Genomic DNA, 72,089 nt, shown 5'->3' on the forward strand with positions numbered 1-72,089 from the left:
TTCGCTTCTCCTGCACGCCCTTGTTTCTACTCCTTGGTAGACACAGGCCGTTAGAATGAAGGTCTGTTGATTACCAAACTGTTGATGAAACTACCCATTCACGTCCGATGGTAACTTTTCAAACAATCTGGGACCTGAAAATGGGACCAGTGATAAGTAATACTGTGGCAATCCCGAATGCAAACATAAACCACTCTCAGACACTTTAAACATGCCTATTTCAAAGTGGGATACTCTGCTAAAACAGTTTCCACTAATTTTAGGCTGAAATGGGATGATTGCGAGTAAAATAAAGTGCCGCAATAATGCCGCTAAAATTCAATTGTTATGTTCCTAAAAAATCTCAGTTTTTGTGCCGCAAAATTTGCAAATGTATGCCACAATATCCTGGGGGGTCTATCCAATGGGTATCCAAAGAATCTTAGATGGGTTTTGGGAGTTTTTTTAGGATCAGGGGATTAGAGATCAATATCTAAAAAACAAAATGTATGGTCTTTAATCCTAGTAAATCTACACGTCCCAACCCGTGCATGAATGGCACTCCTCTGGAGCAGGTCTCTGTATTCGACTATTTGGGTCTAACTCTTACCGAAAACATGACCTGGAGAGCCCAAATCAGCAAATCCAATCTCAAACTGACAAAAACTACAGGCAGCTTGGCTAAGTTCTTCAGAAAGTCATTCCACAAACCAGTGAGTATGGGGATTTATAAAACCCTGGCTAGGAGTGCTGCCCTATACGGAGCTGAATTATGGGGGCATGCTAACCATAGGCTAATGGCTATTACTGAAAACAAATTCCTTAGAGAATTACTTGGATTACCAACAAGTTCCCCTTTGGTTCCGCTGCGTATGGACCTAGGGGTGAGATCCATTGCCGAGGAAATTGGCTGCAGGCCACTACTCTTTTTTCAGGGCCTCTGGATAACACCGGAACTGGCGGGGTACAGATTCCACAAACCAGTGAGTCCGGTTATGGAGATTTATAAAACCCAGGCTAGGAGTGCTGCCTTATACGTAGCTGAATTATGGGGCACTCTAACCATAGGCTTATGGCTATTACTGAGAACACATTCCTTAGACAATTACTTGGATTACCGACAAGTTCTCCTTTGGTTCCACTGCGTATGGACCTAGGGGTGAGATCCATTGTCGGGGAAATTGGCTGCAGGCCACTACTCTTTTGGCGCACCTCTGGGTAACACCGGAACTGTACAGATCAGAGCTACTGAAAATCCTGAGACTCCCCGGCTCAGGAAAGCTGCCATGGCTTCTATTTATCGGGGAAGGCCTTTATGTAATAGGACTAAAAGATGTATGGGACAACCCTGACATAGTATGTCTGAGAACATCACGCAAACTTTTAAACTCTAGTTATTGGGGCGGTATACCCGCAAAACTCCATGCAGAACCCGCCCACGGCTCCCATTACATCACATTTCCTGGACGTAAAAGACACATGCAAGTTGCCTTGACAAAATCCGCCCAGCATTAGGCAGGAAACTCTATGAGCAGTTTCGGCATGGCTGTCCCCCCCATGCGTTCTCTAACGTGAAAATCGTCAGGTGGAAATCCAAGTGGGTGCCCAGCCTGCAACATGTTTGTTGAGTCTAAACTCCATGTGTTTTTTTTTGCCCAGGTAATCACTCAACAAGATTAAGATGGTTGGTACAGTTATGTAAAAACCTAGGCACAACCCACTGCATGGAAGCATTTAGACTTTTAAAATATAATACTGATTCCCATATAGTTTATGCGGTCTAACGTTTTTTTAAATTCCATGTCATGGGCCAGGAGGAACTTCCTCAAAATGCAAAACCAAGGACTGGATTGTGACTGACTCTCTCACCATCTTTCCAATCTAAAAGTAACTTCCCAGATGAACTGTTTTATCTCTTTTTAACTTTTTTAACCATTTTAATCTTTTTGTATATATTTGTGTTTGTTCTTTTATGGTTAACAACCGAAATAAAGAATATTGGTAATGGTAATGAATGAATAATTTAACTTAGTAGTATAATTTGACATTTTGTCACTAATCTTTTTTTTAAATACATATTTTCATAAATATTGTTTCAGTTAATTAATACTTGTTTCTATTAATCTTTAGGTATTGTATGTTTAATTACATTTTTTAGCTTTTACGTGTGTATTTATTAATTTATATAAGCTAAAGTAATTCATTGAATTAAATTGTTAATCATATTTGTGAAAACATATTCAATGTCATTTATATGTAAACTAATATTACAAAATGCATTTCATTTTAATAAGTTAAATTGTATCAAAAATAATATTTAGGACCGTTTAGGTATGGAGTAGCAATAATAAACCTGACCCTTTGGAGTTTCCCAAAGGGACTCAGGGCCTCAATACGATGCTGGTTGGACCGACTTCTGCCGTCCTTTCGGAGGTGGTGGGTCCGTCGCTGTCTTGTCGGAATTAGGCGGTCCGACCACCTCTGTCTTGCTGGAATGAGTCAGTCCGACTGCCAAATTACGATGCATGCATTGTATACTCCGACTAACCGCTGACAGACTGCCAACACAAACAGCCTTTCTCCGACCACTGAGATTGCGGCTGGAGATACACAGCAGCTATAGGGCAGTGCAGGGATCTCTGACCGCCGTCCGGATTACGGTGTGGCTTTCCGTCAACCTGACTGTGGTGGTCAGACCGACTGGCTCAAGTCATTGGAAACAAAGGTTATGGGGTGCATACTCACCCAATTATACTTCTCCCCAGCAGTCTACGATGTGGACGCCTTTCTCCAGGTTCCCCCTACACCTGAGCAGCCAAACCCTGAGGTCTGTGACCCTGTAGGAGCGGAAATCCAGGTAAGTCCTTCTGGGGTATGTATTCCCGATGACTGGACTGGGCACATTCCACCACACTCTAGCAATGGGTACACGAACACAAGGCATATCCCCAAATATGTCATGTAAATGTAATTTGCACTTGTATAGCGCCTATCACCCAGGGGTCTCTAAGCGGTGTAAGAATACGGCTGTGGAACCCTTCCTGGCCTGTTCCTGTGAGGTGTCCACTCCTGGGCACCCCCAAGGTGAAGCTAGGCATCCTAGCGTTGTTAGGGCCGGTGTGGAGATTAAGCAAGCTATTGCCCAGAGCTGCAGAGTGGAACCCATGATTAGAATAGGCACCCAGGCGAGAATTATCGGGTCCGAGGACATTGAGCCCAAGACCCTGCCGCAACGGGGATTGAACCCTGGTCCCGGGCCAGGCCTCTGCCTCAGGGTCTGCCGCTCTAATCGGTGAGCCACATTTCTCCACACTTCTGTGCTTACAATTCACGTTTTCTGTGATTTTGTACGCACTTGCAGCAACATATTCAATGATATGTGCAACGCTGTAGATAAAACCGCTGCAGTAACAGCGGTTGCATTGTAATACGGCGGGGGGAAATTTCCCGGCCTCGGTGCTCGGAATGAGATCACGGTCGGAGAAAGGGTGTCCGAATCAGCGGTCTGTTGGAGTACATGATGCATGCATCGTAATCTGGGGGTAGGCCCACCGATTCCGACGAGACCGCAGCGGTCCGACTGCCTCCGAAATGACAGTGGAAGCAGGTCTGAGTGGTATCGTAATGAGGCCTTTAGTTTGAAGTAGGAATAATAAATCTGATCCATTTAGTGTCTCACACTTCCAAAGTAACTAGGTATGGGATAAGCCTAGTAATTCTGAAGCCTTTAAAGTCTAACACTTACACAATGTGACCACGTTTGGAGTTGAAATAGTTATTCTAACCTTTCTAGAGGCCCGTATTTTCACACATTGGTTAATCATTTTTTAAAAAATATTTTATACCTTTCAAACTTTTTGCCTTTGTATAAAAAATATTCATGTAGTAATCATACATGCACTATTAATATACATTAGATAATGTCCTTTTTTACACTAATGGTTTAACTATTAATGAAAAATAAGACAATATTTTAGTTTTTTAATTTTTTAAGACGTTATATAATTTAAAAATACAAATATATTTCACACAATTATTTTAATATATTTAAGTACCTTTCTTTTTGCACATTTTAAGTTGTAACTTGTGGCAACTTACATTTTATAAACATGTTTTAATTATAATAAACTTTAATAATGGTCTTGTAAGAAAAGTCTTCGGGCCGCATTACGAGTTTGGTGGTCCACCAGTTGGGGTGGCCAAGCCCGTAGTGAGCCCGCCTGCTGGATTCCAAGGGTAATCAATGGCGGTCGGGCTGGCGATGCTGCAGCCGTATCAAGGCGGCTTGCTGTTAGGAGAGCCTTAACAACAGACTGCCATCATGACATTGCCTGCAGCAAGCTCCTGCAAGGTGTGGCTTTCATGCAATACCATTCAGGAACAGTGGCTACAATTACAGGGGGACACAACATGCGCCCCCCTGCAAACACCCCCAGGGCCACAAGTGGCAGGGGCCCTGTTCGGGCCACTGCCACTTGTGGGCCTTGGGATGCATGCTGTTAGTTACCCCTTACTTCCATGTCTGCCACTCTTTTCATGGCGTGCTCACTTCCATGAAAAGGGCGGTGGAAATGAAAGTCGGAATATGCACGGCGGCACTGCTAGCATATTCCTAGCCATTTCCAGACTGCCTGCGCAGCGGGATCCCCAATATTGGTGGAGCCAGTGGTCTTGTAGTGGTCTGACTGCCACACTCATAACACGGCGGGCGGACAGCCAGTGTAGCAGTGGTCGGACCACCACCACGAGTACAGCGGTCCTGTGGACTGCCATACTTGTAATAAGGCCTTTAGTCTTATTGTACTTCAACTTGATAGCCATTTTATTTATCCGGCTACAGTATTTTCTAGTCTGTCTTCTTTGTGGGCAGTTTTCCTAGATGAGGTTCCTCCAACGTAAGTAAGGATATATTTGAATTAAGTTTTAAGGTGTAATATAGGGTCAGAGGTTGCTATTTAGGTTAGTTTGTGTGAGTCAATACAGTTTATGGGTTTTAGTTAGGACGGCAATACAGAGGTAGGTTTGTACATGCAGTAGACCCTGAAGTGTACTGCAAATCATTAATGTGTAATTTTGGTATATGGATTTTATTTAGAGGTTTCTATAGTATCTTATTTATGTTAAAATTTTTGTGTGGGTGATGTATGTTTTCAGAGCAGGTATGTATGATTTTTTATTTAAAGTTTTCCCAGTGGTATACAGATTTTAGTTTTTAGATAATCTTAGTGTCTCTTTGAAAACGGGGAAAATAAGCAGGGTTTTGTTTGAAAATGTTTACGTATATTATGAGTGTAACTGTTGTGTTTCCTGGAGTGTCTACTTTATTTTTTAATATGTTTCAGGTTTTGAAGGCAATCAATCGATTGGATGTGGCTTTTTTTTAATGGACTGGATATTTATTTTTTATTTTTTGGGATGCAAATCTTTTTCATGGATTTGTATTTTTGAATCTGGATATTTGTCAGTTAGTCATGCATTCCTACTATTCAATCATAAGTAACATTATTATTGCTATGGAAATATTGTGTTGGAGATTTTTTAACAATGTATTTGAACTGCATTTATTGAGGAATCTTGCGGGACCATAATGAAAGTGAAAACATTTATGCAAACAATAATTAGATGTAGAATAGAAAGATTTGATACTAAGATGGCCAACACAAACGTAATTAGACGTAGCGTCAACGTGCACTAGCATAAAAGGGATGGCCTCATCAAACGACTCATACGAACAGAACCAGAATCCAGGCAAGTCGTAACGCTAGGGCATAAATAGGTACCCGGAGCATAATGGAGAGGGCCCTAGTTATGGAAAAGTTTTTGGGGGTGTATAAATATCACCTTTATTTAGAAAGGAAACCCGCTTTCCTTTCCCACATCGTTTAAATATGCTTCGTCAAGTGAACCCAGGGTCAGTAATTAACTACAAAGGCATCCATCACTGCAAGAACCTGCCTCGCAAGATAACCCGGTGTTTGTAAGAAATAACATTAGCCGTTATAGGAATAATATCGTACGGCTTAGTCAAATTAAATTGGAGTTAAGATTCGAGGTGTCCGTTCCATTAAAGGGACGGAGCAGCCTTCTTGAAAGTTGGGGAACTTGACATAACCTGATGAAGATTAACAATGACATAATGTATATCGGAAATTAATGAAAGGGTCAATCAAAGGCACAGACCGTTCTTAAAATGGAGATGCTGCTATCACTATTAAGGACAACTGAATGGGCTCAAATGTATTAATGCCTCATGATTGTAAATATAAATGTTTAATTTAAAAAAATAGCCTTGGCAATAAAAACAAAGAAAAAGTATTCTCTCTTGTAAGAATTTCAGCCTGAACAATTTGACAAAGACTGGTCGATAAATCCCATCCTCAACAGTGAAAAAAGAAAATACTCACTGGTGCTTTAATTAAGGCAGCTCTGGAAATTAAACAGGAGACATAAGAGGGAAGAAAGAATAGTTTGTAAGTGGTGAAAGGAACATAGCAGAATAAATAGGAGATTTTTAGAATAAATAAATAATATGTTGGATTAACAAAAATATAAATATTTCATTAAAGGTATATACTCCTTGAAGCGGATATCTGAATTTACCTTATTGAGTTAGATACCCCGCCTTCTTCTTAGTAAGTAATGATTAATGGGGCGTGGTTATGTCAAGTAAATTGAATAATGAATATGCGACTAATAGGCCAGTTATTCATAGGGGGCCAACCCATATAACCCAAGAAGAAGGGAGTTCAGCGGACAGGTGCAACATGATCTAAATACAATTACACAAGTGATATCTCCCTGCGAAGACAAAATTGGGTGAGACACGTTATAGTTATCTCAACATTACGATATTGTGAGATGTGTCATGGCTACGGTTTACAATAAAATAATTATCAACTGAGTCTCTAGGTGTTTCCCTTTAATATGGAAACATAAGAAAATATAGTGATGATAATTACAATTGGTAATGATCGAAAATGAATATAGGATGCACTGAACCAAAACAGTTAGTCTAGGTCCACACAAGAAATTAATTGAATTAAATTGTATGTTATTGTTTATTTTTAGATATATGTTCTGTTTTTATGGAAAAAGTCATGAATGTTATATGAGTCCTGAGGAAGGTGTTAAGTAAATAAAAGATACACCGAAACACGTTGACATATGGATTAATGAGTGGTATACTGTTTTAATTGGTTTATTTATTATATTATGTGTATATGGGTATTACACACCAGGAAATATGTTCATGAAACATTGGATTGATATATTTACTGTTTTTTGGACAACAATACCACTGGAGTAAATATAGTGATATAGTGTTGTATGTTGTTTTATTTTAAATGTATATATGTATGTGATTACTTTATATTTGTAAAGTGTTCATGAAAAATTGCGGCTACAGATATTGTGTACTGGTAACATCATTATGATGTTATTTTTAATATGTATTTTAAATGAAATGCAATCAAAAGCGGGTATTTATTTTGCATTGGTTGGAATAAAGAATTCTTATTCAAATAGATGTGTTATGACACTTAATGATTGAGTGCAGATTCTGGTACAGTGCAAACTATTGTAAACTAGTGAATTTGACACAGAAGGGAATTTCCTTTTTGTAAGAGTAAACTACCTGGTCCCTTTTGGTCCAACTGGGATAAACTCTCTCATATTTTGTTTTTATGGAAAAAGTCATGAATGTTATACGAGCCCAGAGGAAGGTGTTAAGGAAATAAAAGATACACCGAAACACGTGACATATGGAATAATGAGTGGTATACTGTTTTAATTGGTTTATTTCATGTATAATGTGTATATGGGTATTACACAACAGGAAATGTGTTCATGAAAAATTGGATTGATATATTTACTGTTTTTTGGACAACAATACCACTGGAGTAAATATATTGATATAGTGTTGTATGTTGTTTTATTTTAAATGTATAATATGTATTTGATTACTTTATATTTGTAAAGTGTTCATGAAAAATTGTGGCTACAGATATTGTGAACTGGTTACATCATTATGATGTTTTTTTAATATGTATTTTAAATTAAATGCAATCAAAAGAGGGTCTTTTTTGCATTATTTGGAATAAAGAATTCTTATTTAAAAAGACGTGTTATGACACTTAATGATTGAGTGCAGATTCTGGTTCAGTGCAAACTATTGTAAACTAGTGAATTTGACACAGAAGGAAATTTCCTTTTTGTAAGTGTAAACTACCCGGTCCCTTTTGGTCCAACTGGGGTAAACTCTCTCATATGTTGGGAAGAGAGCTAACTTACAACACTAGCTCTCAACCTAAAGAGACAGTATCATTAGAAAGAACACCTGTACAGTTGACCTTACAAAGACACAGAGTCCTTTTACGGACAAAGAGTAAAGTACTGTCCACCATACAAGAATAATTTTGGGGCAGAAGTGTCGGTTCCCTGAATAACCATGGCACCATTACAAAACCATAATAATACTTTGTCCTGACAACTTCCAGCTTGTCTGCAAGCATAATGTCAAGCTACAAGCCCAGGGAATCATAGTACCCACAATGTTAAACCTTCATGCTGTAGTGTAGTCCCTATAGTCCCAATAGGCTCTGCGCATTGAAATAATATATTCAGCAGTGTAGACGTAGGCCTGAGTTCAACTAGGTCTCTACTGACTATATTAGACTTAAGTTTTTGCCAGCTAGCTCAGAGGTCACTAGAAACTTTCTCGAATAAACGAGGGGGAGTTTAACCTCCCTGGATAGACAAGAAGGGATTAGCTTCTGACAACCATATAACATGACAACTTTGCTCTCTCAGAATAAGAGTGTATCTCTAGAGTCGTGTGAAAACAATAGACAGCTATTTCGCTCAGTCAAGTGTGCATACTTAGTTTCACCAGAGTGCAGAGAAAAGAAAGACGGGCGTTTTCAATAAAAGGTGTAATTTATTGAGCAGTCTTCTTCCTCATACAAGAGAAATGAATTGCTACAATTGCAATACTGATAGTAAAGTAAAGTGCGTACAGTAAAAGGAGGATTAAGAAATAATACTGTAAAAGCATTGATATGGTTTCTTAGCCATAAGATACTTTAAAATAGATAAAATATATACATACTTATATACATTGACTAACGTACTCAACTGGTGCTTCTAAATACGCCTACCCCGGTGTACATGACCTAAGCCTAATACGTGGGAAGGAGTAAGTAAGTAGCAGTTTAAGTTAAGTTGGTTTTGCCAAGAATCTGAATCAAGAATTCTCTCTAAGGTTTTAGTCAGCTCCGTACCTGGGTATTAGAAAGCAGGAGGTCTTGTATCTCTCTCTCAGGACTCGATATCCCAGTAACCCGCGAAGGTATCTTGAAACACCGGAGCTGGATTTCTCGGCAGGAGAAAAGACAGCGTCTCTCTCAGTGCGTCAAAAGGGAGGGGCAGCGTCCGTGGGCTCTCGCATCAGCTGGGCTCTCGGGCAAGTAGATAGCTGCTCTGCTCCAAAATCACCACCGTGTGTTTGCTTAAGGCAACGTTGGTATATTTATACCTGAAAGGTGCCGGGTTTGACGTAAGGTTTGACATAAGGCGTCAATAAAGATGTCACTAAGAACTGGCCGTTCTTACAGTGCTTTACAGGAGTTCTCGGATGAAATCAAAACAAAAGCAAGGGGGATTTCCCAGGTTGCTCGAGGTTTGGATTGTTTAGAGAACTCGTTGTGCTTTCTAGGGGGCCGGGGAAGTAGCCTTGCTTAATGTGACAGCATGTGCTACGACTGAATATGGATATGATTTCTATGCCGTTATAGGGATATTATTGATTATAACCGAACAAGGGCATAAAATAGTAATATCGATTTAGGCTCCTGGATAAAAACACAATAATGCCACTACTGTAAGGATAGCCAACATGCAAACTCTCTAGGCAGCATCAAAGGAGCAATCTCTACAAGGGAGCTTCCAACGGATATGCATAAAACTTGTATGTAACCTTCCTGGGTTAGTCATGCAGATTGTACACTAGGAATAGAGAAACCATTGTTCATGAATGCTCTTTTGCAGTACTACAAGCATTGTTCGTAGGAAATAGTTGGATCAATATTTAATAACAACAGCACTCTGTGGTTCACCGATGCACTTGAACAGTACTATAGGATTGACAGAACATTGAATATTATGCATTGGTGTCTTCTGTTTGGCCTCCTTGGATCCCAGATACACAATAAAAGCAATAGCTTTTTTCATCTTTTCTTGGAAATGCCTTGTTTGAGCATTGTATATAGCGCAATGCACATTATTTTCCGACAACTGCATAGCCAGATGCCCTGGGTGGTACAACCGTACTTTATGTTTTATATATTGTTATGTACTGGTTATGTTGCAGATGGCAGGCCTGTTTTGCTAACATGAGCGCTAACTTTTAACAGTATGTAATTTTCGATATTTTCTTTATTGGTTGTGAATTGCTTTTAATCCGTTGTATGTTATATAAATAGATTCATTGTTACAGCTGAAATGGACATCAATAACGTTGGATTGATTGGATTAGACAGTGTTTATCTACCCTACAGTAGAAATACATGTGAATTATCACATCAAAAGTCTAAGCAGCACACTAGACTTGCTGTAATGAACAGTACTGAAAATATCAACAAAAACCATCTGTTAAAATTTCAATATTGATCCATGGGCATCAGGCTGGGTTTATAGACTACTCTGGGAAGAAGCAGGCATGTGTGGGAAGCTGGGTTTCTGTTGCAGTAACCCCCCACAATCTTTTTTCCAGACTACTGATGCAATTTGACTTGATGTGGCCTGCGTCCCTGCCACACACACTGCCACTGCAGGCTGTGTGTTTTGGTGCAGAACAAAGTGAAGAGTCGACATGGCACACGTCCCTGTGTGCCATTTCTACAACCCACTGACCTGGCAGAGGTCAGCCACCCCTTTAGCTGGGTTCACTTTACCAGTGGCAAGGGTACAGGTGCATGAGCCCTGTACCCCTACAGTGTCTATGCCAAATCTTAGATATTGTAAGTGCAGTACAACCATTAAGAGTACATGGTTCTGGGAGTTTGTCATTACGAACTCCACAACACCATAATGGTTTTACTGAAAACTAGGAAGTGTGGTATCAAATTCCTCAGCACATTAAACCCACACTGACTTAATGAAAAATGCACTCAGAGGGCATCTTAGAGATGCCGCTGAAAAATGACCAGACTCTGGTAGGTTCCCTGACTGGTACACACCAGCTTGCCACCAGGAGACATGTTGCTGGACCACTGGGGGGGGGAGCCTTCACTCCCTGAGCCCAGAAACAAAGCATTTCCTGGGCAGAGGTGTTCACACCTCCCCCAGGCCAGGAAGATCCATCTTGGCAGCCTTTGTAATGCGACCCCTGCCTCTCTTGCTATCAGGAGCAGGCCCCCTTCCTGTCTCCTCTAATTTTCGGTGGGAAGACAGGCAGGGAAAATTAGACAGCCCAGAAGGTGTGCCCACCTCTGCCAACTCCACCCCTCAGGTTGGGGAGGCGAGGTGAAGCCCACTCTTCAGTGCCCATCATCTTGCAGAAGGCACACACTCCCCAGTCAGGATTAGGGCTTGTGCACACCATGGGTGTAGTTTGCCTAAGGTCAGTAGCCCATTTGCTACTGACTACGAGACCCCTAAAACACACCCTAACTACCGTATTTAAGGGGCAGCCTTGAACTAAGAAGGCAGACAAGAAACCAGAAGAAAAGAAGAAGGAGGACCGAACATCCTTGCCGAAGTTAACAAGAGGAGGACGGCCCACTGACTTGGCCCCAGCCCTACCGGCCTGTCCCAACTCGAACCTGCTCCAGCGAAATCCCGGTGTCCTGCAGCCAGCAACCTCAAAAACTTGGAGGACCTGCCTGCCTTCCATCCCAAAGACTCCGTCTCAAGCTCCGCAAGGATCTGCGGGTCGGCACCACTCTACACCCGGCACCCACGGCCCGAGTTCAAGTGGCCAAACACCAAGAGGAGGTCTCCCCAGCGATCCTGACCTGAGATCCGGTGACCCCTGACCTGCCTCAAGTTTCCAGCCGAAGCCTGCAGCCACAATCTAGAAGGTTACCCCAACCGCGACCAGGAGCTGGTAAGAAGATCCGACCCTAAAGGCACCCCTGCACCCGACGCCATTCGGCCTTTGGTGGCCCAAATGACAATGCCTAACCAACTCCCAACATCTCAACTTACCTCTCCAAGTGGTGGTCGCACCCAGAAGACCTTTGTCCCCGATCCTGCAGTGTGTTTGCAAACCGGAGACTCCCCATTGAATGCTACAGAGCTCCCGATGCCAAAACAGCACTCTGCACCCGGCTGCCCCAGTGCCACTGAGGGTGCACCTTTTGTGCTGTCTTGAACCCCAATATGCCCTGAGCTTAAGTCCAGAAGCTTTTCTCCTACAACTCAGTTGCCTGCTCGTCAGCTGCCACCAACCGGATGCCCCATATTCCCCTTAGGATAACATTGGGACTCGGCACTCTGCACCCGGCCGGCCTAGTGCCACTGAGGATGTAACAAGAGTGTATCCTTGACCCTGAGGGACTCCTGAGTCAAACCCCAGAATATCAACTCCAACAACAAAGTACTTACTTGCTAACCGATAACACTATTTTCCTCCATAGGATAACATTGACTGTTGTGTGTGGAGTTGGAAAACCTAAGAAATCCTTTTAAAATTGTACTTAATAACAAAAAACTTTTACTCACCTGTTTAAAAGAAAAGTCCCAGTGCAGTATCCAGGTATACTGTACCATGTAAGAAAAGTAATCTGCAAAGTAATCTACTGGTCATTTTACCAAAAAGCCTATACAAAGTATATATACTGTATTTCCAAAGCATTGCATTTTCATTAACAATACTGTAATCAAAACAAAGTTCATATAAAATTGCAAACCAAACTGTGTTACAGCTGCATTACTACTGTAAAGTATTTATTGCTTACCTGTGCCAGGCTTGCTTGGTTCTAGAAAATAAAATAACTGAAAGAATATTTTATACAAAAACAATTGGTCTGAAGGTCAGTCTTTGAGTGTGTGAATTCATTTGCTGACTGGGTGTGTACAACAAATGCTTAACACTGTCCTCTGATAAAGCCTTACTGCTCGACCACACTACCACAAATAGAGAGTGATGTGCTATCCAACTTTTTCTTTGCCTACCTTTGGGGTTCCACTGTGCTCAGTGCACACTATACCCCGCTTTGGTATAGTATATACAGAGCCAGCTTCCTTCAGCATTTGCTTACATTAATTGATGCAAATGTTAAGTGGCATGAGAAGAACACAGAGAGGTGCAAATCATGAGTACGTAGACACTGGCCTAGGGATAGTACAGGCATGGGAATGTCACCAAAGAATGTAAATCAAGAAAACGATCAGAAGAAAAAGGTAAAACACGCTGTAGCGGGTTGGGTAGTAATGGGCAGGAGGCGAGTTTTGGTTTTTGCTAGTTTTATTTGATTAAACAAAAAGTCAGTGCACGTCTTCCGTACAGGAACCCGCCTCGGAGATCTGCTTCTCTCTTCTTTTGGTCTTCGTCGGATACCTTCCTCCTTTCGTCGGATGGGGCTCCGTCGAATCTGTCCCACGTCGGTCTCCATGGTGAAAAGCGCTCCGCCGTGAGGGAAGACACAAGAGAGGACGTATCAGTCTCACGTTTTAGGCAACACCGGGTAAATCAGGGAAGGGAGTGAGGGGACACCAATAGTGACTTCTGCGCACTAAGTGAGGAAACGAGGGTGTGTAGGGAGGGTACTTCGGGACGTGAAGGGAAGCCGTTTACGTTACTGATCCACCCTTCCTCCCAACCCAGCCTGTGATACGTTTGCGTACCTCTGCGAGCCACACACCTCCTGGCGTGCGGCTGGGCGGCTCGTGTTGCCGTTGGCCCCCAGGCTCCCGCGCCGTCGACGGGTCTCTCCACTTGTCTTCTTCCTCCGTAGGTGGTATGCCGGGTATTGTCCTCGTCTCGCTCGTTTGCTTCTCCTCGCTCCACGCCTCTCCTCTCTTCTCGCTCCACGCCTCTCCTCTCCACTCACCTTCCGCTCCTCCGGTGAACAAGCACACCTGAGTGCTTTCACCTGCCGCATTTGAGTCGTATCTTGGCTCCTCCTCCTCACCGGCCCCAGGCCAGTTAAAGGGGCCGCATCCTTCCTCCTCAGCATCACAGCTGTATAGTTTGTTGGTCTCAGTCCAGACCGGCGTGTACGATGGCTGCAATGAAGGGAGGAGGGTCACAAGGTGAATACCCGCCTGGTGTTGTCGGGTTCCAAGAGCGACCCCTAGGCATGTCGTCCTGGTTACACACCATCCCCCCTGGATTCTTCCGTTCGGGAAGAGGATGTCTCGATAGGTAGTCAGCCCCTGTATTGTCCACACCCCTGCGATGGCGAACTTCAAAGGCATACGGTTGGAGGGCCAAGAACCATCGTAACACTCGGGCATTGTTCGATTTATTTTTGGCCATCCATAGCAGGGGGCGTGATCGGTATAAAGGGTAAACGGGTGCCCCTCTAGGTAGTATGCCAATTTCTCCACCGCCCACTTTATGGCCAGACATTCTTTTTCTACAGTGGGGTATTTAAGCTCTCTGGGGAAGAGTTTTCGGCTGACATATAAGATGGGGTGATCAAGCCCGTCCTCTCCCTCCTGGGATAATACTGCCCCGATCCCATACTCTGAGGCGTCTGTGTGTAGGGAGAAGGGGCGTGCAAAGTCGGGTGAAGACAGTATGGGTGTAGACGTGATCAGGCGTTTTCAATCCTGAAAGGCATCCAGCATTTCTGTGGTGGGAGAGGACAACTCGGCCTGTTTGACCTGGGTTCTCAGTGTGTTGGTAAGGGGGGCAGCTAGCTGGGCGAACTGAGGTATGAACCGTCTATAATACCCGATGAGGTCTAGAAAAGCCCTCATCTCTCTTTTGGTTCTGGGGAATGGTGTTTCGGATATGGCTGTCACTTTTTCGATCTGGGGTTTGATGAGGCCGTGTCCCAATACATACCCTAGGTACTTCACTTTTTGGTATGCGATACGTGATTTCTTGGCGTTGATCTTTAGGCCTGCTTCTTCTAAGGTAGTAAAAACTTGATGCAGATGTGACAGATGTGTTGTCCAATCGGGGCTGAAAACGACGATATCATCGAGGTAAGCCGAGGTAAAGGAGGTAAGGTCTTTTAACACATGGTTCATCAGTCTCTGGAACGTGGCCGGTGCTCCGTGGAGTCCAAACGGCAATTCTGTGAATTCGTAATGGCCGTCGGCTGTGGAGAAGGTGGTCTTCTGGCAGTCTTCCTCCCTAAGGGGTACCTGCCAGTACCCCTTAGTTAGGTCTATGGTGGATATGTACTTTGCTTCTCCTAATTTCTCAATCAGCTCATCTATTCTCGGAATCGGGTAGGCGTCGAACGAAGAGATCTGATTGAGGGCACGGAAATCCATGCAAAATCTCCTGGTTCCATCTGGCTTAGGAATCATGATGATGGGGCTAGACCAATTGCTCTGGGATGGTCTTATTACTCCTATTTCCAACACGTCTTGAACCTCCTGTCTTATGTCTCTTCGCCGGGCTTCAGGTATCCTGTAGGGTCGTATCTTGATTACCTTTCCGGGGGTGTCTGTATTCGGTGATCGGTAAGGGTGGTCCTTCCTGGTTTATCCGAGAAGACCAGGGCTTGGCTCTGGAGGGTGTCCAGCAGCTCTTGCTTCTCGTTTTCTCTTAGTTCGTCGTTGAGCACCAACTGTGGGATGGTAGACATGGTCTTTGGTGTCTCCGGGTTGGCAAGGTGTTCTCCTGTTGGTGGCGGTCCTAACCACTTCTTCAGCATGTTTATGTGGTAGACCTGGGTCTTTCGATGGCTCATTTATAACTTGTAACTGGTATTGCCGATGGTCGATATTACACGATAGGGGCCTCCCCACTCGGCCTTTAACTTCTGGGTGGATGATGGTAATAATACTAAGGCCCAATCGTCCTTCTCCAATCTTCTCCATTTCTTCCCTTTATCGTATATGGATTTTTGCTTATTCTGGCTTTTCTCTAGGTTGGCATAGGCCAGATCCCGCAGTTTTTCCAGTTTTGAACGCAAACTCCTTGCATATTCTAGAGTCTTCCGAGTCTCTTCGATAACACTATTTTCCTCCATAGGATAACATTGACTGTTTTTCTATGAAAAGTTTCCAAGTGTGGAGTTGGAAAACCTAAGAAATCCTTTTAAAATTGTACTAAATACCAAAAATGCTTTTACTCACCTGTTTAAAAGAAAAGTCCCAGTGCAGTATCCAGGTATACTGTACCATGTAAGAAAAGTAATCTGCAAAGTAATCTACTGGTCATTTTACCAAAAGGCCTATACAAAGTATATATACTGTATTTCCAAAGCATTGCATTTTCATTAACAATACTGTAATCAAAACAAAGTTCATATAAAATTGCAAACCAAACTGTGTTACAGCTGCATTACTACTGTAAAGTATTTATTGCTTACCTGTGCCAGGCTTGCTTGGTTCTAGAAAATAAAATAACTGAAATAATATTTTATACAAAAACAATTAGTCTGAAGGTCAGTATTTGAGTGTGTGAATTCATTTGCTGACTGGGTGTGTACAACAAATGCTTAACACTGTCCTCTGATAAAGCCTTACTGCTCGACCACACTACCACAAATAGAGAGTGATGTGCTATCCAACTTTTTCTTTGCCTACCTTTGGGGTTCCACTGTGCTCAGTGTACACTATACCCTGCTTTGGTATAGTATATACAGAGTCAGCTTCCTTCAGCATTTGCTTACTTTAATTGATGCAAATGTTAAGTGGCATGAGAAGAACACAGAGAAGTGCAAATCATGAGTAAGTAGACACTGGCCTAGGGATAGTACAGGCATGGGAATGTCACCAAAGAATGTAAATCATGAAAACTGATCAGAAGAAAAAGGTAAAACACGCTGTAGCGGGTTGGGTAGTAATGGGCAGGAGGCGAGTTTTGGTTTTTGCTGGTTTTATTTGATTAAACAAAAAGTCAGTGCACGTCTTCCGTACAGGAACCCGCCTCGGAGATCTGCTTCTCTCTTCTTTTGGTCTTCGTCGGATACCTTCCTCCTTTCGTCGGATGGGACTCCGTCGAGTCTGTCCCACGTCGGTCTCCGTGGTGAAAAGCGCTCCGCCGTGAGGAAAGACACAAGAGAGGACGTATCAGTCTCACGTTTTAGGCAACACCGGGTAAATCAGGGAAGGGAGTGAGGGAACACCAATAGTGACTTCTGCGCACTAAGTAAGGAAACGAGGGTGTGTAGGGAGGGTACTTCAGGACGTGAAGGGAAGCCGTTTACGTTACTGATCCACCCTTCCTCCCAACCCAGCCCGTGATACGTTTGCGTACCTCTGCGAGCCACACACCTCCTGGCGTGCGGCTGGGCGGCTCGTGTTGCCGTTGGCCTCCAGGCTCCCGCGCCGCCGACGGGTCTCTCCACTCGTCTTCTTCCTCCGTAGGTGGTATGCCGGGTATTGTCCTCGTCTCGGTCGTTTGCTTCTCCTCGCTCCACGCCTCTCCTCTCTTCTCGCTCCACGCCTCTCCTCTCCAATCGCCTTCCGCTCCTCCGGTGAACAAGCACACCTGAGTGCTTTCACCTGCCGCATTTGAGTCGTATCTTGGCTCCTCCTCCTCATCGGTCCCAGGCCAGTTAAATGGGCCGCATCCTTCCTCCTCGGCGTCACAGCTGTATAGTTTGTTGGTCTCAGTCCAGACCGGCGTGTACGATGGCTGCAATGAAAGGAGGAGGGTCACAAGGTGAATACCCGCCTGGTGTTGTCGGGTTCGAAGAGCGACCCCTAGGCATGTCGTCCTCGTTACACACCATCCCCCCTGGATTCTTCCGTTCGGGAAGAGGATGTCTCGATACGTAGTCAGCCCCTGTATTGTCCACACCCCTGCGATGGCGAACTTCAAAGGCATACGGTTGAAGGGCCAAGAACCATCGTAACACTCGGGCATTGTTCGATTTATTTTTGGCCATCCATAGCAGGGGGCGTGATCGGTATAAAGGGTAAACGGGTGCCCCTCTAGGTAGTATGCCAATTTCTCCACCGCCCACTTTATGGCCAGACATTCTTTTTCTACAGTGGGGTATTTAAGCTCTCTGGGGAAGAGTTTTCGGCTGATATATAAGATGGGGTGATCAAGCCCGTCCTCTCCTTCCTGGGATAATACTGCCCCGGTCCCATACTCTGAGGCGTCTGTGTGTAGGGAGAAGGGGCGTGCAAAGTCGGGTGAAGACAGTATGGGTGTAGACGTGATCAGGCGTTTTAAATCCTGAAAGGCATCCAGCATTTCTGTGGTGGGAGAGGACAACTCGGCCTGTTTGACCTGGGTTCTCAGTGTGTTGGTAAGGGGGGCAGCTAGCTGGGAGAACTGAGGTATGAACCGTCTATAATACCCGATGAGGCCTAGAAAAGCCCTCATCTCTCTTTTGGTTCTGGGGAATGGTGTTTCGGATATGGCTGTCACTTTTTCGATCTGGGGTTTGATGAGGCCGTGTCCCAATACATACCCCAGGTACTTCACTTTTTGGTATGCGATACGTGATTTCTTGGCGTTGATCTTTAGGCCTGCTTCTTCTAAGGTAGTAAAGACTTGATGCAGATGTGACAGATGTGTTGTCCAATCGGGGTTGAAAACGACGATATCATCGAGGTAAGCCGAGGTAAAGGAGGTAAGGTCTTTTAACACATGGTTCATCAGTCTCTGGAACGTGGCCGGTGCTCCGTGGAGTCCAAACGGCAATACTGTGAATTCGTAATGGCCGTCGGCTGTGGAGAAGGCGGTCTTCTGGCGGTCTTCCTCCCTAAGGGGTACCTGCGAGTACCCCTTAGTTAGGTCTATGGTGGATATGTACTTTGCTTCTCCTAATTTCTCAATCAGCTCATCTATTCTCGGAATCGGGTAGGCGTCGAACGAAGAGATCTGATTGAGGGCACGGAAATCCTTGAAAAATCTCCTGGTTCCATCTGTCTTAGGAATCATGATGATGGGGCTAGACCAATTGCTCTGGGATGGTCTTATTACTCCTATTTCCAACATGTCTTGAACTTCCTGTCTTATGTCTCTTCGCCGGGCTTCAGGTATCCTGTAGGGTCGTATCTTGATTACCTTTCCGGGGGGTGTCTGTATTCGGTGTTCGGTAAGGGTGGTCCTTCCTGGTTTATCCGAGAAGACCGGGGCATGGCTCTGGAGGGTGTCCAGCAGCTCTTGCTTCTCGTTTTCTCTTAGTTCGTCGTTGAGCACCAACTGTGGGATGGTAGACATGGTCTTTGGTGTCTCCGGGTTGGCAAGGTGTACTCCTGTTGGTGGCGGTCCTAACCACTTCTTCAGCATGTTTATGTGGTAGACCTGGGTCTTTCGATGGCTCATTTACAACTTGTAACTGGTATTGCCGATGGTCGATATTACACGATAGGGGCCTCCCCACTCGGCCTTTAACTTCTGGGTGGATGATGGTAATAATACTAAGGCCCAATCGCCCTTCTCCAATCTTTTCCATTTCTTCCCTTTATCGTATATGGATTTTTGCTTATTCTGGCTTTTCTCTTGGTTGGCATAGGCCAGATCCCGCAGTTTTTCCAGTTTTGAACGCAAACTCCTTGCATATTCTAGAGTCTTCAGAGTCTCTTCGGGTATTTAGTTTTCCCAAGCCTCCTTTGTCATGTCCAATAATGAGCGGGGTTGTCTCCCGTATAACAGCTCAAATGAGGAGACCCCGAGACTGCTTTGTTTTTGGCTTCGAATGACGTATAAAGCCAAAGGTAAGATCTGGTCCCATTCTGCTCCGTTTATCTCCAACATTTTTCGGAGGGTACTTTTCAATGTCCTATTGTAACGTTCCACAAGCCCGTCTGTCTGGGGGTGGTATACCGCGGTTCTTATTTGCTGAATGTTTAATAGTTGGCAAACTTCTTTCATCAGCTTTGATACAAATGGTGTCCCCTGGTCCATAAGGATCTCTTTAGGGAAGCCCACCCGAGAAAAGAGCTCCAACATTCTTTCAGAAATCTGTTTAGTGGTGGTGGTAGATAGGGGGAAAGCTTCCGTGAACCTCGTGGAGTAGTCAACCACCACCAACACGTATTGAGTCCCTTTTCTGGTTTTTGGAAGAGGCCCTATAAGGTCCATGCCCACTCTCTCGAATGGAAGCCCGATTATGGGGAGGGGTTGTAGTGGTACTGCCGGGGGTCGGGGCATATTCCTCTTCTGACAGACATCGCATTCCTGGCAGTAGGTCATCGTGTCTTTATATATCCAGGGCCAGTAGAAATGCCTGAGTATGTTTTGCGTTGTTTTTTCTGCGCCCGTGTGTCCTGCCACCAGATGTGCATGCGAATAGAACAATACCTGTCCTCTGAAGGACACGGGAACTAGGAGCGGCTCCGGGTCACCCTTTTGTCCTTGCCTGTACAGAAGGTTGTTTTTCACGAAAAACCTGGGGTACTGCGTGGTGGTCTGTCCCAGGTTTTGGTGTACTTGTTCCCAGCCGTTACACAGCGTGTTATCGTTCGTTTGTGCGAACCGGAAACTTCGATCTAATACCCACGGTTCGGAGGACACCAAGGCGGGTAGGGTCTGGGTGTGGTCTCTATCTATGGGACCTGTGTTCCCTCCTGGCCCTATACTTTGCCTGAACATGCGAAGAAAAGCGGGATTGTCTGTCCCTATTATCAGGTCTTCTGGGAGGGAGGATAAAACACCTACTCTGATCGTGCGGGGTTCCCCTTGAAGAGGTACATGGGGTAGGTTGGCTACTGGGTAGGGTTTGACATCCCCATGAACACACCTGATGTTAACCCTTTCATTGGGGATATACTGAGGGGTTTTCACGTGTTGGCACTGTACCACTGACTGACGACAGCCTGAGTCTAGGAGGGCTTTTATGAGGGACCCGTTTACCCTTACACTCACTCTGAACGCGTGTCCCATCTCTGCCGAATACAGTACAGTCCTGGGGAGGTATCCCACCTCCATGGGTTCCTCGGTCTGCTTCCGCCGGGGACACAATCGTGCAATGTGCCCCCACTCCCCGCACTCGAAGCACTGTGGTCCCCCCTGCGCAGGGGGGACGGGTCTCCACGGTTTCGGCCCGGGGGGGTTCCAGGGTTCTCACCGACTTCTTTTCCATCTTATGGCCCCCTTTCACCAACTTCTCTGTCTCCCAAGGGGGAAGTCTTGGTTGGGCCCTAGAGAACGTGGAAGCCATTTCCACTGCCTGGGCCGTTGTAAGATTATGGTGTTGTCTCAACCATTTTTGGGTGGCGAAAGGGAGGGCTTCTAAGAACTGCTCTAAATACACTCTGTCTATTATTTCCTCCTTTGTACTCACATTTGGTGTTAGCCATTTGTCGGCGGCCATTTTTAACCGGACGAACAGGGTTTTGGGGGTTTCCACGGGGACTCCTCTTTCTTTTCTGAACCGAAGACGGTATGCTTCTGTGTCCAATCCTAAATGGTCCAATATAATTCTTTTTACATCCGTGTAGTGGGTGTCCCCCGTGGGATTCGCCACCTGGTAGGCCGCCTGTGCTTCCCCTACCAACAGGGGAGCGATGAAGAAGGGCCATTTCGCCACAGGCCACCCGCACGCTCTGGGGGCCCTCTCGAAATTAAGGAGGAATTAATCTGGGTCTTCCCCAGGTTGATACTTCTGTAGTGATACTCCACTGATGTTGTGAGGAGCTCCCCCTCCTGTAGCCGGCCATCTCTTAGTGGGTGGGTCACTTGCATGAGCGGTCATGGCGGCCTTCATGATCTCCCGGTTCGCCTCTGCCAACCTGATCTGTTGCTCCATCACCCATTCCAGCCTCTCCTGTCCTTTCACGAGCTGTTGCACCACGACGTCCATCTTCGTTAAGCTGATGGAAGGGTCGCCTGCATTCTCCACCAATGTAGCGGGTTGGGTAGTAATGGGCAGGAGGCGAGTTTTGGTTTTTGCTGATTTTATTTGATTAAACAAAAAGTCAGTGCACGTCTTCCGTACAGGAACCCGCCTTGGAGATCTGCTTCTCTCTTCCTTTGGTCTTTGTCGGATACCTTCCTCCTTTCGTCGGATGGGGCTCCGTCGAGTCTGTCCCACGTCGGTCTCCGTGGTGAAAAGCGCTCCGCCGTGAGGGAAGACACAAGAGAGGACGTATCAGTCTCACGTTTTAGGCAACACCGGGTAAATCAGGGAAGGGAGTGAGGGGACACCAATAGTGACTTCTGCGCACTAAGTGAGGAAACGAGGGTGTGTAGGGAGGGTACTTCGGGACATGAAGGGAAGCCATTTACGTTACTGATCCACCCTTCCTCCCAACCCAGCCTGTGATACGTTTGCGTACCTCTGCGAGCCACACACCTCCTGGCGTGCGGCTGGGCGGCTCGTGTTGCCGTTGGCCCCCAGGCTCCCGCGCCGCCGACGGGTCTCTCCACTCGTCTTCTTCCTCCGTAGATGGTATGCCGGGTATTGTCCTCGTCTCGCTCGTTTGCTTCTCCTCGCTCCACGCCTCTCCTCTCTTCTCGCTCCACGCCTCTCCTCTCCACTCGCCTTCCGCTCCTCCGGTGAACAAGCACACTTGAGTGCTTTCACCTGCTGCATTTGAGTCGTATCTTGGCTCCTCCTCCTCACCGGTCCCAGGCCAGTTAATGGGGCCGCATCCTTCCTCTTTGGCGTCACAGCTGTATAGTTCGTTGGTCTCAGTCCAGACCGGCGTGTACGATGGCTGCAATGAAAGGAGGGGGGGTCACAAGGTGAATACCCGCCTGGTGTTGTCGGGTTCGAAGAGCGACCCCTAGGCATGTCGTCCTCGTTACACACGCAGAGGTAGTAAGTCCCACAGAATGCAAACCATGTGCAGAGAGATATTAAGGAAGAGGTAAAAGAGGCATGGGAAAACCACCAAGGTGTGCAAAATCTGTAAGGCGACCACATGGCAATTAGTCAAATTCTGGACAAAGACTAAAAACATTCTGGACAAAGATTTAAAAATGCAGAAAACAATTTTTAGCAAGGGGTCTAGAAACATGCACTCCAGGCTACAGTTAGGAACTCACAGGTAAATAAAGGATAGTGTGTTCACAGGATTCTGCCATCTTTACCAGGAACAGTACGCCATTCTGAATGCAGACTTTGAACCGGTAAACCTTGAAGATCTGTCACCAAAGTTTAGAAAAGTAAAACAAAAGATTTCCCGGTGGGAGATATTATTTCCTGCTCATAAGTCAGGGCACAACTCTCAAACACCATTCATACCATTCATTTTTGTGGAACGGGAAAACACTCGCCAGAAAGGAAAACCACCCAGTCTAATGATACTGTAAAAAATATACACTTTATTCTAGAATATACAACACTAATCAATAAATAAAAGTTAAAAAACATAAAAAACGCAATGGAATGCACAGTTAAAAGCCACCTAATGTGGACGTGGAGAAAATTAATCTAAAGAGACATTTATATCTGTCTTTAGTCTGTCATTTCGGACCATCATTTGTCAACACTACGAGGAAAAATATTCCTTTAGTTCAGTTAGAATGTTGGCAATGCCGAATATGACTTTGAAGTTGGCGTCGACGCGTTTCGGAAGCTTAAGAAATGATAATGGCTTCCTTCCTCAGGACAGTTTGTATACGTATTCTCCACAAGCTGATAGAAAACCTAATGCATAAATAACATAAAATGTAACTATTAGAACCCTTTTACATTTTACACATTTTCCTATTTTTGACAGAACTATTTTGGCTACACACCCAATGTTTATGCTCTATTTTGTAAATCGTGATAAAGGTGGTACAACAACAGTTCATAATCTCTGTGGGTTTGTCGGTGGTGCTATAGCCTTATTTTTTACTCAATTCCCAATTGAGATAATAAGCATTTCATGCACAAAGTTGGTTATGCACCTAGTTACGTTCATGATAGAAAAATAATAAACACAGGACAACATATTATGCTGGCAAAAGATCTATGTATCTAAATCCAGAAAAGCTTTCTTACACTCCCTCCATATTGTTTAACATTGCGAGATTAACATCTATAAAACGGGTTCACATAATAGCTACACATAAGTGTTCCCAATTAAAAACCACATCTTTACACCCCAAGCGATATGCCCTTCATTAACCAAACCTAATTACATTAGAATAGACCTTCACTCTTTCTGATTTCTATAAAAACATTTTGCTTTTTGGTTCATGTTCTCCTCGTTCTCTTGTCAAAAATACCACATTCATGCGTCACCCATGCACACTGGCAGCGGTAATTCACTGACCGTAATGATTGTAATTTTCGTAAAGAGGCCACAACATATATAATGATCCTCAGCTTCGCTTCCGTGACAGTCACCTGGCTTTTCTTTCCTCTCCTACCTATGAATAGAACGGTGACAAATTAGATGTTAGCTTGCACTTATGCACTTATCGCATAATGTGCTAAGTTTCGAGTTATATTCACCTTAATGTTTGGAAAGATGTTTTAATCGCGACCCTCGTCTGTTTCAATAAAAAATATTTTTCATCGGTAGGAGGTTTTAAGCGGTCCTGTGTTGATAACAGAAATAAACCGTATTATAGTGCCCTTTATATTTGACAATTGTTGTTCTGATCTCTACAAGGTTAAAGACGAAAATACCTTATAACTCGCTTGGTGCGATGTTTATTTGAAATTATCGGTCTCACAGTTATTTTAGGTGCTGTTCTTTACTGCAAAAATAGAGAAAAGCGCATTGCGTCAGCTTAAACCCGGGGCGTAGTCTAACTTATCACCCCTGTGTCTTATGATCAAGATCAAGTATTTCATCTTACCCGAGATACATAGGTCTCGTACCCTGAATAGGCTTGTTGTCCGGCTACCGGGTAAAATAGTGCACGAGGCTGCATGCAAGAAAAATAAAAGTTTTTGCTGAGGATTCAGTTGAGTAATAGGGGCTTGGCATGTTGTAATCTAAACATCCATTCCGCATTTAGTATTTAATCTTACCCGAGATACGTCGATCTCGTTCCTTAATTGGGGTTCTTGTCCAGCAACCGGGTAAAATAATGCACGTGGCTGCATACAAGAAACATAAAAGGGTTTTACTAAGAGTTCCGCTTAATAACGGCGTCTTAGCCTGGTGTAATCTAAACACCCATTTCCCATTAGCTGTCCTTACCTAGTGTGTGCACACGGCTGGCGTTCCCGGTGCTAACTCTCATGGCGTCTTTTCGATCACCGCTTTAGTGAGGAAATGTTTGCACGCCTCGTTAGAAGTCGCATTTTGATCTCGTGTGGAGATCACGTGGTTTAAAAGGGTGGATCTATATTCTCGAGTTAACCCGCTTTGGTCTGTTTTTTTTAAAAAGGAAAGTGGCTGCTCGTGAAAGAACTTTATTATTCAAAGTAAACAAGGACATGTTTTATGGTTGAATTACTACAGCCCATAGTGTGCATTTTTTGTTGCTTTTGGCTGTTGTTAAGCTGTAGTATTCTTTTATTAACTGTCACTTGCTTAAAATTTTTTGTACCTGTGTTCGAGTCGGGAGATTACCCCCTCGTGAAAGGTCCGGGTTAAGATTGATCAAAGATACTAAGATGTTATGCTAGTAACATGATGGTTACTAGCATAACATCTTAGTATCTCTCGCAACCAAAGAATACTCTCTTAATAGCGTATAGAGAGATCTGTGACCCCGTGGCAGCATTTAATTTCCTTTTTGGGAAAAAAATCCGAGCGGCACCACATACTTCAAAATAATATTGAGATAATACGTGTGGTGTTTGGTCAAGAAACGCATTAAAAACTCCGTTTATTTTTGATCAATCTTACGCCAGCCGTGTGCACACACTAGGTAAGGACAGATAATGGGAAATGGGTGTTTAGATTACACCAGGCTAAGTCGCCGTTATTAAGCGGAACTCTTAGTAAAACCCTTTTATGTTTCTTGTATGCAGCCACGTGCATTATTTTACCCGGTTGCTGGACAAGAACCCCAATTAAGGAACGAGATCGACGTATCTCGGGTAAGATTAAATACTAAATGCGGAATGGATGTTTAGATTACAACATGCCAAGCCCCTATTACTCAACTGAATCCTCAGCAAAAACTTTTATTTTTCTTGCATGCAGCCTCGTGCACTATTTTACCCGGTAGCCGGACAACAAGCCTATTCAGGGTACGAGACCTATGTATCTCGGGTAAGATGAAATACTTGATCTTGATCATAAGACACAGGGGTGATAAGTTAGACTACGCCCCGGGTTTAAGCTGACGCAATGCGCTTTTCTCTATTTTTGCAGTAAAGAACAGCACCTAAAATAACTTTGAGACCGATAATTTCAAATAAACATCGCACCAAGCGAGTTATAAGGTATTTTCGTCTTTAACCTTGTAGAGATCAGAACAACAATTGTCAAATATAAAGGGCACTATAATACGGTTTATTTCTGTTATCAACACAGGACCGCTTAAAACCTCCTACCGATGAAAAATATTTTTTATTGAAACAGACGAGGGTCGCGATTAAAACATCTTTCCAAACATTAAGGTGAATATAACTCGAAACTTAGCACATTATGCGATAAGTGCATAAGTGCAAGCTAACATCTAATTTGTCACCGTTCTATTCATAGGTAGGAGAGGAAAGAAAAGCCAGGTGACTGTCACGGAAGCGAAGCTGAGGATCATTATATATGTTGTGGCCTCTTTACGAAAATTACAATCATTACGGTCAGTGAATTACCGCTGCCAGTGTGCATGGGTGACGCATGAATGTGGTATTTTTGACAAGAGAACGAGGAGAACATGAACCAAAAAGCAAAATGTTTTTATAGAAATCAGAAAGAGTGAAGGTCTATTCTAATGTAATTAGGTTTGGTAAATGAAGGGCATATCGCTTGGGGTGTAAAGATGTGGTTTTTAATTGGGAACACTTATGTGTAGCTATTATGTGAACCCGTTTTATAGATGTTAATCTCGCAATGTTAAACAATATGGAGGGAGTGTAAGAAAGCTTTTCTGGATTTAGATACATAGATCTTTTGCCAGCATAATATGTTGTCCTGTGTTTATTATTTTTCTATCATGAACGTAACTAGGTGCATAACCAACTTTGTGCATGAAATGCTTATTATCTCAATTGGGAATTGAGTAAAAAATAAGGCTATAGCACCACCGACAAACCCACAGAGATTATGAACTGTTGTTGTACCACCTTTATCACGATTTACAAAATAGAGCATAAACATTGGGTGTGTAGCCAAAATAGTTCTGTCAAAAATAGGAAAATGTGTAAAATGTAAAAGGGTTCTAATAGTTACATTTTATGTTATTTATGCATTAGGTTTTCTATCAGCTTGTGGAGAATACGTATACAAACTGTCCTGAGGAAGGAAGCCATTATCATTTCTTAAGCTTCCGAAACGCGTCGACGCCAACTTCAAAGTCATATTCGGCATTGCCAACATTCTAACTGAACTAAAGGAATATTTTTCCTCGTAGTGTTGACAAATGATGGTCCGAAATGACAGACTAAAGACAGATATAAATGTCTCTTTAGATTAATTTTCTCCACGTCCACATTAGGTGGCTTTTAACTGTGCATTCCATTGCGTTTTTTATGTTTTTTAACTTTTATTTATTGATTAGTGTTGTATATTCTAGAATAAAGTGTATATTTTTTACAGTATCATTAGACTGGGTGGTTTTCCTTTCTGGCGAGTGTTTTCCCGTTCCACAAAAATGAATGGTATGAATGGTGTTTGAGAGTTGTGCCCTGACTTATGAGCAGGAAATAATATCTCCCACCGGGAAATCTTTTGTTTTACTTTTCAAGTATATTGGTGCTCTATTTCCCTTTGGGTTACTAAGAGCCCCTCTCTTTCCTTTTTACCAAAGTTTAGAAGCCAACATTCAGGTAATAAGGGTTGCACTAGAGTTTACAGCTAATGTGAACAACTGATAGTGTCCTAAACACCAACTGAAAGCAGTGCAAGCTCTCAGCCCATGTAGTCCAAGATCAGATAGATGTTCAATGTGAGGTTTGTGAAGAAAACCTATGGGTTGATTTAGATTGCAGAGTACGGTATTTAGTCCATCAGGGTGACAGAGTAAGATACTCAGTTACCCTGATGGAGTAATCATACTATGAATTTAAAGATGTACACCGACCCAGCAGATGTCATTTACATTGGTAGGAGCGAATATCACCGCAGATCCTGTCAATGGTTTCAAAGTGTGATGTGGGTGGTGGATCTGGAAAGGGGGCTGCGATTAAAGCTCAGGCGCCCATCCCTCACAATCACCATTTTATTATTTGCATAATGACATCACGGTTTTGTTAGTTAAAGTAGTTTTGTTAAGTTTCCTGTATATGGCCCTCGTCGAAGAGGGTGGAGTGATGAAAAATGGCGAAACATCACATGCAACGTATTGTACACGTAACTCTCAATGAGTTCTTTCATGCCGCAGAACTAGTCCACAAATTGTAACGTCCATTCGATTTCTGGAACTCTGGGCATAATGTACCATATGTTGTGTATCTGTTGCATTGTCTGCATCATCCGAAAAAATTCAATAAACAGAATTTGAAACAGAGTGTGATGTGCAGCTCCGTAAACATGTCAGTGCCAAACGGCACACTTACATTATCTTTTTTTATTTTCAAAAACAAAACCCCAATGTGAGATTTTCTTTTTGAGAAAAAGAAAAAACAATGTCCCACTTGCTGTGGGAGTTTTCTCCCATGGCGTGGGGGTCATTATTATGTTTTTAATATGTTTTTACTTACAGCCTTGTTTTAGACGGTGTGTGAAAGTAAAAACTGGCCATCTGTCCGCCCCCTCTAAATAGGGTGGCCGGACAAATGAATAACCCTCTGACTGCATTTTCTCCTTTTCGCTCTCAGAGGAGTATGTCAGCAGAAGAGACCGAGCAGTTTCCGTCACTGACATACTTAAATTCCACCAGACTCTAAATGAGGCAGGCAGAACTTCGGTTTGGGAGATATAGTACTTCATCACCATTGCGCCAAACTCTAAATCAGGCCCAATGTCGCCAAGGAAAATGAAGTCAGGTGAACTTGCTAGGTGATGCCATTGAAGTCAACGAAGATTGACAATATTTTGGATAGAGGGTGTATGCTGCAAAGGAGCCCCACCAACTGAAGTAAACATAAATCATTTAGACTGCTTAGGGGAGGGGGGGGGGGTTTAAAGGCCGGTAGCACTGGCCAAAACAAGGGAAAATGTAAGATCTTAATTTAGTTTCTGTTATTTAACGAGCTCCCTCCTGATTAGGTACTCACGTGATCAAGGCCTTGACTTGTGTTGGAAGCGAAGTGACAACGCCCTTTTTCCCAGTGACCCCATTGGCACACCCAAGGAAGAGAATTCATCCTTCCAGCTGGGATGAGACCGCCGCCCTGGGATGAGACCGCCGCTATCCCAACTAAATCCTTTGCACTAAGCGCAAACTGGCAGTGACCACGCGAGTACCTAATCAGGAGAGGATCACTCGCTTCCTTATAGGCCGCTCCCCATATAGATTAGGAAGCCCCTACTGACCGACACGTGGGATCTGGCTAACTCCATGAGAAATCTTTGGATACATACGACGATGCCCTGCATCAGTTATTGATTACCCTGACTGCCTTGAACTACACAAGGGAGTCTAACACCTTGGTACTGAGGTGGTCCTCCCGTTCTGAAGTAAACCCGCAGGCTGAGGCCCCACTTACCCACTAGCAATAAGCCGGGTCGAAATGTCGACGCCCCCATTAACCCCTCTTGGACCACGAATAACTCTGATTTGTAAAAACGTGCTAAACAGGATTGTGTAATTCGTGACATTAGTGATTTTTAACTATGTTTGAATACTAAATGTGGCCAAGAAAAAAACGACTGGAAACAGTGAACCAGTCTGTATTTCTATATGTTTTAAAAAAAATCACAAACCTTTGCTCTTTTCACCCACCTTTCAATTCTCCAGCACTTCTCTCTTGCACGTTCTTAGGAGTGCCTTCCTTATGTACCAAAAGTGTCCAAGAATTAAATGAACCTTTAACTTATTGTTTAAATTTGGTGGAATAAAATATATTATTCCCCAATAATTTTGTCTGGGTTGTTGCATAATCCTTTGATTGATTGTATTTATTACGGTGAGCAATTGGTGTTCAAGCTCAAAATAAGGAATTAACGATTATAGGCTTGCTTTGTTCAATATCAAATTTAGGTCTAGGACCATTGTTTTCTATAACAAATCATACCCAGGTCCAGTACCTTTTTGGGTCACCCCATTCTTTATAATGAATTTCAAGTAACATTCCATGAATTGGAATCTGCTCTGTAATTGCAAGAGTGGGCTTTGCATCATCATTATCATCCTCGTCGTAGAATCCTATCAAAGTGCATGTCAACCAAGAATTGAACATGAAGTATTGCAAAAAAAAGCAGCTATAATTGTAAGTGTCCCAATATCACTACCAAGTGATAAGCATTCATGTTGTACATGTTCATGTACTTGCTGCGAGCAAAGACTTGCAAGCATTTTTGTTGATACACAATGCTGTCATACAGCCACAGGAGACCTCCACTTCAATTGATTAATCAAGGTAAAGTACTTTGATCAGCTTGAAAGCACAGTTTACAGTGCAGTAGGAGATGTGTTTAAAAACATCACTCTTCTGCTGTGCCCGAAGTTTGAAAACAAGGCATACACGTTGTCATCTCCAGAGACATTTTAAATCATGGGCAAAGCAGGCTCTGGCCCAAGGCCCCAGCCTTCCAGGGGTACCTCTGAGTGAGCCAGCTCTGTTCTGCAGAGAATCTTGTCCTGACGATCTTTAAGAAATTATTAAACAGATTTTTTATATATGGTTTTCCCTTAATTTATTTTTGATGTATGTGATGTGTGAGCGTCTGTTACAGACATTTTGCAGATAAATATTGTTTATGTTTTATGCAACATCCATAAAAGTTTCTTTTAGATCAAAACAGGACCTCACATATGAGAAATGAGAGGGTGTCAGAGAGATTATTTGCAGTAATGTTAGCGAGCTGCTGCTGTATTACAATATTGAAAACACAGGTCACTATCCTTAAATGTTAGAGGTAAACACATTGAGAGTTTGGTTGAGTGTGCCTGCGCACCCACAGTGACCTGACCAAAGAGTGCATGAAAAAGCTGTAACTGGATCTTAAATTCAAAGCTGTTCCGAACAGGGGCCCCCAAAATACATTTGGGCCAGGGCCCTCAAAATCCTTAAGATGTCCCTGGTCATCTCAAATATTCAAGAAAATGTATTTATTTTATTTATTTTAAAGGTTTTATATAGCGCTACCTAGACCCGGAGGTATCAGAGCGCTTTACATGAGCATCAGATCATAGTTACAGGTTACATTGTTACAAAGGTTACAGTTATTAGAGCATGGCAGCATAGTTACTTGTAAGGTCAAGATAAACAATAAGCACAAGTACGAAAGGGGAAAAGCAAGCAAGGGGAAAGATTCAGGGGAGGGGGCAGGAGCTGGGGAAGTAGACAGGTAATGAAGGCTGGAAAGAGGAGGGGAGGGTGAAAGACATCGCATGGAAAGAGGAGGGGAAGGGCGACAGGGACACAAACCGGTAGACGAGTCAAAATAATGTCCAAAGTCCAATTAGCTGTGATCCCAGGGGAAGTGGTATCACTTCCCTATCTCTGTTGCCGGAGGCTCCCTTTACGCAGTGGACTCTCTCAGAGGGGTCTCCGAGACTCCAAGGCCTACATACTGGATCCTTCCCCAAAAAGGGGAGAGGGAATGCTTTGGCAAGGGGTGCCATACCATACCTCAGCTGTGAGTGGCTCCCTTGTTGCAGTGGACTCTCTCAGCGGGTATGCTGAGACTCCAGAGTATAAATATTGGATCTTTCCCCAACAAGGGGAGAAGAAGTGCTTAGTCAAAGGGCACAAAGGACAGGGGGCTAGGCAGACTAGCAGGTAAGGTGAGAGATTCAGGGGAAAGTGGATAGGAGCAAAGATCTAGGGAGGTAGACAAAGGGAGAAAGAGTACTAAATGGGAACAAATTTAATTAATGAGTTATTATATAGCGCTGGCTAGACCCGATGGAATCAGAGCACTTTACATGAGGGACAATAATGTTGCAAATTACATCAGTTAAAAGTTACATAAGTATCAAGAAAAGCATTTAAAGAACATAGGCGACAAGGTGAATGGAGCAGGAAGGGTAAGGGGATAGGGTAAAGGGGTGGGAGGAAGACAGGACGTAGAGATGAGGGGAAAATAGTTACAAAAGATACCAGAAAAAAACTTTTTGGGAGCATAGAAGAAAAGGAAAATGGGGTGAGGAAAGGAAAGGGGGTGAGGACAAAAGGGGTAGTGTATAGATACAGCGAGAGACGAAGGGAAAGTTTGTCCAAAATCCATCTGGATAGGTAACGGCCGAGGGGGAATCCGCGGCCCATCTCCTCTTCAACTATCAGGTAGCTCCACCGGGCATCGGTCAAATGGCTAGGCCTCAACAGAAAAACATTAAAGGGGAAGAGGGCGAGAAGAAGGGAGTGTAGAGGGGGAAGGGGGTGGGGTGAAAGGGTAGGAGGGAGAAACGACAGAGAGACGAAGGAAAGTCTGCCCAAAATCCGGCTAAGTAGGTGACGGCCGAGGGGGAATCCACAACCCATCTCCTCTTCAGCTAACAAGTAGCTCCACCGGACATCGGTCAAATAGCAGTGTCTCTACGATCGAGGGAAGGTTCAGAGTACATGTCCAGGAGGGAGAGCAGGATCAAGGTCAGGTGAGGGATGTGGTTAAGCTCAGGACGCTGAGCAGTTCTTTATTGGTTTTTCAAAGATACATCCTCCACGTCACTGATTCTCTGCTCCACTGTTGCGCCTTTAATGTTCAATGCACTCATATCGGCTCTAATTGCTGTGAGCTCTAACTGTATAGCATCCGTAGTCTGTTTAGTAGATTTAGCAATGTCATGTACCTCAGCAAGTGTCCTAAGAATCATCACCATTGTGTTATTTATGCCCGCTTTCATTTTGATAGGAGAATCAGATGGTGAGGAACTGTAGCTTAGACTCCGCCATTATGCCAAAGGGTAAACGGAAGGAGATTTCCTCCCCTGATAGGGTATATTCCCAAGCGAAGCTCTATATAGTCGGCGGTGATTATAAGGCACCGCGAAGAGACAATATCACCTTTATTAGACTGTCCCTATAATGAGGTGAAGACACTATTCAGGGCCAATATCCCCCTGGATAGGACTGTCAACAAGAATGACTTGAACTGCCTCCGTCGGCCCCCTTTATATGGCGGGAAGCATCAATGATTATTTGATGAATACACCCACTAGCAGTCCGATTATACTTGAAATCAACATCCCCTTCAGTCTAAAAGCATGGACTCATTGTAACATTGGACTCGCTGGCCAGAGGTCAAGCATACTGGAGCTCAGCATTGGTAGCAAAGGGAAGCACATAATTGACCTCTCATAAATAAAGCAAAGCGATATAACTAATTGGACCCCATGACAGTGGTAAATGTACAGGTCTGGACCTCTCGATAGAAACTCAGTAGTCATTGATATTCACCTAAGCCAGCCCCCATGGTTATTTTAAATTTAAGGGCAACCAGTCCCAACTTCAGACTGCCACATCTCCGTCATTACTCAATTTCCTCTCAATGCATCAGGTTGAGACCACGTTCCTGTTTCTTAGAAAACACCTCAGGGTGTGACAACCATGGAGTTGGAACACTCAAAATATGGCATCCAGCTCATCGCGCAGCACTGGTACAAAAGGGGGTGGTGATGGACGGAGCATCTGAACCAATCAAACACTCACACCCAGTCAAAAGATCTGGGTTTGATCCATCACCGTTCTTTAGCCCACTCTGCCACCCCAGTTCAGACATGGCTATATGCAAATCAGTCTGACCCTGTGCCTCTTGGGAACAGTCCAGCCCGAACTGCCAAGCCATGCCTTCCCTGGACCGGAAACAAGCTTCCGAGGACCGGTTTCTGGCATTACAGCCGTCTTCAGCCCGGCTTGCTTGAATCCAGTGGCAAAGTGAGCAAGGGACCCACGTCTGAGCATACCCTGCCACACTTATGGTGGCGCAGCACTGACATCCTTCCATCCACGCTCCGATTTTAATCAGCGCATCTATGGCGCACTCATAGGGCTCAGTACCCTCTGTGCTTTGTTTGGAACTACGAGGACCTCCGCATCACCATCGGTAAGTCGACTGTGCGCAGTAACCTCCCGTCGTCTTCTGCTGCCACCAGGACAGCTCTTTGTTATTACGCTCTTGTTTCAGCCCCTCAGGGTACCTCAGAAATGGAATTACCCCTGGCACCTCTTACGTTGTCACGCTCATCCAGTAGCTCAATCAGCGCTCCATTTTCAGGCAGTACACTGCACATTGACAACCACCAGTTCCGGGCAACAGCTCCGCCGATCCTGCAGCTCGCTAAATGCGTCATGCCGCCATTTTAGGTACAGTCCTGGCAACGGGCACCTCTGATATTACCTCCTGGGGTAGAAATAAATAGCAAAAGCCTTACCGGACCTCCCCCAAACATATAAGGATTTGTAGATGATCCTCTGGAGATGTCAGATCGTCATTGTCTATCCACACTGACTTTACACAGAAGAGCCGCTCCGTCCGTCATTTTATCTCCTCACACCGGGATGCTCCAAACGCAGTCTGATGTTGGGAATCCGCCAATATCCAAACTATTTTTAATCATTAATGCATTCCAGGATTGTTCAGATCTTGAATTCTGTTAGCGCCGCCTCTGGGAGATCTCAACTTCATGGGAAATTCTTTGATGAAACTCCGTCCCCGGCAGAGCATCGGGATCGGGCAGCCCAGGAGCCAAAGTTTAAAAAAAAAAAAAACCATGATAAAACTGCAAAATCTTTTACCAAGGACCAAAAAAAGTTTCATTGGCTTCCAAACCAGCAGTATTCCGATTACGGATCTGTTGTAAACTTGGAAGAGCTACATATTAAAAGTTTTGGTAAACAGAGGCGAAAAAGTTAGTGCAACCAGGTACATACAGTCTAGGAGGCCATGGGCCAAACAGCTACTTTGTCAGGTGCCTTCCGGGACTGTAGATGAGGAATGGCAGCAAACTGTCAAGCAAAACCTTGTCTGGCTAGATAGATAGTTAACGCGAACTGGATATCCATGTTTTCTGAATATATTAAGGTAGATCGCTCAGGAGAAAGGTAAAAACAGATCTCAATTTCCTAAATTCAAAGATGAAAACTCCCTAGATGAACAGTAATGCTTTTTAAGGTTGAGCTCTGAGCCCGCGTGCAAGTGCTGCTCTTCTGTTGATCTGTGGTAGTAGAGTACGGGAGAGAAGCCACGCCCACTCCCCCACCCATCTTTTTCATTGGCTTGTGTCTTTGTCGTTTCTAAATGCTGCCTTCCGATTGGTTTATAGGCTTGTTAGTCCCTCCTTATGATGGCCATGTTGTCATTCGTACCCTTCTAAGGCTACTGGCCCCTTTACTTTGAGTGTTGCACGGTATTTGTTATTTAGATTGTGGGCACTATTTTCTTCCTGTGCCTTCTCGCCCCCCTGCACTCCTGTTGTTCTTGCCTTCTCGCCCCCCTACCCCCGGCCTCAATCCCGTTTGCAATGCAATAGGTCTTGCGTAAATGCGAATCTTATTGCATTGCAAATGCTTGTTTTTAGAAGTTGTTGCTGCACGATTTACATTCCAAAAAATGGTTGGCTCAGCTCGTGCTCTTTGAATTAAGTATGTTTTGTGAGTAGGCTCCTATTTTTTGCAGGCTCAGAAAGTTGAGAATGGGTTGGACCCAAGTCTGGCATGTGAATACTGGTTCTCAAGAATACCACACCACACGCTTTACTCTGGGAGAAATCTCAATTTTGTTGCATGATAGTCTTTTGGTATGCAAATATATGTGCATATTTCAACATTCTGCATTAAGGAAATCCAAGATGGCGGCGATCACTGGTGGCAGGAGGGGGGACTGACTGCTGGATATGAGCCTCCGACTGCCGTTGGATGAGGTTTTCCGCAAACTGTAAAGTGCCAAGAGGTTCACCATAGACATCGGTGAGGTGCCTCCACCGGTGGGGGGCGAGCGGGTCGTTCAGGAAGGGATAAGAGCTGAGACTCACCCTTTATTCCACTGGCAATGACCGCACAGCGGGTCCTGGCTCTACAGCGCCTGTCTGCGGCACTCTGGGATCTGTAGTTTGGGGTGTATGAGCTAGCTCCTTCACTACAAGTCTTAGCGGAAGGGGTGAACTCAATTTTCTAAAAGAATGCAGGTAGGTTCACCCGCTCCTCACATCACGAGGCGCTGTGCCACTGACTCATTAAGAGGTGAAGCTACATTTGCCTAGAAAGGGTTTAGGGGCTCCGGAGGGGGGGCAAGAGTTAGGTAAACAGCATGAAAACCGAGTAAGAGCTTCACTGGATATAGGGCAAGGCACGTTTCACAGGGCACCACGTGTCTGTATCAGCGCTTTGGCACCGCAGCCACAACCTTCACGTAGAGCAGGCTGAGCGCCCCACAGTGTGGGCTATGTGATAGTGTATCACAGTGACAGGACAGACACCACGGGCCTGGGAAATACGTATAAACTATTGTACTATACTTTCAGCGCACAATGTGAAATTGCCACATTCACCTCGGTGATGAGTGTAAATTATGTAAATAATGCAGGTTGTTGAGGTGGAGCGGGTATGCCACTCCATACTGTAACACAGGGCTTTAAGTGGGATGAAAAAACTGTGGGTGGGGGGGGGCGTCTCTCAAAGGGGCGTGGCCAATTCAATTAAGGGCATGGCTTAAAACACTTAAGCTAAAAATCTGTGCTTAGCATAGTGTGCCGCCGGACTTGTATTTTGCTGTTTCGGTCATTGCATCCAGATGTATGATACAACAAGTAACATCATACCTACAAGTCAGGACTATTGGCTTTGTCAATGGTTGTTAGTTGTATAAGATAAATAATCATCAACTATGGCTAATATATAATGTTGAAGAAGCATTTGCAATGCAATAGGTCTCGCATTTAAGCGAGTTTGAGCTATTGACATTGCAAATAACAATGCATTTTAGTTTGTTTTTTGTTTTTAAAACATAAAAAAAGCATTGGCATTTACAAATACAATAGCTTAAACTCGCGTAAATACGAGACCTATTGCATTGCAAATGTTTTTTTTTGCTTCGCTGCCGAGGCAGTTTCCCGCAGAGTGCTGAAACATGTGTGACTATAACATGCTCTTAAAGTGCTGTATACAGAGTTTTTGCGTTACAGACATTTTTTCAGATCCAATTCGAAACCTCATCATCTCGGTTGAGTAGCTCTGTGTCTTGATATGCGAGGAGCAGAAACTCCAAACAATTGTGTTAGGAGCTCTGTTTGGGTTCTCTCGAGACATACAGTGCATAATAAATGGACACCAAGAATTGTTTTCCATTATCTTTCTTTGAGTGCCAGGCGCAGAACGGTCATTAGAATGGAACTCTCGAGTAGTGATCTAAAGTTGTTCCAAGTCAGGAATAAATAGTTTGTCCTGTCAAGGTTTTATGCTTTATAGTGTATAGACTCTATAACTTTCATGCGAGACTGCAGGTCCCACAATGCAAAAAAATAAAAATAATTGTGCTTACTGACTAATGAAGGAGACCGTGTAACGCCACAAGTAAAAGATCCAGTCCTCATGGGAGGTAACAAATGGCGACAGGGCGGTAACAAGGAGGGACTAACAAGGCGTATTATCAATTGGAAGCCAGCATTTACCAAGGACAATGACCAGCCAATGAAAAATATGGGAGGAGACTACGCAAGGCTTCCACAGCATACTCGACTACTGCATGCCTCGCAGAGCAAGCAGCCCATGCGTGCCGCCGCTAGGATCGACCTAAAAAGCTTTCACTTTAAGTCCTGGTGATACCACGGCAATGTTGCTGCTCCTAAGTTTCAATAAAAGAAGGGAAATCGAGAGATAAAATGACTCTCTATAAAGTATTTCCCTTCCCCTACAACACTCTCCTGGCAACTGCAGGTGAAACCCGTTCCTAGATTACTGAGCAGGCTTATGTAAGGCTTTCGCCCGTAAGCACCACTGTGAGTAAACCAAGCAGGCTAGGCACCCTCAACAGATGGGCACTTGTGTGTAAAGAGCATTCTACGCTCGAATGGTGAGTCTGTTATGAAGTTAATGGGGTTGATTAGGCAGCTTGTGAGGCAGTTATTGCAGACTGCGGGACGGCTGCGTTGTAAATGGAGCAGGTTGTCACGTAAATGTTCATCAGTGCACTATATATAGTGCGAACTCAAAGTATAATCCCAACAAGGGGCGTTACTAGACCTGAACTTTGTGTGTGGGGTGGTGGTGGGTTGGGTAGCAGTAACATATCAACTCATGGAGGCGGGGTTAACTTCAAACAATGGGGTAAAACTATCCTTAGAGCCAGTACCAGAAAATAGAGCTACATTGTGCATTTTATACATACTGGTCATACCCTATACGATTACAACAAACATGTTTTGTTGGAGTTTACAATGCTTCTAGGCTACTGACAGAATTCTATAAAAAGGGGATGAGTAATTAGCCAACTAAAAAACAGCTTATATAAATTTCATTTCAAATGACTTTGGCGTTGAAAATGACAATGTTTTTTACTTTTGCTTTTTATACCGTTGGCAATAGTCCTATGCACATATAATAACTCCACTGCAAGTAAAATAACAAAAATAGAAAACATTGTTATTTTCAACGCCAACAGCTCTAACTTTAACAAATGCAAGACTTATTGCATTGCAAATGCTTGTTGTTTGAAAGAAAATAGATGCCTGGAGAATGGTGAAGAGGTGGTTGAGCAGCAGCCGACTGCCATTACTTAACTTGTAGAAATATACTCACCGCTTCATCTTCATTCCCACACTGGGGACGAGCAGGACTATTCTGAGAACCCAGAAGTTTTGCTGAAGCCCTGCTGTATTCAATTCTGTTGAAGCGCCATCTGTATTGCACAAATCCACGAGACGGAGTGTTGCACAGCTGTTAACAACCAACCGGTGTGATGTGTGGACTTGCGCAGGTTTTTGTTATAATTTTGTTAGCACATTTCTAAAGAAACGCTGAAGAGAGTGCGTAATGTTTTTCATACACAGATGCACCTAATGCAGAATAGTGTGTGTTCTCTACCGTCCTCCGACTCTAACACTGGTGAAATAGTTCAGTGGTAAATATACTGACTGCTGCCATAAATGTGTAGGCTGCAGGTCACCAGTCCTAAAACCATTCACAAAGCCTGATGGGTTAATACACAAACTGCTGATCTGTATATAGATAGATCATTGTGTTTAATGACCCTGCTGCAGAAATGTGCATGTTGCAGGTTTCGGTCCTAATGACAAGCCTTCCTCCTGGGTAGGGCACTTGTAGTGTGAGTTATGAATTAGAAAAGTCCTGGGGTTAAAAAGAAGTGGTTAAAAAATGAAAGAAAATGTGCATTATTGCAACGCTGTATAAACCAAGAAAATGTGTGCCTTATGGTGCACTGTGAAAGCTAAACAGTAGTGTGCATGATTTCATCATTGTGTGCTGGACAAATCTGTGGACTGCTGCATGCCAACGTTTGGGGAAGTAGAAGGTTGTAGTATGAGGACGATTGTAGACATGGAGAACAATGTGAATTGCTGCCAGTGTGCGGATCTGGCACAGGTGGGTGTGTGTTTAAAATTTAAATCTGTTTTGAATATCAGGCCCAAACCCCACTCTGCGTAAGAAGCTAATGCTATTTGAAAGGTGTCTTCGCATAAATGTGCTTTGAAAGTTCCTGTTTGTAAATTAAAAAAAAAAAGTATATTGAGGTAAGGCGCAATTAGTTTTAAATGTAATCAATCATTCCACCAATATTGACGTAGTGTAAATGTGATTCACTTGCAATAGCCTTTCTTAAACATGGCTCGGATTAGTAATAGATATGCACAGTTGTAGCTTTACTGTACTTTTTAATATACCACTTACTACAATATTTCAGTTAACAGGCATATTGTTGTGTTAGTCAAAGGGGGCATAATTTGATGTCTGCTGCTGTATATTTTTGTTGGGTGTGTCTTACTCCATGTTGTTATGTTTGCAAATTATTGTATGTGGTGCTGTTTGTCTGTGACTGTGGTGTAGTTGCTGCGGCCTGCAGCATCTTCCTTGCAGTCGGTGCTAATGGATAAGCATTGCGCTGGCACTGCAGTTGCGTTTTATTTTCTGAATGTTGCAGTCCTGCAATGTGGTAGTGTGTGTGTCGGATCTATGCCCATCTCTAATTGATGCTGGTGTCACCAGCACGTGTGCCCTGCTGCCCCTTTGCTTATTCATGAGGTCTGCCCATATGAAAGAAAAAAAAAACTTTTACTCTCTCCAGTGCACTACTCTGTCCAAATCTATACCTCTCTCAATATATTCTCTGCATTCCACTCGACTCATCCCCAAACTTCATTCTATGTAGATCATCTGCAAAATAACCCTTTCTGGACCCATTCCTCCTCTATCCCTCTTGGCTCACCCCACAACTCATTCTAAAACCCTTCCTACGTTCTTTCCTCATGTACCCCTCCTTTGACTCTTCCCAAATGTCTTTTATTACTATGATCTCCCTAATGCCTTTCTAGAGACTCTTTCTTCCTCCATCTCTCCGTTTTACTCATCCCAAACCTCATCTTACTACTATGATCTCCCAAATAACACTTTCTAGACGCTTCCCTCTTCTATCCCTCCATTACCCTTTTCAATCCAAGTAACAGACTCACATGACCACCGCTCAAATTAACTCATATTTCTCTATACTAATCCACCACTAATCCTTTTGGGGTCGGAGTAGCGTACTACTCGCCGAAAAGTGCTTAGACGCCTCGTCAGGAGTAGTAAGCACTATATGAATAGAATTACAATACAGTGCAAAGAGAAGACACATAGTCAACCAAGGACGTCATCAAAAGGATTAGGCATCATTGTAAACACAACCATCCGTGGATTCATTGGCACGTGCAGCTTGTTGCTAGGGTATCTAGCAATGGGCATGCATGAAAATTCAAGCTGCTCTACCAACTGTTCATTCATTAGGAATGCAGTAGTCGGTGCCTCGAATACAAAACTACATAAACAAATTAACAGTGCTACTATTGCAGGACTGTGCCAAAGTAAAGGCAAATACAATGTTTGGGAGTTTTATTTTTTTATCTTCTATGCTCATGTTTTTTTCAGGAACTGTCACTGGACAGCAATTGTTCTTTCTTTCTCTGAACATGGCAAGATGAGAGCAGATCTTAGATCTCCTAATTCATTGTAGTGACATGTTAGAGGGAATAAACGTAAAGATTACCCTGAGTATTTTATTTACCACATTTTTAATCCTAAGGGACCACAGTGATTTTTTTAGTTTATTATTTGGCTACATAAGACAATGGAGAATACTTTTTTTTGCGTATTTTTTTCCCTACTTCCAGGAAGTGTACTTGCAATATGTCAGGAACACAAATCTCTCCATTCTTTTTGCCTACACTAGGTGAACAAGTAATTAACTGGCATGTTAGGTTTGCCATGTTTCGAGCCCACATCGACGTTTTGGAAAGAGATGATTGTCTTTATCATAAGAAATTCTCTCTTTTCATAAACTCCCTCGGTGGAGAAGGACAAAGGCAATTAAACTTACCTCCTTTACAGAATGCACCTAATTTAAATAATTTTAACTATGCCATATAATCATTAGAAATGAAGATACGGGACAAATAAAAATACTGTAATGTAATATTATATTTTACTCACGGAAACACCAAATTGGTGCGAATAAAGGAATATGTAGCCCATTTAAGATCCTTGGAGGCGAAGCACCAATTTGAAAAGATAAATTATGAGCGAGTACTAAGAGGTAAAGTACCAATGAAGACAATTTTAAAAATACAGGAAAGATTGTAGGCTACACCTTACTTGACTTCAGATGCAGCAGTTGAGTAGGCTAAAAGTATAAAACACTTAGAAAAGTTTGTGGAAGAAATAGGAAATCAATATTCACATGAAATTAATAAAATTAGGAGAAAAGACACAACAAAGAAAAATAAAAAGAAAGTAGAGCCAATTTTAATCAGTTGGGGAGAAACGAATTGTTATACTGCTATAGGTGTTGATCCAGCAAACTCAATCTTATTATAAATATCTCAAACAATGGCCCATACACATTCACCCAAATCCCTGATGCGCTGGTGTCAATTTGTTTCATAATTTCACTTTTCAATGTCGTTTACTGATTCCTAATTAACATCTCCGGTAAATATTTCTAACCTATACATCAACTTTCCTTCCACTTGGTCGATGGACCAATTAGTTGAAGAATTGATGGTAATGATATGACACATTTAGCTTGTTTAATCAGCTCTATTTGAATAATTCAAAGACTCTTGGTTAAGGTTAATAAAGTTTATCTAAAATTCTTGTTCATAATATCGTAATGCTCAAATGCAATGTGACACAAAATACAAACAGTGAATCCATCAAGGGCGAGAAGTCATCATTAAATGCAAAATAAGAACAATCCTTTCCCCATCAATTTGTACGGAACCCTTTAATGGAGGGGATAGATTAAGACACAGAAGTTTCATCAAAACTATGCAAGAAACAATATTATGACAGAGTGGATAGGTGAAGAGACAACCGTTTCAGAAAATACATTTGCATGTACATTAATACAAACCTAGTAGGTCTGTGGGAAAAGCACCGACCTGGCTTAGGGAATGGTGAGTGTCCCCAGAGATAGGATCAGGGAACAAAGGAGACAGGGCCAGAAAATAGGTTAAGGAAGGAACAGCTAGGCCTCTCTGCAAACAGACGATCAGCGAGGCACCCACCCTTTTTCTCTTCCTCCCTGCAAGACTAAACCACACCCCCAGAGGCATACCCCAATTATACCCTAAAATCTCCATATCCATCCCACCTAAATTACAACAACTCGCACATTCTAACAGTTGATTGGTCTTTCCAAGAGGTGGTTCTATCACCCCATGGTGACTTCACCCTAAACATTGGAGACGTCATCGTTGAAAAATTTCAGTTCTCACAGTTTTTCTAGTCCTTCATTCACATAACATTAGTATGTTACATTTTTACAAAATCAATTCAATGCTTTAACATCTTCTGCGGAAGGGACATCTGTTCTCAAGACCGACCATGTCCTCTGGCACACTGACAAACGCTCCGGGGCTTGTGTCCTTCAACTCGAGCACTCCCTTCTGCTGAGCACAGCATGTCTGTTTTGCTTCTGTCAGCTCTGTTGTATTCCTCATCCTGCCCCTCCCATTCAGAACATCTTTTAACCAAGATGGAGTTCGTATCGAGAACACTACAGCAAATGCAAATAAACATTTATTAATTATTTGACAATGTAGTTTTCACTGTGTATCCCCCTCCCATTCAATATTCGCAGTTAACATTACCTAGAATGTGCTTTAAGCAGAAAGCGGCATTAATAGTTACTCTGAACCAAAATGCAAAATGCAACTACAAACTGCACATGCGGCCTAAACATGCTTCCTTTTGGTATCTTTCAAAACTCACCGGATCATAGGTTTTAGTCCTTTCATATATTATTTCACATTAGTGCATGCATGCGCAAAGTCATTTTCTGTGTGTGTGGGTAAGGTGCACGTCAGTTTCTATTTCTACTTACTGTTAGTACGTATTAAGGGGTGTTGCTCCGAGCAGGTTTCGTTTTGTGAAATCCCTATCCATCAATGCCCCCTTTGATGGCTTCCTGGAGCCATCATAAAATACCTACCATACTGTGTGCCATCTTTAATTCTAAAACTCAGTACTCTCTCTTTTTATGTCATTTCTATCAAAAAATTTCACCATGTCATAGAATTCTCCTTTCATTTCTTTTAATTCTATCTCTTCTCATTTTCGCTCTTCATTTATTACCTGTTTCTGCCACTTCACTTCTTCCTCTTTTACACTTACAAAATGTATAGGTTGTTATTATCATTACTACTATCATTGCTATGGAAACAAGTGGTATTATTATTTTTCCTAATAAGCTATTTCCAAAGGTAGAAAACCATTTACCTACTGAGGAAAAACCCTAACCCAGTCTCTCCTAAACACCGTCAACCTCCAGTGGGGTCAGATGTTTATGTAACTCTGTAATATTCTTAATATAGCCTTCTATTCCCTGACTTTTATCAGGAATATATGTGCAACAATGATGGACTTTCAGCATACCACAGACTCCTCCCTTTTTTACCAATAGTATGTCAAGGGCAAGTCGATTTTGTAAAACAATTGATCTGCTGGCAACCATTTCAGTATTTATCATTAAAAACTCACCAGCAGTATCTGTTGATAATCGATCAACAATGGTAGACAATTTTCGAAGTTTGTGTGAATTTAGAATGACTCCTACTGATGGTATTGGTGCACTAAATATCCAAACTTGAACTGTTGCGCCATCGCGCTCATCCTCAAGCCGCACAGCCACACAAATATGCGTTAAATAACATAATTCCATATAAACCAGAGTAATCCACTGTAATCCATTTTTGTGTTTCAATCCATTTTTATTCAATCCATTGATCAACGTTAATCTCAAATTTTTCATTGGGTGAGAGTTCTTACTCTTTTTGTTTTTCGCATTAACTCTTCTCCTGACTCTTCTTGTTCAGTTTGACTTAAGACCTCATTATTTGTTCTGGTCTTTTCTTTGATCTTTTTCTCACTAATCTATATTTTAGTCTTTTTACTCCACCTGGCCAATTATCACCTTTCGTTGGTTTCTTAGAGATTACTTTTTCACTTTCTTCATCTGATTTATATATTCTGTTACTTGGCCCTGCTTTTATTAGTTCCTCTCCTTGACTTGCAGGAACTTCTTGTTCTGTTGTCTCAACAGTGACTTCATTCACTTCAGGTTCAGCTGTGTCCCGACGTTCTTCTGGCCCAACAGCGATCTGGCTGTCACTTGGCTCAACAGTGGACTCACTTTCTTCTGGTTCGTCAGCAACTTCACTTCCTTCTGGTTCAACAGCAATCTCACAAGACCCAGTATCTGGTGCCCACTTTACTTGACTTGTGCTCGGCTGTTCATCATCTATTGTTCGTCAGAATCTTTTGTTTTAGATTCATCAGCTTCACACACTTCAGCCACTGGATTTTGACTTTCTTTTACCAGTTGCGGCTCCTTTGCTTTTTTTAAGTGGACTTGGGACTCGTCTGGTGTGGCTCGCATGAATCCAGTTTGGTAAGCCAAAACACTTTACTGTTGTTGTCGTTACCAGAATGACTTGATAGGGACCATTCCACCTGGGTTCAAGACATGTTTTTGTTACATGCTTCTTTGAACCTCGTTTACAAAATTGCAATTTTGTAGGGGACACTTTGTGTCCTCCTTCTGCAAAATTGTTCAGTAAGGCAACGGTGTCAGTCACACATGCCTCTCTTGTTTTTGATGCCTCCAATAGGTCATCAATATACTGAACCAAAACCAAATTTCCCGGCATGACTAGAGTCTCCAGACATTTTTTTAAGATCTAGTTATAAATGGAGGGACTTTCAGTATACCCTTGAGGAACTCGGCACCATGCCAAGACATGGTCTACGAACCGGAACACAAATAAATACTGGCTTCCCAGATGTAAAGGGATCAAGAAAAATGCTTGGCCCAAATCAATTACTATGTACCATTCAGCATCACAGGGAATTTGGTAAAGAATTACGGCTGGATTTGGCACTATGGGACAACATGGCACTACAATTTTATTTATCCTTCTTAAATCCTGCACTATTATGAATTTTCCTCTAGATTTCTTGATAGCTACGATAGGCGAATTACATGGACTGCTCCTTATTTCCTTTAGAATCCACTGTTCAATCATTTGATCAATCAAAGGAGCAATCACTTATGGGCTCATTTTGTACTGAGGAGTGTTTGGATAGAAGCACCCTCTTTCACTGTGATCTGTATTGGGTCTACATTGGTCATCAAGCCAATTTATTTTCCTGTGAAATCCCACACATCCAACCTTACTGCACTTTTCAATTCTTCAGGCAAACTCTCATCAGTAAGAAGCAAAAACAATTCATTCACTTCAGTTCCTTGCTTTGCTAATATCATTTTAAATTTGACATCCTCATCAGGTGTCTGAAAAACAATACCATCTGATGTACAGTAGATGGTACAGTTAATTTTACATAGTAAATCCCTACCCAGGAGATTTACTGGACTTGAATCACACACCATAAATTGATGCGTGTCTTTGGAGTTTCCAATGTGAACTTCTATTGGATTTGTAACTGGGGTTCTAATTTGCTTATTTGAAACTCCTACAACTTGGATAGTTTCTCCCGAGAGGGGTAGGTTTGGAATTTCAGCTGCTCTCACAGTAGAACGGGAAGCACCAGTATCCACTAAGAAAGTGATATAATTCCCCTCCACCTTTCCGTCAACAAATGGACCTGACTGATCTACCGCCAAAAATGCGCCAAGCACGCACCTGTCCACCCCCCTCAGGCACCGTCATTGATATTAGTCAGAATTTCTCTTATTTCATTGCAACAAATATTGCAGATTTCAACTACTTGATTCTTACCGACTGGTTCACCTCCTTGACATCCAGTGTTCGTATAGTACCTCTGCACCTGAGCATTCACATTATTTGGCATGGGAGATTGTGGCACCTGTAACTGTGGGGTAACTATCTGCTGCTGCGGCTGTTGATTTACACCCATCTCATTCTGCATCTGTGGAATACATTTTGGATTTGGCCCGTTATTCTTTGTTACAGATCTACACTCATTCTTCCAGTGTCCAATCTTTCTGCACGCATGACAAGGACTTTTTTTTTTAGCTTCGTCTCAACTCATTTTTTCTCTACCTCTTCTGAGTACCTGACCATTCTGATTTTGTCCATTCATCTGATAATTTGCCTGAGAATTATTGTTATTCTCTTGCTGCTCTGCCACCTTTACTTGCGCCCACATCATCTTCTCTTTCAACTTTTTATGCTTGGTATCTATTTCATCCCTACAATCAGGGGTGTAGAATTTAATAAAATATCTAGTTGTCCATGGGACAGGTAGCTTCATAAATCTGCTTGTCCTGTAACAAATTCTACTTGCCCCTTTGGTGCCATATAGTGCACCGTCAAATAATGGCAGCAGTCTCATTATATAAGAGCTCTGACAATAGCCACTCTGGTTATGTCAGGCTCATAGTATAGACAGATTTGAATACTAGCAAATCCCTTATTTTGCATCCTTTCTGCAGATCTACCTGCTGGGGTTGGAGGTAGCAGTAAGCAATATTTACAGGGTCAAAATGCTCTTTCGAGTCTATGCAAACCCACTAACTTGCATGTTTTGAGGGCTTTCACCAGCTCTTCTTTAATCCTTTCCAATACTGAGAAAGGTTGGAAATGTACTCCTGGCAGTAGTAACATTTCTTTGAGGGCTGGGAAAAATATGGTTAGAGGAAAAGTGAACTTGTAAACACTCAACAGATTTTCACAGTGGCAAATCTACACATATTTGCTCACGTGAAAGTGCAATTCACAAATATTTTCTAGGAGTACGATTTCTTGGCCTACTTAAGGAAACTCATGTGAATTCATGAAAGACATAAATCTGCATTAATGCAAGGACATACATCAATGTGCACTTTTGTGACTTTCTTTAACAATTGAGCTCTAACCAAGAACTTTTGTTTTAATTAAAATGCTATCTCTATCTATTGGTTGGCTTCACTGTGTGTAACAGCATTCTGCTCTTTTACAAGGAGCATATCGGCACAAAAAGTAGTTTTGTTCAGTGCCAGGAACTTCTGTGCGAATGTGGGCTTTTTGAGAACAAAAACAGCTGGCTGTCTAGGAAGAACGTGCTGGCAAACAGCACCACGCTCACCTGATAAGCTGAGGTAGAGTAAGGAGCATAGTGCAGGCCAAGTGCGTAAGCAGAAAATTAAAATACCCCCCACTTTGAACCAAAGCTCCTATGATACCAAGCAAGTGAAGAACACCATTGCAACCCTCTCTAGAAAAGCTCTCTTGTTTTTCCATCTAAGCATCTACCCATTCATCTTTTCATTTGCCTACTGATACCTACCATTTCACATTTACATTATCATCCATTCATTCATTCTTTCATCCAACAGCCTTTCACCCTTCTGTTTTTCCATCAAACCGTCCGCCCACCCATATCTAAACCTACCCAACCATCTCCAAACCTATACATCCATCTATTGTGGCCACCCACCCATCCTTTTTCTCACCCATCCACCCACCCTTTCACTCCTTCCATCCACCCTCCCTTTTCCTCATCCATGTATCCATCCTTCCACTCATCCATCTTTTTGCTCACTAATCCATCCACCCTATAACCCATCCATCCACTCTTTCCTTCATCACATCCATCGTCCATCCCCGTCACTCATCCATCCTTGCACTCATTCATCCATCCATCTAGCCAGACACACTTACAACTCACTAATCCAACCACCCTTTCACCCACACATCCATCCATCCTTTCAGTCACTCACCCACTCTTTCACATTACTTATCAGCCTTGGTCTGCTGAGTTGTAGACAGAAGAGGCCCATTAAGGGATGCACCCCCCACTGTAGCTGCTACAATGGGGGGTATGTGACACCCCTCTCCAACCCTGTCCTTTCATCTCCAAACCTATCCATCAAACTCATCCATTCCTCCTTCCTTTCATCCATCATTTCACTCACCCATCCATCCTTTCGCTCATACATCCACACTTTAATCCCATCATCCTCCTTTTCACTCAGATATCCATCCACATTTGCACTCATCTTCTATCCATCCTTTCACCTCATCCATCCTCCTTTTTACTCCTATATCCAGCCTCCCTTTCAACCATCCTGTCATCAATCTGTCCTTTTGCCCCTCCATCCACCCTTTCACCCCCTCAATCCACCCTTTCACTCACCAGCCTTTTCCCTCCACTATCCACACATCAATCTATCCATCCACTTATCCATCCATCAACCCTTCCACCCAGCCACTCACTTATCCATCCACCCACTTATCCACCCATCCATCTACTCTTCTCTCAGCCATCAATCCACCATTCCATTCAGCCATCCATCCTTTCACTCATCCATCCTCGTTCACCCCATCCATTCATTTACCCTTGCATTAATCCTTCTATCCTTGCACTCATCCATTCTTACATCAGTTCTTTCAATCATTAATCCATGCATCTATCCATCCACCCTTTCACATTAATTATTAGCTTTTGTATGTGAACCTGCAGATGAAAGATGCCTATCAAGAACCCCACCGTTTACGATCCCCCCCTGGAGAAGGCACAAAGTGAGATGAAGTGCACATACAGAAATAGTTGTGGGCCTGCATGAAAGTCCCATGGGGAAAGTAAGGAGATGTAATGTACGCCCTGGATGATGTAAGATATGAGAGCCCAAGAGAAGGGGGTCAGGGCTGTCAGAGATGGCAGCGGAGGGGGGTTAGCAGGTATAGGCACCGGGTAAAACATAAGGTGTATAGGGAAGGCACAGTGCAAAGGCGAGGGGGTGCACGAGCTGCATGAGAAGGGAAAACAAGGTGCTTTACAGTAGTCCCTGGAGGTGAGGATGTGGAGGAATCTTGGGGCCGTAAGAGGCCCAAGGGTGAAGCACAGCATAAAAGGCAGGGATCACAAGTTCAAGGCAGAGTAGGGGCCAAGAGACAGAAAGGGCAGTCTCTTACATGCCAGTGCTGCGGGTGTTCTGGAGCTGGAGAAGCGCAATGTTTGTCTCATGCTCAAAGTAAATGAAAGGACCAGGAGGAAGCCCACAAGCCACACGAGAGCCTTATAGTGATGTGGATGTACATGCTGGGGTCGGAGGTAGCTGCAACTTTGAGCTTCGCTTCATCATGTTCTTCTGCTCTGGGGAAAGTGAAAGTGCAGACCCTAGCTTTTGCATTCGTCCTTTCACTGCCAATAAATTGCTCAGAGCTACTTATTAACTGGATGTGACCAACAGGGTTAAACAGCTGCGTATCGGATTACTGTAGGACTTTCTACTTGTCCTTCGGTCAAAATAGAAATTAAAACCTCTTGCCCTTGTAAAAAATCTAGATGTCTCGGGCGTCGGGAGATATGAATTCCCCACCCCTTTACAATACTTTGCATACCTCAGAATGTCATCAACCATCTTGCTTTGCCAGCAAATAAAATGCTGCTGTATCATATTGCTGATCACTGGCCTTAATCCAAACACAAGTCGATACACAAAATGTCCCATATCTTTATCTCCAATATTCTCAAACCCACTATACTGCTTAAACACCTGCAACAACCTTGCATAGTAGGCGTGTACGGATTCTTTTGGTTCTTGACAGTTCTTGGGTCGTTCTGTCAATCTTAACACCATCAGTTTCCTTCGGGGAAATTTTCCCCTTCAAAAATGTGATTACCCGATTATACTTTTTTATTACCTCCTCTGAGGGAGCACCTGTTTTTGAATCTCTAGGATATTCCTCCTTTGGCCAGTCAACAGTAATCTTACACTCTGTCCACAAATCTGCTGGCTGAATTCATTTGATTTCTCAAATTCTGCAATATTCTTACATTAACCACACCATGCTGTGGAAAAGCTATAACACCATCATCCTTTGTATATTTCACCCACTTTTCTAACCATACATAAGTATGAGATCCTCGCTCTAACATTATGAAAGAAGCAGGTGTTTTCGGGGGTGGAATAGGAATTCTCTCTCTAGTCATAATCGGTTTGTCCTTATTGAAAAAATTATTTATCTTCTCAAGCAGCTTCATTTTTCTATTCTTTTACACTAATGTACTTTACCAAAATAAACAAAGAAAACCTTCTGTATTTCTACACATTCTATTTGTCAGCTCTCGACCTATGCCAGCGCGTCTCACACCAACCGTCCAATCACGACTCACTACGTTTCTGCTTACCCGACCAATAACAGCGTGGCTCACACCAACTAACCTATCAGAGCTCACTACGTCCTTGCTGCCCGGCCAATGCCAGCGCAGCCTTTTTTTGTGACGTCAGTATTACTCCTACTGACTCTCCCTTTACAAATTATTACGGCGATATTTTTCTTAACCTCCTTAATCAAAAATATGGTTAGTGACAAAACAATGCTACCTTGTCTGTTTACCTAAGGAAAGAGAGAGTTTTCACTTTCTTTCAAGAATTTTCTTCCACTGCAAGCAATAATAACGACCAGAGTTATCTTACTTCTCTGACAAGCTCTGGGTGGAACTATTACTCCTCTAGGGATAAGGCCAAAGTTTTTCAAGAGGGCTTTTTGGTGCGAAAATAGGTCTTGTTACTCTCCTGGGGATAAGGCTAGAGTTTCGGAAGTGGACCCTTTGCTATTTTCATACACTACTTTTATACGAAATTGCCCTAATTATAACACAGACAACCCTATGTAGCTTCTCGGTATTACTTCCAACAGACAAAGTACTGCAGTGTGATTTCTTTATCCACACTCTTCCTCTGCCTACTTCAGGCCAAATTCCCAGGATTCCTCAGGCAACTCTGTACCAGTACTCCTAAACAACACAGAACATGACACTAACTTTTCGTGTTAAGAACATATAATTAATAATCATTACCAAACTAATCAATAATAAAACCGTCCACTGCTACCAAGAAACTGTTCCACCACAAACCCAATATCTGATCTGGGATCAATTCTTAAATATATATCAAACAATGTCCTATACACATTCACCCGATGCGCTGGGGTCAATTTGTTTCATAATTTCAGCTTTCAATGTCATTTACTGATTCATAATGAACGTCTCCAGTAAATCTTTCTAACCTATACATCAACTTTCCTTCCACTTGGTCGATGGAGCAATTAGTTGAAGAATTGATGGTAATGCTATGACACATCTAGCTTGTTTAATCAATTTTATTTTCATAACACTCAGACTCTCGTTTAAGGTTAATAAAGTTTATCTAAAATTCTTGTTCATAATATCGTAATGCTCAAATGCAATGTGGCACGAAATACAAACAGTGAATTCATCAAGGGAGAGAAGTCATCGTTAAATGCAACATGAAAGCAACCCTTTACACATAAATATGTACGGAAACCTTTAATGGAGGGGATAGATAAAGAGACAGAAGTTTCATCAAAATTATGCAAGAAACAATATTATGACGGAGTGGATAGGTAAAGAGACAAAAGTTTCAGAAAATAAATTTGCATGTAATACAAACCTAGTAGGTCTGTGGGAAAACCACCTCACTAGCCTAGGGAATGGTGAGGGTCCCCCGAGATAGGATCAGGGAAAAAAGGAGACAGGACCTGAAAATAGGTTAAGTACAGGAACAGCTAGGCCTCTCTGCAAACCGACAATCAGCGACACATCCACCCTTCTTCTCTTCCTCCCTGCAAGACTAAACCACACCCCTAAAGGCACCCCAATTATACCCTAAAATCTCCATATCCATCCCACCTAAACTTCAACAACTCGCACATTCTAACAGTTGATTGGTCTTTCCAAGAGGTGGTTCTATCACCCCATGGTGACTTCACCCTAAACATTGGAGACGTCATCGTTTTAAAATTTCAGTTCTCACAGTTTTTCTAGTCCTTCATTCAAATAACATTAATATGTTACATTTTGACAAACTCAATTCAATGTTTTAACATCTTCTGCGGAAGGGACATCTGTTCTCAAGACCGACCATGTCCTCTGGCACACTGACAAACGCTCCGGGGCTTGTGTCCTTCAACTCAAGCACTCCCTTCTGCTGAGCACAGCATGTCCGTTTTGCTTTGGTCAGCTCTATTGTATTCCTCATCCTGCCCCTCTAATTAAGAACGTCTTTTAACCAAGATGGAGTTTGTATCCGCACACTACAGCTAATATGACAATGTAGCTTTCACTGTGTATCCCCCTCCCATGCACTAATCCCAGTTAACATTACCTAGCATAAGCATTAAGCAGAAAGTGGATAGTTATTCAGCAAAATGCAACAACGAACTGCACATGTGGACTAAACAGGCTTCCTTTTTGTAACTTTCAAAACTCAACGGATAATAGGTTTTAGTCCTTTCATATATTATTTCACATTAGTGCATGCATGCGCAAAGCCATTTCCCACGTGTGAATGTCCAAGGTGCATGTTCAGTTTCTATTTCTACTTACGCATTATGGGGGTGTTGCTCCGAGCAGGTTTTGTTTTGTGAAATCCTGCTCCATCAGTGTGAAAGTAGCAATTGGCTCTTACTTGAAAGATTTTGCAATCTATGTAAAAAAAGGGTCCTTTCAGTAGAGTGCGCAGAGGATGAAAGGTCAACATGATTTCCCAATGACGATGGTTCAAGGGTAAAGTGTGATTCTGATACGTTTTAAGTACAGGGGCAGGAAAGAAGTGTAAAGAGTTACTCAAGTATCACATCTTAATGGCTAAGTAAAAAAGTTGGATAAATAGTGGAATTTTGTGCTCAATTTATAATAATTCAGAAATTATTCTATCACTTCTGGGGTGAGAAGTTATTATTAGCAACAGACATTCAATCCAAGAGTTGCACTGGACAAAAACTGTAAATACTGGAAACCTTTTGGAGTAATTTAAACTTTCATTAAAAAAAAAATTATTCCATCAAGGTTGACCCTACAAGAAAATGTTTTGGTTTTTTTTAAATAAAAAAGTGAGGGGGGGGGGGTCGTCTTGGCAAAGAAAATCATTTTTGGAGTTCATACAAATGCCGTAAAATCCCCCTACGTTAAGCCATTTATTCTACATGGATTTGTGTGGAATGTTGTAATAGCATGTGGAGGCGAGAGAATGCTTCTGTTTAAAAGGAAAGGATGCGTGAAAAGTGGAGAAGAGGAGGTGCAGCAGTTGTTGGCGAAGCTTATGTGTTGGACTTAACTTGAAGCAATAAACTTAGCTTTATGCACTCTGTACATGACGAAGTCTGTAAAAATTGAATACCCACAAGCGTACACTGATTGTACAACAGTATAAAACAAACTATTGGCAGATCAACACACCTGGATTGTAGTACCTAAAGTAACCACAGGGTAGTGCAATTGTTCCACGCATTGTGAAGCAGAACATGACTGTAGCCTCTCCTCCTATGACTGTGGTTTTCAAAGACACAAAGTAACAAGCATTTGCAATGCAATAGGTCTCGCATTAGGAAAGTTTGAGCTATTGGTATTGTAAATGACACATTTTTAATTATGTGTTAGTTTTGAAAATAGCGAAATTAATAGCTTTGTCATTTACAATGCCAATAGTTATAACTTTCGCAAATATGACACCTATAGCACTTGTAATGCAATATGTGTTGTATTTACGTGACCTAAATGTATTGATATTACAATGGCTTATTTTTTTTTAATAATTAATACTTAAATAAAAGTTATTGTAATTTATAGTGGGAATAGCTTAAACTTTTGTGAAGATTATGTTCCGTGTATTTTATTGTGACGAAAATCCAAGAACAGAAGTGATATATTAACATCTTTTTGTGACATTTGTAATAAAGCTTGAAACATTGAGAGAACATATTTGAACCAATTGCTGTCGAATGGTTGCACAGATTGATGCTGTGGTGGCGCTGAGTGATGCTGTGGCATTCAGTGATGCTGTGGTAGCACATGGTGATGTTGTGGTGCCCCTGAGTGATGCTGTGGTGGTGCTGAGTGATGCAATCGATAGAGTGAGGGCGATAGATAGATAGAGTGAGGGCGATAGCTAGATAGAGGGAGGGCGATAGCTAGATAGAGGGAGGGCGATCGATAGATAGAGGGAGGGCGATCGATAGATAGAGGGAGGGCGATCGATAGAGGGAGGGCGATAGAGAGAGGGAGGGCGATAGAGAGAGGGAGGGCGATAGAGAGAGGAAGGGCGATAGAGAGAGTGATAGAGAGGTTGTGTGAGAGGTTGTGAGAGAGAATGAGAGAGAGAGAATGTGAGAGAGAGAGTGAGAGAGAGAGTGAGGGAGGGCGATAGAGAGAGGGAGGGCGATAGAGAGAGGAAGGGCGATAGAGAGAGTGATAGAGAGGTTGTGTGAGAGGTTGTGAGAGAGAATGAGAGAGAGAGAATGTGAGAGAGAGAGTGAGAGAGAGAGTGAGGGAGGGCGATAGAGAGAGGGAGGGCGATAGAGAGAGGAAGGGCGATAGAGAGAGTGATAGAGAGGTTGTGTGAGAGGTTGTGAGAGAGAATGAGAGAGAGAGAATGTGAGAGAGAGAGTGAGAGAGAGAGTGAGAGAGGTAGAGAGAGAGAGTGTTGTACTGAGAAAGAGAGAGAGAGTGTGGTAGTGATAGAGAGAGTGAGTTTGAGAGAGAGAGTGAGTTATTGAGGTAGTGAGAGAGAGTATGTGTGTGAGAGAGAGTATGTGTGTGTGTGAGAGAGTGAGAGGTTGTGAGATAGTGTGAGAGAAATCGAAAGAGAGATCGAAAGAGAGAAAGAGATTTGGTGGACATGCTGGTGGTGGGGCGATAGAGAGAGGGAGGGCGATAGAGAGAGGGAGGGCGATAGAGAGAGGGAGGGCGATAGAGAGAGTGATAGAGAGGTTGTGTGAGAGGTTGTGAGAGAGAATGAGAGAGAGAGAGAGAGAATGTGAGAGAGAATGTGAGAGAGAGAGTGAGAGAGAGAGAGAGAGTGAGAGAGAGAGAGTGAGAGAGAATGAGGTAGTGAGAGAGGTAGAGAGAGGGTGTTGTACTGAGAAAGAGAGAGAGAGTGTGGTAGTGATAGAGAGAGTGAGTTTGAGAGAGAGAGTGAGTTATTGAGGTAGTGAGAGAGAGTATGTGTGTGAGAGAGTATGTGTGTGTGTGAGAGAGTGAGAGGTTGTGAGGGAGAGAGAGGTTGTGAGATAGTGTGAGAGAAATCGAAAGAGAGAGAGAGATCGAAAGAGAGAAAGAGATTTGGTGGACATGCTGGTGGTGGGTGGTGGATGTAGTGGTGGTGGTGGTGGATGTAGTGGATGTGGAGGTGGCGATTGTGGACGTGGTGGTGGAGGTGGTGATTGTGGACGTGGTGCTGGTGGATGTGGTGGACATGGTGGTGGTGGTGGTGGGTGGTGGACGTGTTGATGGTGGAGGTGGGTGTGGTAGCGATCCTGCAGGAGTCTGCCAGTGGTCTGTGCAAAATTCAGCAGCGCCTCTAGGCGTTTGTTGTAATGCACGGACTTCACACAGAATAGGGCATCACGGTATGGTTCACAATAAAACATTTCTTAGCACATATTTAAATAAGAAGCTCAAAAGAGCTCTTTCGTTATCTCTGGCAAGTGTGAATGAACAGCACTATAAACCTCTAAGAAACGAGACCAGAACGGGTAGGAATGCGTACAGTGTAGTTTCTATAAGACTTTCCGAAAGTGACCCTCATCAGGACATAACTAAACCTTTCATGTCTAATTTACAATATCTAGATAGCAAAAGACTGGGATCCAATGATGAAAGCGGAGGGGACACCGTAGTAGCAGGAAGCAACAATATAATTTATGGGCGCATTACATCGGCTGTTCAATCGGGTGTGATCTTGGGCATGACAGCCTTCAGTGAGCAAAGCCAGAAACGGCGGGGGAGCGGATTCCTTTGAAGTCTGATGCAGGCTGCAAGCAAATCAGCATGAGTGAGGAGAGAGGCAAATGGTGTGCGATGTGCACGCGCCTCCAAACATGCACTGTAAGCAATCCGCCTTTGGGTGCATTTTTGAGAGCCCTTACTTAAGTCTCGCTGAGAATGCATGCGCGTTCGCTCAGCGAGACCTAAAAACCTGCGCAAAGCCATGGCTGGATGGAACTCAGCTGCTGCTAGCACAGAGTCACAGATGTATGTAGCCATCTGCTAAAAATGCAACTGCTGCACTAATCAAAAGTGAAGAATCTGCTGCATGAGAGTCAGGATCCGACTTTGCATGTTTCTGAATAAAGCATGTGAAATATACCACAAAAAATGTATTTAGTTGAGCATTCCACTCAAATAAATATGTATACCCGCTTAGAACCTTAGATCAAAACAACTTCCGTGGCCTCTCTCTCTGAAACTAGCCATGGCCTAAAAATGATAAGACCGCTCTTAGTTTCACACCATTTTAGCAAACCATAAGCAAAGTGCGCACCCGTTTAAATAACTTTAAGTGTAAAATAAATCATATTGTTGGTCCGCAGTCTAAAATTGAAAAAGCCAAGTATCTGCTTCACGTTATAGAATATGTAGATATTCCTTTTACAGAATAATATAATCTACAGATGCAATTAGATACTTCTGAGTTCTACTATTCAGGAGAAGGAATACAAGAGTTACTTTGATTAACGAAAAGTCAAAACACGCTTAACAACAGTGCATTACAAACAAGGCAAGTTGTGTGTGTACTCATGGGGGGACCTGCTGGTTTGTCTGCCTGACGACACTTAAAAACATAGGAGCCAATCATTAGTCCAGCCTACGACATGTGACCTTGGGAAGGGAAAAAGGGGGAAGCGTACAAGTGCAGGCAGTGATTTTCCAGGTGGTCTGCTAAGCTACTTTAATTGTTACTGTAAAATGTCCACAGTATGGCAAAGTATATTAAGCAACCGCCTACCTGTCCGATACACACCTAAAGCAGAAGACAGAGTCTTGTCTCAAGTTGAAATTAACATTTATTGCATCAAAATGAAGATTTGGTTGCTAAACAAGCGGCGATATGGCTTCTCTGGCGATATTTGGTTTTTGGTAGATGACTGCGCAGGAGCAATTTCAGACTGCCGAATGAGGGCACCGAATCGGAATGAGAAGGTGTTTGCTGGGTAGCGGCGGGTCCGCGGCAGACTGGTGATTCTGGTCCGGGTCTTACTCCACTGGCAGTAGCGGCACACAATTAGGCCGACACCAGGCCTACACACTCACACAGGAGTCTACAGGTCAGGAGTCGAGTCCGGTGATCGGTCCCGAAAAATGTAAAGTTAAAAAAGAAAAGGCTCAAAACGTCCTCTGCACGTCCAGAAGTACCGTGGCTGGGTAAACTAAAGCTGTTCTCACCAATGAGAGCACTCCTGCAGTGTACCGGGAGCTCTAGGATTGGCTGATGCCTTTCGAGCCAATCCTAGATCGCTTTGTTTGTCCTCCACAGCAAAATATTGGAGCAACGGTAGCTACGGACGGTTGGTCACCCTAACTTTACTGGGTCTTTTAAAAATAACGTCCAACACACATCTTGGAAATGCTGTTGCTCCCAGATGGAGGCTTGAGGTGGTACGGGAAATCCCTGGTTCCGGGAGGCTTGTCCAAAACTCTGTTCTCTGACTCAGGAGCATAGTTGGGCGTGTCTTGTCCATCCTCGTCTTGTACTCTGCTTAGGGTAAGTTCCACAGGATTCTTCCCAGTATTCGTACTCTTTACGAAAAGCGGACACATCCTGTCTACTCAATGAATCACTCTAGCAAATAACTTTATTTGCTGTATTTCTGCAGCATAAAAGCACAGCTCAAAGGAAAACCAAGAGAATGAAATACATTCCATGATCATCACAAACATTGTAAAATCATAATGTTACAATATATAAAATACATTCGATATCATTGCAAGGGTCATAGTATCAGTAACAAGCATTTTCTTTTTTGATTTCAAAAGATTTTGATGCAATGGGTCTCGCATTTACGCGAGACCTATTGCATTGCAAATGGTAGGCATACATGCCAACATTTTAGGAAAAGGACGTGGGAGATTTAAATTAAAAAATCGGGAGAATGAAAATTCCCCATTGACTTCCATTGTAGAAAATGCAATTTCAGGTGAATTTCAGGAGTGAGACCGGTGAAATAAAGCCATTTTTGGCTTTAAAAACCGGGTCTATTGGCATGTATGATGGTAGGCATCACAAACAACGGGAGAGAGGGCGGGCAGGGGGGAGAAGGCGCAGACAATGGGAGAGCAGGCGGGGGGGGGAGAAGGCATGAACAACTGAAAGGCGGGGAGAAGGAACGGACAGCGGAAGGGCGGGCAGGGGGAGAAGGCACGACAATTGGAGGGAGGGGGGAGAGTAAAGAAGGCACCAAAGCATGTTGTGCCTGCAGTAGGAGAACCTCATTAAAGAAAATAGTGCTCACAGTCTAAATAACATTTCCTTGTAACAACCAAAGTAAAGGGGCCAGTCGCCCTTGAAGGTGACAAATGAAGAGGAGGCGGTACTAAGGAGGGACTTACAAGCCTATTGACGAATCATACTCCAGCATTTTGGACAGACAATGACAAGCCAATGGTAAGTATGGGCGAAGAGTGGGCGGGGCTTCTATTCCCTACTCCTTTACAGTAAGTCTTGCAGAGGAGCACATGCGAGCTGGCTTTAGGCTCGACCTAAAAAGGAATAACGTAAAGGATTAAGTATAAAAACAAACTGCATATACAACTAAGATTGCCCTCCCTTCCTTCTGTCCATTTGGCTGCCAGCTCCTAAAAAGTTAAAACCAGTAATAAAAGAAAAATCCAGTACCATCTATAAACCAGTGTGAAACTGACCCAGTGCCTTGCTGCAAACTACGTTCTTTCTAAGATTCAGAACCTGCCATATAAAAGATGCCAAAGAATAACATACCAGAGGACAGTGCAGCTGCTGATAAAACAGTAGCACTGGCCTTCACTGACGAAATTTTAATTCTTTAAAAAGTATTAAAATCCCCTTTTTCCTTGGAATTTTATAATAATGACAGAAAAACACATTATGTAAATTATAGTGGATGTATTCCCATCACAGGGACAAGGGGCAAGCACAGATATCGAATAGCAGTTTGAGGGATATCAGACCATAAAGGAAAGGTATTTAAGACAAAATCTTGTTAATACAAAACAATGCTGTTGTTCTGAATGGAAGATACATAAAATTGAGTGCCTTCCTGTGTGGGAATCAACTTATAAAAGGACACAGTAGACTTGTGTATATCGGCTGCTACTCTATTTAAATTAACCTTGGCCAAAAACCTTTTTGTCAGCATAGCCTTTGGGCAGCCCCCGCAAGCGGAGTGAGAGTTGAATAGGTCTGATATGCCAATCTGCTCCAGGGTAGTTTTACCATACAGTAACCAATGTATCTCGATAGCTGCGCTGAGTTTTAGACAATTCTCAATGACAAGACCATTTAGTGGGACAGAATCCCTGACCCAAATCGAGCGCCAGAGCGAAATTTGGGTCAACTTAATTTTATCCTCTATGCATGCGATACCCAGCTCATCGTGGCAAATAGAGTTTGGACAGCCACGGACACTGCTAAGAGTTTTTTGAGGTAGGAGTTTTCACCCCGCTGTATACCATAGCAATTGACTATACCCCAAATTCCTGACCCATATGTGGCAGTCGACACTGACTTTGCTGAATAAATAGCAACTCCTTCACAGGCTTGGTGCCCAACTTCTTACAGAAACTCTGCGTGCCTACTAACATCTTTTCAAACTTGGCAATTCTATTAGAGACCATAGTGTTCCATTTACATTTGCTATCAAAAAGGACACCTAAATAGAAAAAGGACTCTGTCTCAGCTACTCTAATGTTTTTCAATCAAAACAAAAGTCTTGTCTTGGGTCTCCTCACATATGCCATAATAAACGTTTTTCTTTCATTAACATTTAAATCCAGGTCCCTCATTAAGCTTATATAATCATCAATTAATCCCTGCAATGCCCTCCCAGTTCTTTCGATTAAAACATTGTCATACGCAAATAGGAGAATTGGCAGGTTCCCACATGAGGAGTTCTCTAGATCAGAGTAAGAGAGGATTCAATCCTGTTTGTATGCAGAGAGAAGAGGAAGGGGGCGAGGACGCAGCCATGCTTACTCACCCCTCGCTCTATCCTGAACAGATCTGTGCACTCACTATTCCTCCCATTAGAAGCATACTTAGCTATTATACTGATCTATTGCTCCCATCCCCTTCTTGAAACCATATTGGGTATCTGCCAGGATGTTATAAGCGGTTGCCTAAGCTTCTAATCCATGGAGCAGGATACATCCCATGATCTTATACTGGAGGGAAATTGGTCTGTAATTCCTGGGAAGTGACCGCTCCCCTTTATAGGTCAAACATTGAGTCCTCTTGTATATACTTATATGTGTATGTACTTTGTGAGCTCTGGAGATCAGCCCTAGAACTTGCCTGCTTCCGCTAAGGGACTTTTTTCTGTTCAACTGCCTCTATTTAACTGTCTTGATAAAAAAGGACCAGTAGAGGACAGTAAAATACCTGAATTGCTTTCTGCTTGTTCAACTGCCTCTATTTAACTGAACTGATAGAAAAAAACCTGTAGAGGTCAGTAAAATACTAGAATTGCTTTGTGCTCAGGTACTTTCTTTTTTGTATTTTTCTGGCAACTGTCTCTATTTAACTTTCTTGATAGAAAACGACCAGTAGAGGTCAGTAAAATACCAGAATCCCTTTAGCATTCTCTAGATTCCAGTCCATAGAAATTGTCTTCCACGAGCATCCGTAGACAATATTATTTTTTTCAAGACTGTTATTTTCAGTGATATGACCACCAAAGCCCTGGCTTTATATTAAAAACAGAGCTTTGGACTATACCATTTCCAGCTGAAAGGCAATATTTCTCTCCATGTGTCCCCATACCTGGTGTGTCACGCAGTGCTTACTTTTCCTCCATGTTAAAGAACAGTAGATATTTCAGGACCCAAGCTGATGTTCTGCATAGCTAAATACATATAAGGTCCCAAAGGCAAGACCGATTGCATTGCAAATGCTTGTTTATAGATTTGGACAATAACTGATCTTTTCCACTTCAGGGTGGATCGGTGGGTCCCACCATTACTACAATATTAAAAACATTTGTGATCAATGGGCCCCACAATTCCTGCCATTCCAAATACATATCCACAGGAACCCCATCTGATCCACTGGTCCTACCTCTACAACTTTCCCTTAGGGCAGTCATCACCTCCTCCAGGTCAAATACCAGGGGTTTTGTATCAGCACCTCTTTTTGAGTGAGTGCCACTCTCTGGGGTCCCCGAGTGGCTTGAATAGGTGTTAGAAAAGTGTTTGCTTCATAACGAGTCCTGAATATGTACGTCCGTTGAGGGTTCTGCTGATTCCCTAAAATAAGAGGAATTCAACACCTCTCCAAAAAGCAGCTCTGTGGGGCGTGGCCAGCTGCTGATGAAGATGGCCACCATCTGAGTGAGCTGTGCTAGCCGCCAGTGAATGAGCCCATAAATTCCGACATAATCCGTCGTTCTGAGGGCAACCAGAAGTACGCAGCTGACCGGATACGCAGTGGCTGCCCACAGTGTGAAACACCCCCTGAGTGACGGCGCAGGACCGGGCAGGCGGCGTCAAGCAAGATCGACCAGTGAAGGCAAGATGGCGCCGCCCTCGTAGCTCCGGGAGGGAGGAAGACTTGGCGCTCTGTGAAATATATGATGCTGTTCCCAGCTAAACTCAAAATTATCGACGAGGGGAAGGCGTACTTCTTTGACTCGCCAGCCGAGTCAAGCGATTAGCTGGAGGGCTGATGAACTGTCGGAAGAAAAGAGGACAAAAGTCGAACACCGCCTAGGAATGGGCACACCACTGAAGGGCGCGAGATTGAGCAAGCGCCAAACAGCCCAGACCAGCGACCACAAACTGATAAGTGACAAAAGGGACATTCCCCCAAGTATTGAAACTTAATTGTTCTTTCCCAGAGTCACCATAGGGGGGATGCGGGGAGGTTCAGGAGTGGCACTATAAGGGTGAGGGCCCATTTGAAGCAGGGTGCCAAAAGGGCACTCGTGGTGTTGTGACTCTCGTGGTCGACTGCAAAGGCCCGGACTGTGAGCCAATGGACAAGGTTGCTCTCGAGACATTTTAAAAAGGGTTTGGCTGTATCCAACACCAAAAATATTTTACTTCATGCTGGAGGCTGGCTCACCGCTCCTCACTATTGTTTGTTGTTGCACAGTTTGAGCCACAGGCACTCTGCATACTTGAGAGGTGGGAGGTTTGCTACTCACCTGGCAGGTTTGCAGGGAAGGGGGAGTTCGGTAAAATGTTTAGTTTTATTGGGTGTGATTGCATGCTCGCTCAAGACCATAGCAGCCGGACAGTAGAGCAGGCTGGCACAAGACCACCACGAGGGAGGGGAGGATTAATAAGTGGGAATCTCTCAACCGGAAACTATGGGAGACCTAGCTAATATACAGGTATGGACCTGGAATGTCAATGGCCTGGAGAACAAAATTAGGCACAACAATGTGTATAGGGAGTTACCCTTTCTGGCAGGAAAAGGATTGGGTCAACAATCTAACAAAAAGAGGGTTCCTTCTCCTGGGAGTAAATAATGCTTAAGATCCCAACTGGGGGATGATTTGCAATAAAGGAATGGGTTGCAGTGTTACGCTGATTACCAAATTTACAACTCAATATGTATGGACCATAAAGATATCATTAAAACCATGAGGCATACTTGTTAGTCGAAACCAACCTTGGGAGGAGGAGGACGCCACGCAGATCAGCTACCAGCTATAAAGTGAACAGCTAATTTTAAAAAAAGCTTAAAGAAAGTGACCCTTGATTCCATGATGAATACATGCAAGAGTTAACCGCTTAAAAGATTCCTGTCTACACAGAGTGAAAGTGGTGGACGGAATAGCATAAGGTAGCTCCCAGAGGCGTCCCCCCTACTACTACAACGATCAAGGAAATAGGATCGGATTGAAGTTGGTCCATTTTCTTCAAAACCCGAGGAAAGTTTTTCAACACATCACAGAAACAAGTAGTAAAGAATGAAAGCAACATGAGCAGAGGGATACGTGCTCAGAAATACCTATAACAACGAAACCAGGAAAGACTAAACCTGGAAAATATTAAGCTGTGAACGAGTCCTTGAAGAAGGTGCAGAATAGAAAAAAAAAGCACCGAAACGCCGCGTCGACAATTTCGTTCTTGTAACAATTTTTTGTTTTATGAATATGATTATGTAATGTTTATGTTGAAGTACCAAATTAGTGAAGTTTTAAATGTTTTTTAATTATTCCTTGAATAACCTTTTTTAAATGTGTGAATAAAATTGTGTATATGATTTGTACATACTACTACCTAAGACTACTTATTCTAATAAATGTATGAAAATGTTTTAACTAACAAGTATGCCTCATGGTTTTAATGATATCTTTATGGTCCATACATATTGAGTTGTAAATTTGGTAATCAGCGTAACACTGCAACCCATTCCTTTATTGCAAATCATCCCCCAGTTGGGATCTTAAGCATTATTTACTCCCAGGAGAAGGAACCCTCTTTTTGTTAGAACAAAATTAGGCATACATTTGTCCTCCAGCACACTAAGGGGCTCACCCCAAACGTAGTATTGATACAGGAGTTACACCTAAAGGGGAGTCAATGTAAAGCTCCTGATCGTTTTGGGCATAGACTGGTGGCCCATTCTGGATATTCGACCTGGGCTCTGGGGTCGGAATCCTGATCTGCAGTACGTTACCCCTGGTTATAACAGATACCTGGGCAACCGATGCAGGCTGCTGGGTTGCGGTAGCAGGTAAATGGGAGGGGTGCTCGATTATACTGTGCTCGATTTATATACCCACGGGGCTTCAAAATATTGCCTTCCTGAAGATCAGCTCGTTCCTGATTAAACTGCCCAACTGCACCCTTCTGTTGGGTGGAGACACAAACGCAGTCATGGACCCGGAGCTAGACCGGTCTGGCTCTCGAGTGGGCTGGAAAGGGGAGCGGGACCTGTCCGGTTTCCTGACAGCCTTGGGCCTAGTGACCTGTGGTGGGCGTACAACGCGCTTGCACAACAATATACATACTACTCCGCGCGTCATGGCTCCTTCTCTAGAATTGACTACCTCTTCACATGAAATGACAAGGTGGGAGAATTTGCAAACCCAAGGCTCATGGCAAGGGGCATCTCAAATCACTCCCCAGTAGGTGTGGTCATTAAGGACCCATTCTTTAACAGAGGATCGACCCCTGGCACTTGCGAGATCCAGCACTCAGGGACAAAATCCGAAAGAGCTCGGAACTATACTTTAGGGAGATTGGAGGGACAGTAGACTCGTACATACCTTTATGGGAAGAGTACAAGACGGTGCTGAGGGGACAGATGCAGGCACTAATTGGGGCCAAAAATAAGGAAGAGACTTTACAAATCAAGTTGTTAGAGCAGGAAATAAATCAGACGGAGGGGGAGAAGACAGTTGGGACCACTAACGACTTGTGTCACAGACTAACACTGCGGCAGTGTGACCTACGCGCCATGGCAGACAGCGAAGCGAGAGCATACGCCCTGGCAATTCAGCTTCGCTTATATGACTCAGGTAACCAAGCATCAAGGCTTCTAGCAGGGTTGGAGAAGCATGGTAGGGAACGATCATGGGTGACTGAGGTGCGAGACAAAGAAGGGATACTGAGAACAAGTACAGACATAGCGGAAGCCTTAGCCACACATTTCGAGGGGGTTTATGCACCCGTCTGCACTTGATCCGAAAGCAACTGTGAAGAACTACTAAGGGACTTCTCTCTACCCACATTAGCCGAAGAAGCGCGTGAGACATTAGATGCTGACCTCACAGAGGCAGATCTGGGAGGGGCCCTGGGACTCCTCAATTCAGGAAAGGCAGCGAATTCAAATGGACTCCCGGTCGATATATACAAAAGTCAGGCTTCCATAATAGTACCACCGTTACTGAACATGCTGTTAGAGTCGTGGGAACAGGGGCAACTCCCGCTAGACCAGCGGGCGGCCACAATTGCTGTAATACACAAGACTGGGAAACCACCTGACCAATGCGCCTCCTATCGTCCAATCTCCTTCATCAATGTGGAGGCGAAGGTGTTGGCCAAGGCTTTGGCGAATAGACTGGTGCTGGCCATCTCTGAGGTAATGCTGTAGATCAATCGGGTTTTATGCCAAATAGAAGCACTCGCCACAACCTACAGAGGCTATGGGGTGCTCCATATGACGAGCGACCCCGCTGCCCAGCAAACTGCATTGATGGCGTTGGACGCATCAATGGCTTTCAACAGTATAAAATGGCCCTATTTGTTTATGATACTTCGTAAGTTGGGCTCGGCCCTAACTTCTGTAGTTGGGTGAAGCTGCTGTACAGTAAATCTCAGACCCGAGCTAATGGAGCGTTGTCCAGACCCTTTCAGCTGCGTAGAGGCACCAGACAGGGTTGCCCCCTGTCCCAATTGCTGTTCTCCCTCGCACTAAGCCACTGGCGCATTGGACCCGGTGTGACACGATGATCTGGGGTATAGAGGCACCAGGGGGGTGGGAAGAGCAAATTTCGCTCTATGCGGATGACATACTCTTGTACCTAGCAAGACCGTACCACTCAATGGCAAGAGTACTTTATATCTTTGAGCTGTTTGGGAGTTACTCAGGATACTCCATCAATTGGTCCAAATCAGTGGTCTTCCCGCAATTGGCCCCTCCACCTAGGATACCAGAGAGGTGCAAAGCCCCAGTGGTGAAGGAGGGACTTAAGTACCTGAACATATACATCACAAGGGACCACAGCACATTCCTGAAGAAGAACCTCGGGCCCCCGATAGATCGGCTCAGAGCCGATGTACGCCACTGGCTTATTCTCCCACTGTCTCTTATGGGCAGGGCGGCTCTTTTTAAAATTATTGCTTTGCCACGCCTTTTGTATGTTATCCAGAGCACCTCATGCCCAGTTCCCCCGGCAGTTTTTAAACGTGTAACCCAGAAAGTCGGAATGCTGTTGTGGCAGGGGGGTTGTCCCAGAATAGCACTCCATAACCCACAAAATGGAGTGTGTGATGGTGGCCTGGCAGTCCCAGACATTAAACTATACTACTGGGCTTCCCAATTGTAAGTTATAAAGGACTGGGTATACGCAGAGGTTAACAAGCCAGCCTATAGAGTGGACAGAGCCATCATGCTGGGAGGAAATTGCGAACTACTCTTGTACTCCCGGAAAGCATGCCCAGAGTGGCCGGTTCACACAGGTTGAGTGGTAGGGTGTTGGAGGAAAGCCAATTGATTTTCTGGGCTGGATGGGGAAACTGACTAGTCGGACCCCACTGTGAACAGGGGATCCATTGACAGAAGCCGCCTTAACGGGGTTCAGAGGGTGGAAACTGATAGGCAATGAACACCTAGGAGCCGTGTGGAGGGGAGAGGCTCCTCTCGCCTTTGAAGACCTACAGCAGGAATATAATTTAAATCAGACGAAGAAATACCACTATCTTAGACTGATGCATGCTCTGCGGAGTTATATCCAATGTGGTACCCTGTTCCAGACCACTTCTCCCTAGAGGATAGGTTGCTATTAGACCCCATCCCAAAAGCGACATCCACGATATATCGCAAATTAATAAATAACATGCCAAACCCCTTGGTTACCCTGCGTGCGACGTGGACTGATGACCTTGGGAATATAGATGATGAGGAATGGCTAGAGGCAATACAGAGCCCAAGAGAGATTGCAATCTGTACAAGATTTAGGCTGGTACAACTCAAGATACTACATTGTACCAACTATCCCCATACGCACTTATATAAATGGGTTAGGGCACATACAGTGCTAGGCGTCAGCGGTTGTCAACAGGAAGGGACTTTCTTACACATTCCATGAGAATGCTAGGAGATTGCCCAGTTTTGGCAGAAAGTCACAGATGTAATGTCAGGGGTGTCAGAAGTGACGGTCCCAAAGGATGTCAAATTGCTTCTCCTGATGATTCGAGGAGACTTTGACTGGCCCATATATGTGGGAATATGGTTGGCCGTTACAGCGGGGATTGTCAAATGAAACATCGCAGGGAGATGGGGAGCGCCTCTACCACCGTCACTGGGAGAATGGGAAAAAGACCTCGACTGGTGCCAACAAACTGAAGAAATAGTGTATAAAAGTAGGGAATGTGTCAAAAAGTGTGGAAAAATATGTACACCATGGCGTCAACATAGAGCGATGTTGGGGAAGGAATTTATCGGTCCCACCCCCTCACCTTGGTGGGGTGGGGGGGGGGACCGATAGATTAGGCTTTTGCCTACTGCCCGAGCATATGTCCCATTGAAAACTTGTGCCCTTGGAGCCACTGGAGATAAATGACCTCATACCTCTCTCACTTATCATTGCTGTGGTGCTGAAGCTTAACCATGTACAAACACAAGTGATTTCTGTAAAGTATGGTGATTTAAGCAAAGTTAATTAAAAGATTAAAAAAAGGCAGCACTGTCTTTTATAAGATTAGCTGTCTGTAAATCAGACCATGCTTTCTCCTTAATCTTCCTGAAAGCCTGATAAGCCGCCCGCGCACTTCCAATAAGATCTCTATCTCTCGGCACCAAGCGCAGAGCAGCATGAAGATTGGTAAGGACTTTAGTACAAGCCAAATTAAACGAGCCCTTGCAGTTAGACTTTGCAGTGTTCATTTCTCTTGTCAAGATTAGACTAACTGTTGCAGTTATGTCCAAGAAGGCCGCCATAATTACAGAGAAGTCAGCTTCCGGGTCTCAGCATAGGGATTCTTCCTGCAGTATATCATGACGAACAGTGGACAAAAAATGTATCGTATCTTTTTTTCCCACTGAATGGTAAACCCACTTTTCCTCCCTAGAATTAGCCTAAACCCTACTCTCGTACAGGGCTTTCTTTTTTTCTCTCTCTTCTAGACACAACAAAGTTTCACATGGTCACTAAAGACAGTAAATACAACCTCAAAGTTTGTGAAATTGGTCTCCAGTTGAGTCTTGGCGGACCGCTTCCTACAACACATAACAGACTTGGTACATCCGGATCAAGCCGGCTTTATGCCGTAGCGGTCCATCCGGCACAATATCAAGCCCGTACACAATGCACTGTCTAAGGCGCCCGACCTGGGGAGACCCGTGGCTCTTCTGCTTGCCGACATGGACAAAGCTTTTGATTCAGTTGGGACTACCGATTTACCCTTCTACTAGCCCATAACTTCAGCCCATGCTTTCTCGCCTATATTCGTCTCTTATATAAGGACTTGTCAGCATCCGCCCGTGTTGAGGGTGCAGTATCTGACTAATTCCCAGTATGTAGGGGCGCCAGGCAAGGTTGCCCACTGTCCTCTTTGCTATTTGCACTAGCAATTGACCTGCTAGCTGCATGGATGAGACAAGAACCCGTTGTGCACGGGCTTGACTGGACATCAGAGACATTGGACAGAATTGCCCTGTACACAGACAACGTCCTATTTTTCCTCATAGACCCAGTATTTTCTGGCCCTTGTATATTGCAGATATTGCAGAAACCTCAGGGCTGCCCATGAACCAGACAAAATCTGTATTATTCCCGATATGTGGGACTTAGGGGAAGATGGCATGGGACCAAGGCCACTGAGGGCTTCCAATATCTGGGGGCCCACGTCTCCCTGGGACCGACCATCTCCTGGCAGCATAACATCAACCACTTATTGCCTCGTGTCCGCAACGAGGTAATAGCATGTTCCCACCTGCCTTTATCTCTGTTGGGTTGCTCCGCCATTTTTAAAATGGTGTCCTTGCCCCGGCTGCTATATAGGTTATAAAAACTACCTTTACCACATACCGGACTCGTGGTTCCGGCAGGTAAACGCAGCATTCAGCCACTTCCTATAGGGGGTAGGCGTAATCCGGGTGGCCCTTCGCACGTGCATTCCGTCCACTTATTGTGTGGGATCGCGGTTGATAAGTGCTATTATAGCGTCCCTCACCTCCTCAATGTTAATGACTGGTGGTATAGTGATCAGTCCAATCACGCATACGCTGTTGAGAGGTGGGTAATGGGGGACAGGTCAGTCCTAGATTATTTATACAACCCAGATGATGTAGGACCATCTGCCTCCGGCCACCAGAGTGGTTATCCAATTACGCCGGCAGATGACCCGCTGAATGGGGTGGGGGAGTAGACTGACAAGAGAGACTCTGCTGTGGCATGGAACAGCCCTGCGCCAGATGGTAGGACTATGGGATTTCAGAGTATGGGACCTTATAGGCTTGTCCACACTGAAAGATGTGATGCAGGGCACGGCCTTGAAGTTTTTCCAACTGTTGCAGGAGGAATATCACCTCCACCGGAGCCAGTTCTCTATTACCCACAGTTCCGACATGCCCTCTTCCCCCACATCCTAGGTTTAACAGAGCTGCCGGAATACACCCCATTAGAGGGTAGGTTACTGCTGGGGGACATGGGGCTGACAAAAATCGGCAGTTATACCAGACCCTGGTTCAAACAGCACTACCACTATACAGATGCTGCGGGTGGCATGGGAGGGAGAAATAGAAAATCACAATGATAACGAGTGAACTAAGGCCTTAGCGGCCTCCTGGGTGCTTCAATTTTATTACGCTTTCACCTTATTCAATTTAAATGCTTAAACAGGGCATACTACACTAGAGACCGTCTGTGGCGGATGGGAGTGATGTCATCCCCTGTGTGCCTTTGCTGCAAGACTAAAGAGGGTACATTTATACATACCGTGTGGAGCTGCACGGCACTGTGGCGGTTCTGGTGCGGGGTGACCTCTAATTTGGCCCAGGTCCTTAGTTGGGAAATCTATGTGGAACCCAAACTAGTTCTTCTCCACAGGACAGAGGAGATCAGGGCGAACAAATATAAGCAGCATCTCTTGTTTCTAGGACTAGTACTGGCCCAGAGGTACATCGCCCAACATTTGAAAGCAGAGTCCCCGCCCTCCGTGAATGAATTGAGTGTAGCCATAGACAGGTGCATGGGGATGGAGGTGGCAGTATTCCAACCACGGGTATGCCCACAGAAGGACAGGAACATTTGGAATCGATAGGCAGACTTTAGAGGTATCCCGCTTCCCCAGCTCAATCCGCAGATTCAGCCTTAGACATAGAGATACAGACATGGATCAGGATGAGGGTCATTGTCCCACATTGAGGGAAGTGTCACAAGCCAACAGCACACCTGAAAATGTAAAGCTTCCTTGATGTTATGGAATGCGTCTACTTCCAGCTTGCCCCAAGTCTCAGGGCATGACTGTTTGGTGAGGTCATGGATTGGGCCGGCCACCGGGGCATGGATTACACCTACCATAATATGTGGCAAGTCCCAGGACACATCTCACCTATGAGGGAGACTGAGCTGTTGGGGGTAGGGGGAGGGGTAGGTGTCTCTGAGATTAATTTGGCACGTTAGAACGCATGCTTTTACTCCACAGTATGTAACAACGCGGTTGTTACGACACGTTGTTACAACGCAATGCCATTACTACGCAAGTCATTACATTGACTTGCAGTAGATGGCTCCGTAACATTAGAAATTTATAATTTACTATTCCAACTCCAGCCTGAACAACAGTAGGGAAGGTGTTGGAATAGTAAATTATACTATTCCTTATGTTGGAGCGCCATCTACTGCAAGTCAATGTCATGACTTGTGTAGTAATGGCATAGTTTTGTAACAGCGCGGTTGTTTCAACGACCGCGTTGTAAAGGCATCACGGTATAATGACCGCAATGTAAAGGTTGTTTCCCCTCTGAGATCTGACACTTGCTGCGTCCTCCCTGATGCCCACTCCAGAAAAGATGTGTCCATAAAACGACTTCCTGTTTCAGGAATTGGCATTCAGTTCTGTTGAGTGTAAACACCATGTCGCTCATTCTTTGCAGTCAGCCTCCATTGGTGTTCTATGGGTGATGGAGGACAGATGAAAATGTCATTGTTGACATACAGAATGCCATCAAGATCTGAGATGGCTTCTCTACTTGCATTGTGAAAGACCAATGAGACGGCAAAGGTTAGGTTTAGGAGGTGGCATCGTCAAAGATTGACATCTGTAGAGGAAGTGGTGATGTAGCCTCAGCCCTCGCTGACCTCCTACTGGTGATACCCTACATTCAGGTCACATTTTGAGCACTAGCCGGCTCCATTGAACTCATTGATCAGGTTATTGATAGAGAGGGTAATGTGTTGCTCCCATCTGATTGCTTTTTAGGCAATCTCATGTTGTTGCGTATCTGTAAGCTTCCTGGCTGTTTCGGCTACGTCATTGATAAGACACGGAGGTGGGACCTGATACTTTTTTGATTACCCCAGTTTCTCCAACTTCTGCAGATCCACCTCGATTAATGGGTGAAGATGGAAG

This window comes from Lissotriton helveticus, chromosome 1_1 (assembly GCF_964261635.1).
Source record: "Lissotriton helveticus chromosome 1_1, aLisHel1.1, whole genome shotgun sequence".
In the NCBI taxonomy this organism is placed as follows: Eukaryota; Metazoa; Chordata; class Amphibia; order Caudata; family Salamandridae; genus Lissotriton; species Lissotriton helveticus.